This window comes from Camarhynchus parvulus, chromosome 3 (genome assembly GCF_901933205.1).
Source record: "Camarhynchus parvulus chromosome 3, STF_HiC, whole genome shotgun sequence".
NCBI classification, from domain to species: Eukaryota; Metazoa; Chordata; class Aves; order Passeriformes; family Thraupidae; genus Camarhynchus; species Camarhynchus parvulus.
In genome coordinates this window covers 92,588,139-92,660,227 of record NC_044573.1, presented here as the reverse complement: position 1 = coordinate 92,660,227, position 72,089 = coordinate 92,588,139, and positions in this window count along the sequence as shown.

Below are 72,089 nucleotides of genomic sequence, written 5' to 3'. Positions count from 1 at the left end.
GGAAGATAACCAACCAAGGCCCACTACCTGCAGAATATGGGAAGTCATACAGCTATACAGAGTGTATACACAATGGTATACAGGACAAAAAGTGAAAAATAATTGTAGAAATTATGTAAATTTGCTTTGAGTTACTATATGTGGTAATTAGTGGATGATATTCTTTGAAAGAAAAGACTCCTGGGCTTGCTGTAAACATCAGTACTTGAAAACATTGCACACTAATTGACTGTTGGGAAAAAGCAATTTTTGAAGCAATCTTGAGGTTGTAGGTGTTGTTAAATGGACTCACTTTCTAGAAATGAAGGGAGATTTCTCAATCCTGAAACATTCTTCTGTGTGTACCATGAGTGAAAGGACACTAAGTAGCTGAGGACAGCAGCAGTGGTAAATATGAACTAGTGACCTGTAGTTCGTATCTGCAGTTCAGTGTTTTTGAGATATCAAATTATTGGTAAATGCAGGGATGTTGTCAATCAGCTGTATTAAACTCTTAATTATTGCCAGTGAACATACGTGGGTCCTAGGGCTCTATTGGCCCAGGCCTGCACAGAGCTCAGGAGAAAGGCTCTCCTTGTCCCAAAAGTATATGGTTGAACCATTGGGTAAAATGGGGGTAACATAAATGAAGAGTATAGTATATTAGGAAAAAACAGCTCAGCAAGAAAGGAAAGTTTTTACAGAGCATTAGCAGCCTAAATGCTCTCAAGCTTTTTGTAAGCATCCCAGACATGCAGGTGTAATTTTAAAGAAGGCAGCAGAGTGGCTGTTGAGAGCTGCTACCCCATACAGGGAAGAATTTATAAGAACAAGCTTTGAAAATCAAACTGTGCATAGTAGCAGAAGATTTTATTCTTGGATGGTCAAAGCAGATATGTGTTTTAGAGCATTATAAGAGACAGTTTAATTAGAAACAGTCTGCTGGAACTCTGTCTGCCTGTGAGTGCTTTCCACCTGTGAGAGTCTGTCTGAATTTTCCCTCATCTGCCTCATGATTGTCATTGGGGGACCACTGAAGAGAAGACCCCCCCCGTCTAGAATCTCTGGCTCTGAAGGAGAAAGTCACACGCCAAAGGCCCTGAGACCTGAAAGCACAGTGTTAAGTTATTTGTTTTCACAGGTGTTGTTTGCTGTATGCTAAGAAGGGGGCACCATGCCCATTTTGCAACAATAGCTTTTGGAAGTTGTCCCACCTCTCGGCCTGGTTGGACTTCTCCTGAGTTTCGGGTGGTCTCCCACAGAAGACCCTCACCTGTTTTGCAACCACTGTGACAGGCAGACTGGGATGTAAGAAGCCTCTCCATCAAGGACTGAGACATGAAACCCCTGTGTGAAAAGGCCCCTCTCCTCCTTCCTAGGACTGGCACTGAAACCCCCAAGCCGGGGGAGGTGTGTGGGGGAGGCAAGCTGACCAAAGCGAGATGCTTGCCTGCAGGTTGTGACCACTGGACCAAGAAAACAATGGCTCTCGCTTACTGCTGAGAACATGGACTACCTGTTACATCTATTCCCCATTGTATCTGTTTCCCCCTCCCTCACAATTTTCAATAATAAAAACCTCTGAGTTAGCTAGAGATTTTGAGATCTCCCCAGCGTAACAGGCGGATCCTTGACTGGACTGGACCAAAGGGCTTTGTCTCTACGTTGGTAGCTATATCCCCCTCTTTCTCTCTTTTCTCTCTCTTTCTCTATCTTTTTCTCTCCCTTAATCCTTCTATCGCATTTTGCTGTGGTCATTCCATAAAGGTATATTTGTTTTGATTATCACTGCAAACCCCCTTGTACCGTGTTGGTTCTTTTGCACCCTGAGATCACCCCTACGAACCATCAGGTCATCCATTCACTAGGACGGATCCTGACACCACCATGTGCTTCAGGTCTCACTGTTGTCTGTGGTTGTCTTTGGTGAGCCCTGATGCTGAGTTTTGTGCCTCTTATTATGTCTTGAGGAACTAATTTTGAATACTGAATATGACAGATTGGTTCTGAATAGGCTGTGAAGAACTATGAAATTCAATCAGATACTGTCCTAGATGACATCTGCTTGAAATGTATGGGAAAATAAAGATATTTTTCGTGGGGACTCCCTTCCTTTAAAAAAAACCCACAAAACCATGTAATTTGAGGAATGCTCAAAGTTCTATGAATTTGAAAATAAAAGGTGACTGTTACGTTCATTTAGGGACAGTCCCTAAGCTGTGCATTATTTCTGCATAAGATATGGTATATGTTGAAAAAAAGGTATAACTCAGAAATACAAAATGACTGAGTACACTTCTGTCCTAGTATTTTCCCAGTGATTCCTTAGGCTCATAACTGAAATGTAAACCTGAGGCTGAACTTCATATTTCATTGTTTTCTGGTTAATGAATCTCATTATACATTTTTAAAATTATTATCTTACAGAGCTAAATGCCATGAATATTTTACTTACATGTATTTACAGAAGCTGAACAAGTAATAACTTAGCCTACTAATTAATAAACTAATTAGAGCTTATTAACACTTTTACAGATGGATTTTTCAGGTTACAAGTTATTTTGAAAACATTTTTAATCCCTTCTAACATGTGACTCAGTAATTTTTAAATTGTGTACTGCACAGCATGACATAATATTCCAGTAATGGTCTCACTAATGCTCTTTACAGAGATAAATACCAGCTCTTCAGTAATCTTAGTATTTGCTGGCTTAAGCACCCAGGAATCACAGTCATTTTCTTATCTATAGCACTTTGCTGAATATTCATGCTTACTTAGCTCATTTAGTATTTGACCCCAGCATCTTTCTCAGTGTAAACATGTTTCAGAATGTGGTTGACACTTTCACAGAATTGTAAAATAGTCTGGATTAGAAGGAACCTTAAAGAAGGGTTCCAAACTCCCCTTCCATGAGAGGGATATCTTCTACCAGACCAGGTTGCTTTGACATCCCATTTTGCCCTTAGATCTCATTTTTGTCTCTGCAAATTTCATAGCTTTCAAAACAAATACATTTGGAACAATCAGATTACTGTGCAGAGCATCTCTATACACTGTAACTTGGCACTCTACTGATTTTCATGTTATTTCAGACTGCATATTTATAGCATTTACCATTTGTTCATCTATTAGATATCTTCACTGTTTACAGCAGTAAGGTAGAATTTGTAGACATTAATTGAGATATTAATGAAATGCAGACAAAACCAGATGGATTAAAGTTGCATGGCTGAGGCAGCTGATGCTTTCTGTTGTTTGTTCTGAAGCAGATCTTGCTGCAACAAATGGCAGGACGAATTGAAGCAAACATGAACCAGTTCCTGAGCTGAAGCACCCACAGTCAAACACAATAAGGCAACAGAAAATGAGTATCGGGGTATATGACAATGCTTCAGTGGGTTTGGTGCTATTCTACCTTCCTGTCTAGCAACAGCAATCAAGGAGAATATGGTGAATATCTTGTGGCAGGAGCCTTTTTAGCTGCCAAGTTGGATACACCAACAATCACAAGCCAAATCTGCAATATGATAACGTAGTTACCATATTTTAGGAATGATAACCTGAGGTGCATTCTTTGCTACAAATGCTCCATCTATCTGGAAAGTTTGCGGGAGGGTAATAGTGCTTCATATGCTCTTGTTCTGGATTTTGCTGTTGAGTTGTGCTGCAGAAAGAAAACTGTTTGTGTGAGGAGATGGCTGGTGTACAGTGACAGAACAACAGCTAAGAGCATGGGATTGTTTTTGAGCTCTGTGGATGAAAATAACGCGTTACTGTCAATGCAGCTGGCTTGGAATGCTCCCTGCGTACAAAAAGACTTTTTTCTCATTTGAGGCAAAGAGTGTGCATGCCTGAAAAACAATGCATTACCTACCAGGTGCAAATTTAGGATTTTGCTGCTTGAATGTGTTGTCATTCAGGTGCTAATGGACTGGGCCTGAAGGTTTTGTTCATTAAAGACTGTTTAATTGCTAGGATGTAACATGGAGTTGCATAAGAAAATCATGGCCTTGGAAGGCTGGCCAGAAAAGCTACGTGATTGTGTGTGTCTGCATACAAATGCTTCTCACAGCCCCTGTGACCTATAGGCTGCATTTTTTGATACTCTATGCACCAGCACTTGGAATATTAAATAGTGAACTTCAAAATAAGAAAATGAAGATTTTCTACTTACAAATAATATTTTGAAACTGTGCAGCTGGATAAAGTCCAATTTAGAACTCTGGTGACCAACAGTGGTGATAACCGATTGCAAATATATACATAAAAATATTAGAATTAGAATAAATGTGCCATATAAAACTGCATGCCTTCAGTGAATTCAGATTAATTTCTTCATATACCCATGTATATTATGATTTCATTACATAATAAAGATGTCTCTTTACAACAACAACTGAATAATGTCTAGCATTATTATATGTAGAGGACACTAGTTAAGTTGCAAAACATTTTAAAGGCTCTTTTAATGCAACACCTATCTGATGTAGTACTGATGTGACAGCTTGTTTACAGCTGTTTTTATAAGATCTGAGTTTAAACCAAAATATTTCTGTTTGCACGAGTAAATAAATTATCATCATCTTGTCTGGGGATTCCTGGTAAACAGGCTGAGGTATATTTTTTCAATCCCATTCAGTTTTCAGTAATAAAATGTAAATAATTAAAAAAGTTATTTATGAAAAAGTAATTGTGATAATAAAAGGCTAAATAAAAGAAGATACTGAAAAAATGCTAGGGAAATGGTTTGTTGGTTTGTTGGTTATTTTAATGAGACATTCTAGCAGCACACAGACTTTCAGGGGTCTTCCATCTCTTTCTGATGTGTTGCATCAACTTTAGGAAAAATCACTTTTTACCAAACTATTGTTATTTGCTATAGCATCAACTTGCCTTACCCACTGATACAGCTTTTTTCCCCTGACTATTAAAATGGATCAAGTAGAATGCTGACATATACACATTCTTCCCAGAGGAAAAATCTTCACATTCCCTTATGTAGGAATGAGCTTTTAAAACTCATTCAATCTGTAAATGACCTATCTCAAACTAAATGGAAAACAATACCCTTCCTGGAGTAGCACACTTGAGTTTTCAAGGATAAATTTATCTTGTGCTTTTTCCTGTAGTACTTTATTGTCCTATTTGCAATCCCGTTTGCCAGATATTTTCATGCTGACTATTGCATGATCTCAGTGGCTCAGCAGTGGAAAGAGCTAAGCTGAGAGTCCTTCCTCTGGAGAATGTTTGTCTTGTGGTATCCTTTGTTTAAAAGTGCAGTAGTTGTGGTGACAAATACAAATTTTCATACTGAATAAGTACAAGGCTCTGACCCACCATCCTCATTATGTGGGAGAGTTGACTATGCTCTGCAAGAGGAGAGAAGGCCCTGAACATGTGAAATGCCATGCAATGCAAAACATTTTGTACTGGGTTTATGAATACTTCATATGGTGTTGGCTGTGAAGTGAAATTATTGAACACAGTATTACATTTTCTTTTATGAAATGAAAGAGAGAAGAGAAGCAACAGTATGTGAGAGGCCAAATAACAGAAGGAGGCATATTTTCAAACTAATCTGCAAGTCTGGAGGTTGGGAAAGCTAAATAGTTGAAAACTCTGTGGAAGAAAGAAAAGGGAAGTTTCTCATACACCCTTGCAGAGACTTGATGCAGTTTGTAATGATGGTAAGGAGCTGCAGGAGCTGGTAAGCCTTCAAGAATTAAAAATGCATATAGACTGCATGATCTGTGATATTGTTTTTAAATTAAAAGTTATGCTGCTTAACATAATGTTTAGCTTTAAGAAGGCCTTTATGGAAATTTGTTTTTTGCTGTTCGCCCAGACAAGTGCCTATTAAAGTGGTGTGACAGCCTTGTGTTTTGCTGTCAGGATGCTAACAGCTTTCATTCCACTCTTGCATGGCATGAGACAGGGAGGGCTGCCTTGTGCAGAGCATACACTGGAAAAAGTTGTTGGCCCATAAAAAACGTCATTTCTGTAGCAGGGGCATATTTCAAGTGAACTGTGTTACTGTGTTACTGACTGTGTTCCTGTTAAAAAAGAAATGTAAAATATACATCTATGTAGAGATATACATCGTAGATATCAATTGATGTTGTGCATCAGCTGGAATTCTGCATATAGACATAAAGCAAGTAAAATAATTAAAATCATTTGAACAAACTTAAGCCTGAATTTTGCCATACTACTCAAAAGATATTATCTTTTTTTTAGGGTTCCTGCGGTACCACAATAGTGGTCAGGGGAGGAAAATTGAGCTTTTAGAAAGAAACTGAAATTCAAGCTCAGTTCTTGCCAACAGAATTCTTATTTTTCATGTTTTCTTATGGCAGCTGTCCTAAGTGCATAGCCTCTATTTTCTGCTCTTACAGGTCGTAGCTGGCCTTTCTTTTCCCCAAATGACTCCTGTCCACTCTCTTCACTGCCTTATTCCTAGCAGCTTTTTTAGCACTGCGAGAGGCATCTCTTCTGCTGCTCTTGTCCCAAGGCTGCCGTGTTTTTCATCTTAACTGATCTTTTATGAGGCAAAAACGGGCACAGGTGTATGGGAAGAAATTTTTGGAGTACTTCAGAATTACAGAATTAAGCTTACTCTATTTAAATGAATAACATAAAAGAAGATGGAGGAAGGTTTGAGGCAATTTCGAAGAGCCTTTCAACATGGTGTTGTTTTTATTTGTTTTTTTCTTTTTTGGTTTTTTCCTGTTTTATGTTTTGCTATATCTCTTTCAAATGCTGTGTTCATTCCCTTTTTAGTCTCCTGATCAGCATTTCCAATAATGAATGTCATCAACTAAGATTGTGGGGGTTGCCTGATCTTATTTCAGCAGGAGAAATGAGACTCAGTGTGTGCACTGGATTTTTGTGGCATGTTTTTGGTAGTGGGGCACTACAGGGATGACTCCTCTGTAGAGAAGAATCTGCCAGAAGCTTTCCCCATGCTTGGTGGAGCCAGTGCCAGCTGGCTCCAAGACAGGCTGCTGGCCAAGGTGGGAGAGCCTCTGGTATAACAGATTCAAGAGGGAGAAGAGAGAAGAGTGAGACCACGTGAGAGAAAGAGCCCTGTGGACACCAAAGTGCAGAAGGAAGGGAAGGAGCTGCTCCATGTGCCAGAGCAGAGATCCCCTGGCAGCCCATTGGAAAGATTGTGGTGAGGCAGCTGTGCCCCTGCAGCCCTCAGACATCCACAGTGGAGCAGAGATCCACCTCTAGCCCCTGGAGAGTCTCATCCCAGAGCAGCTGGATGCCCAAAAGATGCTGTGACCACGTGGGGAGCCTGCACTGGAGCAGGAGGCTCTTGGCAGGACCTGTGGACTCATGGAGAGAGGAGCCCACACTGGAACAGGTTTGCTGGCAGGACTTGTGATCCCATGGGTGACCTCACATTGGAGCAGTTTGTTCCTCAAGGATTGTACCCTGTGGAAGGGATCCACAGGGGAGCAGGAGAAGAGTGTGAGGAGTGGAAGAGACAACCTGATAAACTGACCACAGCCTCCATTCCCCATGTTTCCTTCTTTCCCTAGGGAAAAGGTAGAAAAAGTTCAGGAGTGAAGTTGAGCCTGGGAAGAAGGAGGGGGTGGGAGATGGTGTTTTGAAGTTTGGTTTTATTTCTCATTATCCTACACTGATTTTATTGGTAACAAATTAATTTTTCCACAAGTCCAGTCTGTTTTGCCTGCGGCAGTAACTGAAGTGGTCCCACCCTGTCCTTATTTCAATCTCCAAGCATTTTGTTGTATTTTCTCTCCTCTGACCAGGTGAGGATGGGGAGGATAGTGGAGTTTGGTTTTGGTGGGCACCTGGCATTCAGTGAGGGTTAGCAGGTGTTCTTTTAAAAACTACAAATAGGAATATCAGCTATGCAGATTGACTTTTCCTGTGCTAACAGGATCTGCTCTTTTTAGACTATCTTTGTTACATTGTGGTTCAACCTCATTTTTGGTGTTTTCATCTTAAGACTGTTTATTAAAATAATCCCTGAACACAGATTAACAACTTGTTATGATTTTGGCCTGATCAACTACTTCTGTCTCTACAGATACAGAGAATATTGGCAAAGTGATAAATATATAACAAATTGCAGGATCAGATCTTTAATTGCAATTTATTATGCCTCTAATATGTTATCTACTTTGTCATTCTTCTGTCTACAAACCTAAGAAGCTTGGCTAGAAAAAATTTAAAGCTCCAAGCCTCTAAGCTTTAGATATCTGCCTATATAAATTCTTTAAATATCTGCCTTATCTTTATAAAATGAAACTTGATTGTTCCTCAGCTAAGGAATTTTACCTTCAAAACAAGCTGGTCATAGTACAGGGGGACATTGTTCAGTCATGCACAAGGGATGGCTTAAAACCTATTTATTAGCACTGCAGGGTGAAAAATGTGGACTTCATATCTCTTGACAATATAATGTCCTGGATGTCCAGCAGGGCCATGCAACTCAGCTTCTTAATCTTTAGCTGCCTGAAAGATGGAAAAGTAAGCAGTGTTGGTTTTGATAGGAAAAAATACCAGTTGGGTGCCTTTTTTTTTTTTTGGTAAGAAATATGTGAAATACATCTTCTGTAGTTTTCTTTCCCTCAAACCTCCTTCTAGTTAGAAAAGCCTAATAATTTTAATAAACCATTTTGTGTCCAAAATATTCCAGCATTTGAGCATAGGTTTACCTCCCCTCCCTGCCAAAACATGTAAAATACTGCAGTACCAGAATTTTTAATGCTTTCTGGGACTGTCTGCAGAATTCCCAAGCAGGTAATGCTCCTCTCAAAAAATTATAGTGATGAAGTATTTGATCAAAACCCCCTACTTTTTTACCTTAAAAGTGTATCTGTATGTGTATTACAAAGTATATACATACATACATACATATATATATATATATATATATACATAAAATACAACACACACATATAAAACAGTATAAAACAGGCTGAAACTATGACTGGAGACACATTTCTATATGTCCAAATTTGCATATTGATAATGCAAATTCAGATATTTATTCTATGCTAATGAAACCCATAAAAGAAAAAAAATAATTTTTCACAGTGCCTTTGTGGTTTGCCATATACAATCTGAGTATTTCATGAGTATTTTGTACTGACACCCCTCCAGAAAGTGAACATATCTATTTTATAGGAAAATTATGTGATTCAGAAGACTATATTATATTAAATTTTTCTTCTGCTTTGTGGTTCCTAGGGCTTGAATTTTGTTGGTTTAGGTTAAATTAAACTTCTTTTCACAGTGAATTCAGATGTTGCTGTGAGTCATAGGAATTTCGAAAAAATCTGTGCTGAAGATCAATGCAAGTCAGAAACATTTCCAAATTGCTGTAGTTTATCTTGCTTCTTTCCCTGGATGCTGTTTGTAGGTACATGGATTGAAGCAGGAATACTATGGTAAAAAACTGAAACCTCCATAACCAGGAGATAGGAAAGTAGAAGATGATGAATGATGGGAGAGGTATTGTAAAGGGAAATTTTTTCATGGTGTTGGAGGTGGACTTCAGAGCAATACCTTTTATTTCAATGGAAAAATTAAAAACCAGTCAAATTCAGGTTCAGTTGGAGGTGGGGATCAGGTACGTGCATGAGACAATAGGGATAAGGGTGAGCTGTTCTTCTGCAGCTGAAAACCTTGAAATCCTCCAAAGAGATTTCCCATCTTGATAGTGAGAGGTGAGTAAACTTACGTCAGAGGAAAGATTCATGATATTTTGAGGGTGTTGAACTGGAGAAAATAATAGGAAATTTTGCCACTAGCTTACATATTCTATATTAATTTTCCTTTGCAAACCTAGTATTCAAAAAGTGAGAGTTCAGTTTAAATGTGAAATCACCTTTTTTTTAACTTAAAAAGGAGTCTTTTGTTTCAGATGTCACTGCAGTATAATTTACCCTGCATTTATTATAATGCGAATTCAGTCACATTTCATTTTTTACTTCCGAGAGTTAATTAGTGTTTTAAAGTCTTTTGTATACTTACTCCCCCATGGCTGCATAATTACAGTTTATAATGAATAATCTCTGAGTTTTCATTGGCTACTCTGGCTTTCACAGTTTAACAGATAAACCTGAAAATAGAAAGCACACTATTCCCACACTTTAGGAAAAAAAATTAGTTTCATCTAACTCAGCCATCTGAGACCTAAGTGTCTTGACAAGGCACCTCCTGTGACTGAGGAAAGGTAGGATGGAACAGTTTGCCTCCATCATCATCACCTTTCACACCTGAATCAGAACACCTGAATCAGAGCATCACGGGAGAGAAGACCCTGCTATCTACTGGAGAAAGATCAGTAGTCCTCAATATCAAAATCATATCATCATATCATTTTACCCACTAGTCATGAAAAGGACTTTTAGCTGCTTCAGGTTAGATCTTGTTGACTACAGCTCCAGGTATTCTCTGAAAATACTGAAACTTTTAGTTGTCTGTATACATCTTGAGCACGTAGTTAAATGCTTGCTAGAATATCTTCCTAAAATAAGGACATTCAAGCATGTATTTAAGTGTGGGGTTTTTCTGGTTTAAGGTCCAGGGTGGAAGTGGTGTGTTTGTTGCACAGCTGCTTCTCAGAACTAGAGAACAGTTTAATTCTTGCCCAAAGAAAGGCAGCCTGATTTAGGGCACATCTCAAGAGGCAGCCATGCAGGGTGCAGTGCTCTGTGCAGTTCTGCAGTGAGAGGTGCTGTGCCAGATGTTATATATGATCACAATTTGTGTGAGGTAGAGGTAGCTCCTGGCTTGAGAATGGCCAAGGCTTTTAGTGGCCTTTGGCTCTCATCAGAGTAGTGGTGGATGGACTGTGATCTGTCTGTCTGGAAATGGGGTTGTTTATATTAAAAGTACTTCAAGGAGAATTTATAAATAGGTTTAGGCAAACCAACAGCAGTTTCTCTTCAATATTATTGCTTTTATTCATGTGAAAGCTACAGGTCTCCTCGAGTACTGTTACTGCCTTTGTGTGATCCATAGAACTTACTGAAAATATTGCTAGCTGAAAATGATTTAAATGAATGGGTTGAGACAGGAATTCGTAATTTGTTTGATTGTGAAAGCATTTTATCATTGTTAAAATGTTAAGTAATTATTTTTTGATGGAAATGCTTAGGCATTTATTTTATTTTTTTTCCTGGAGAAAATAAAATTATTAATTTAATGTAATTTAAAATTAAATTAAAATATTTAATTAAAACAGTTTCTCTTTAGCATATTTTTATAGGAGGATTAAAAAATAAAATTGAATATTTAGATTTAAAATGTTTTTAAAAAGGTTTACAAATCTGAGTGATACCCTTATATTAAAAAAATGTATCACCATGCAAAGACAACCAACTACTTCAGCCTTCATTTTTGAGTTGCTTTGTGTTCTTAGAGGTGTGGAGAAGTCCAGCTTACTTCAAACCACATTTTATGCTCTGGAAGGACAATGAAGTTTTACATTTAGTTGCTTCACCTTCATTTTTTTCTTATTTTAAAAATTGTTTTAGTGGATGATTCTTTGGCAAAAGAACTAAGTAAAAAGCAATATATTGATAATACTGCTTATTCAAGTTCTATATTTTACTTTTTATTAGTAAACTGTGACAAAATTTAAAAAAGGGCTGTATTGTGGGTTTTTGGTGTTTTTAGTTACTGAAAACCACATACTCAACCAACAGCTGTAATGTGATGAATTCCTTAAGAAAGGATAGTGAAGCTGAAAGACCCTTACTTTTTAAAAATATGCCAGCTTGTGTCATAAAAAAATTACTTCCAAACCTTGTTTTTACTTAAACTTGTATCACCATAGATTCAAAAATGTTACATGTTTATGTTTACACACAAAAGGGATAGAACTAAATAAAGAAAAAGAAAAGAATCAGTGTGGAGATCTCTGCCTCTGTTGTAGCCAAACATCAAATTGTTCACAACAGGAAGAAGATGATCCTCTGTTTCCAGTGCTTCATTGAGTGTCCTTTAAGCAGTGAAAGCCCACACTAATTTTCAAGCAGGAACTGCAAAAAATGTTTATGTTCACAAAAGTACTACACTGTGAATAACAAGGTCTTGACAGAATTAACTCCTAGAATAATATGGTAGATTATCCTCAAAGATAGTGCATGTGTTTCTCCCATACAAATTTATTTTCTTCAGATGAGAGTGGAATAATTTTACCTTCTTAAAATTTCACCCTTTTATTTTATTACTTTCAAATACCAATTATATGCATAGTTCCTGTATAAAAAATTTTTGACATGACTTTTACCCGTGGTACACAAGAGCTTTTCCACCTGCTGAAGATTATTCTCTTTGCATAATGAAAAACAATTGCAGTCTTTTTAAAATAATGATCTCTTGTACTGAAGAAAATGCAATGAATATAGTTCTTAAGATAAGACTTATTATAAGACTTAATATAAGGCTTATTCTAAATTAAAAACTATTTTAAGCTATTTCAAACTTATGTCTCTAAAACTTTAGTACTTGGTCAAAAAGATACCCAAGCAAAATTATAATTTTTTATTACCTATTCTCTGGCACATAATTTTTCAAGTTTATTGATTCTTAATCCACTTTAAAATTGTTATAGCTTCCATCATCCATTTTTTGGAAAAAACCAGTTTTCTTTGTCTAAACCGACATATGGACCTTTTTCATCAATTAAATTTTTAATAATGCTTATTGCATTAGCATAATACAATACAATCTGCTTTCTGTCTTGAATAGAGAGAGAGTGTGGGAATCTTCTGAGGAGATCTGAGGGCATTCTCACTGTTCTAGAGCAAACAAATTGTTAAGTATCATGAACAAAGTGAAATGTTTTAACAAAGGCATTTTTAGCATGATGCTCTTCTGCCATAGTAATTATCAGCAAAAACCTCACACATATGACAGTGTCTCTGGAAAGAGCCTCAGGACTTTGTGCCAATTCATCTGAATTTCATGTTCATATCTGACACACGGTGGGACTGGGGCCTCCTTGCCAAAGCAGGCAGTCAGAAGTTGGGTCCAAAGTGGGTTTCTCACACCCCAGTGAGTACAGCAACAAAGGATGACCTCATGAAGATGCAGCGCTGTTATTTTGTGTTTTAAGCGGTTGTGTGCTTCTTTTTGGAAGGACTAGAAATCCATGTAAGAAGGATTCTGCTTTTCATTTTGTTCATGGTTTCAACACAGAGGGGCTTTATCACCTTTCTGCTAGCTTTGCCATGAGGCTGCTAAAAGTTCTAGTCAGAATTGCACAGGAGTGGCACAATGCTTTTCTGGTGCTGCTTCACAAAGACTGCAATGGAAACTTCCTATGTAAAATCAGCTCTGACTTTGAAATCAAGAGGTGACACATGAAAAGCCTGTTACTTTTTTGCTCATTGCAGGGGGATTGGACTAGACAACCTTTAAAGGTCACTTCTAAGTCAAGTTATTCTATTTTTCTATGATTTTAAGATTTTATTACTGAGTGAGGTATTTGGGAATTTTTTTGCTTTTAATTTAGATAAATAATGGTCTTTATTTTTATTCACAGGGGTAGAAGGACAGAAAGAGCTGCTTACTTTTTTCATGTTTAAACAATAGGAATGGTTATTCATTATTTCTGAGCTTTTGTTCATCTTTTACTAGTCCAGCCCATCTGAGCACCCACTGGATTACAATCTTAAAATAATTGCTAAGACTCTTGAAAAATGTTGTGTTCCAAAGCAAATTCTAGAAAGCTATTATCTCAAAGCCAAACAAATAATTAAATGAATCATTACTTCCCACCTAGCACTCATTGCAGTGTTATTGCATAATAAAATCATCTGAGTGGAAGGAGAAATAATAAATCCAGAGAGAAATCAAGTCTATATGCTTGAAACTACTAGAATTCATTTGAATAGAAACAAAAGCAAGAAGGAATGATGGTGGCGATCAATATCAGCCTAGAAAATGTCTTTTATTACACTTATCCCTGCTGCTGTATTGCCTTTGCACAGCAATTCGTGATTTGAGCCTGCACAAATCCAGTAGCTGGACTCCTCCAGGAGATCATTCTCTTCCGCTGCTGCTACCGAAATCTCTGCCTTTAGCCTCGAGATCAGAGAGAAATAAGAAAGTATTGCCATGCAAACAAAAGAGGCATGAGATGGGGAGTTATAGCAGCTGAACTTTGAATCTTTCTTCCTAACATGCTTGCTCTTAAAACCAATTTTTTATTTTGCCCATCTGTACTAACAAGGCCATCTGACGAGTGGTAGGGTAATGGTCACAGCTCTTAATGACTTGGTAGGATTAGGGGTGCTTGATGTCTTCCAAACCAAGTTCACAGATGATGGAATTTCAGGCCCCTCAGCGCAACAAGAGAAAAAATTCCTGATGCTGTAAGGCACTCTGTTGTCCTGGTCATGGAGCAGGATGAGGCCATTATTCCAGTTTCTCATCTTCAACCTTGTAACTGCAAAGCAATGCAGCAGGAGGCTTACAAATGCTGCTTTGGTAGCAGGTGTTGGAAAGCTGTCACTTTGCCTCTGACCTGCACTGGCCCTATCACAGCCTCTTTATTTCCCACCACCTTATTAACCATCTCCTCCAGGAGAGGCAGGGCTGGGCCTTGCAGTAGGAGAACAGCAGCACCTGGTGGGAGGGAGGGAGGAGTGAAGGGTCACCAGGGAAAACAGCAAAGGACTAGACAGTAACTTGTGGCATGAATCTCTGCGATGGAAGTGAGAGTTCTCTTGCTTTACATCCAGATAATAAATAGGAGTTTTCAGTTGGCTATCCCTCAGTTCATAATGGAGGGAGATACATTGAGACTGAACAGAGCTGAAATTAAAAATTAGGTACTTGAACATCTAATAATGGCAAGGAGGTTTCTAGGTATCTGAAATGATGCTTTGTGTTTGTAAAGTATCTTACCAAACCCAGGCATTTCTTTCTCACAGTGGAAACCTGAGCTAGTGCAGGCATACAACAGCCATAATTTCCATTCAATAGCTGCCATAAGCAGTGCTTCCAGTGACACAAAATCAAGGTATGTATGGTTGAGGTTTGCACAAGGTTGAGCAAAAGCTGATTACCTAAGTTTTCAATGGTTTCATTTTAACAGAATGGTGCAAAATGACACGTCAAAACATATAACATTATGCGCTCCATTGAGTTATAAGTGGTATTTCGTAGCCCTGTAGCTGTCACAACCATTCCCATAGCCCCAAGCTACAGACATATTAACTTAGAATTCCAAGAGTGGATAAGACATGTTGTACAGCTCCAACATGATTTGTGGAATATAAGCACCACAGGGATAGCATGTATGCTGTCATATACCTATCAATAAGAGAAAACATTTGTCCATTTTGACAGTGGTGAATGGAAAGGCATGGGAATAAACAGTATGTGGCAGGAGATAAAGAGTAGATGCACTCTGAAATTAATTAGCAACATAATTATTTTGATCAGCCATTAAACTGGAAACATATATAAGAAAAATGAACTCTTTCTAAGAAAAAAGATTATACACATCCAAGCCTTAATTTTTGGCTGCTGTAATTTTACACAGTAAATATCTGTATAATAAAAAGTACTGTAATATTCTGGATACTTCAGTTGCAAAGTAAGAACGATTTCATAATATCAAGAATGGAATATAATTTTAATAATAGGAAAAAAAATCAGAAATATGAATAAAGGAGAGGTTTGCCAAGTTATTTGCCAGTGACTATCAGTGAAGTACAGAAACCACTTGCATGTAGAAACAAAGTGAACCATTTCCAGCATATTTCTGCTCTGGATAATGTCACATTTGCCTGAATAAGTTATTATTAGGCTCCCTCTGGTTTGAAAAATGTGTTTCAGCTGTCAGATTGTGTCTAAAGGCAGCCATTCAATTCTTTGTTTTTAGCCCCAAATTACACTTGACATTTATTGTTAAACTCAAGGTGCCTCCTTACAAAACCGATTCACATTGTAATTGTACATTTTCTACTAACTAATCAATAGATAAGCAGCTAACATGGCCTTTGGCTTCTAGTTCAGTCACTAGCTTTTAACAAAAATCACTGCCTTGGTAGCAACAAAGACCTTTAAAGGGATTGAAACAGTCATACATAATTAAGCTTTTCTGCCTGTATACTTATGCTTTTATACCAGAACACAGAGAAAAAAAAATTAAATCTGCAGGGATTTTGCCTCTTTTATTTTAAAAAATCCACCTGTTCTCAGTTTATGTATTTTCTTTACTCATGGACAAAGAGTTTCTATGCTATTTGGCAAGAGAGAGCTAGGAAAAAGACAGAAATCAGTGGAATGCTTGTAGAAAATGTAGTAGTGGTTAACACCTCTTTGTAATTCTTTAGGCATTTTGGAATTTAATCCTTGCTGAAAATTAAGGGGTTTTGTACAGGGAGGTTGGCTAGGATCCATTGGCTGCAGATGCAGAGCTGATGACCACTTCCTACCTCTTGTTTGTGGCCCCTAGGAAATTGCTGTGTGAGAGTGCATCAAAATCCTAAAGATATATCCTTGATAAGAGTGGAAGAAGAGAGAGAAAATATGATTCACATTCTCATGTTTTGTATTTACAATTGCTGACAGAAGACCAAAGAAATCTCTCTTTCATAATCAGTGAAGACTGCAGAGCACTGTACTGCTGGTAAGTTGTACTATGTCATATTCATGATATTTTCAAATAAAAATATTATTTCTCGTGCACTGAAGCTAGGTGAGATGTCCACCTACAATGTATTTGATATGTACCAGAATTACTGACTTTAAGAGAGCCTTCTGCATGAATTGTGGACTAGCAGCATTTAATAATATCCTCAGTGTGAGGGTGGAAATAGTTTCCATGAGTCAACAAATAAGTATTATTGCACCCTTCAGAAAGACAAAATGCTTGACAATATCTGCTTGATATCAGTAGAAAGCTGAAGCTTTCATACACATGAGATGAATAAAAGCAGGTAGGTAAAGGGACACATTGAATTAAAGAGCTGACTCACTTTGTGAAGAGGATACTTAGATGTCCTGTTTCAGGTCTGGGAAACCTCAAGTATCTACTGCCTGGAGAGATCCAAGATTAGTGGAACACACCCTTTGAAGTTTCACTCTCTGTGGCTCCCTTCCTGTGATAAAATTTAGAGTGTATCTTCATGGCATCTGCAGATTCGTCTGCAAAGGCAAAATGTTGTAAGTTGGACATAGGAGCAGTGAACACAAAAGTTTTTTCTGTGTGCTCTTTCTTTCCCCATGGCTTTGCAGTGCTGTCCAGGCTCATTCATTCAGTGGTCCAATTTAGGACCTTTTTTTCTTTTTATTAAAATCTTCAAAGATTTTCCTGCCTCGCAGTCTGTACACTTGACACATTAGACATAATATAAGAAGCTCTTGGAGACCAAAGGCTCTCATGCTCCATAAATCCTTTTGAGACTTGTTACCATCTGTCAATCATGAGCCTGATAAATCTTCCTACTTAAGGCAGTTTAGAACTTTTCAGTAGGTCACTTGAGCTTACAGCATCTTTTAAAAATTGCCTGAAAGGAAAAAATGTTGATGAAAAGCAGAAGACAAATAACTTTCATTCCAGTGGGTGTTTCTTAAGTAGTTTTTTTCTGTCCCAGTGTCTGTCTTGAAGCCACTGGGCATATGCTTCTCAATAACTGACATAGACACTGTTTTCTACCGTCTTGTTTTTCAAGCTGCCAAATTCTGCACTCTAAGTGTGGTCTAACAAAGAAGGCAAATGCTGATTTAAGATGGATCAACAAACGAGAATGTGTCCATGAATGGATTTTACATTATTTAACTGAAGCATCAAGTCTCCACCCTATTGAGTTAAGGAAAAGCTAAGTCATGTTAAACAGGAAACTAAGGTGGGATCAATTACCCAGTAAAGTCTTTTTCTCCTTGTTCCAGCCAGATGTTGAAGGTGACAGGTAATTGTGCACATAATTATTACTGGTGAAAACTGAGTACATGGAGATTTATGTGACTGCAAGATATATTTCATCTTTAATCATCAAAGCTTTTGACAAATATGTAACCAGTTTTCTGTCTGTTAATTGTATAAAACTTTGGACATGCTTTGAGTGAGAGTAAAACCTGATATTTCTGCATTACAAAAGCAGAAATAAACACTTTCATATTTGACTTGCTCAGTGTACTACAGAAATGATACCAGTAAAACACATTTGAAAACCTGGAATCACTGAGAACAGATAGTGAATAATTTCTGTCTGAAGTGATTTCAGGTGATGACCCTGCTAAAACAAGAGCCTGACACAGCACAGCTTGCTGTAGTGTCACAAAAAACCTAAAAATGTCTGCAGTGGAAGCAATCATCATCTCATAAAGAGAATGTGGTAAATTTTATGTAGAAAAATGTGTATAAAAGCTCAGGGTTATTATTAACAAAATGACTGACAAGTTCTTTTTATCTTTTCCTCCCTCCTGGAACCACAATCATGCTGTGTCATTGGTTAGAGGTGAAATCCAAATAGCGAGAAAAAAGTATCAAGGAAATATAAGTACTTTTGGCTACTTCTGTCATTCAAATAAACCCTGACTAATTACACAACCAAATGATCCAGTTGCATATCAACAAGAAAATAGAGACCTTTTCTTTATCTGGGAGGTGGTTGAGTGTGAACTGCATCACATCAGAGTGTGATGCCCCCCACCTCTGGGGCTTCCACATAACAGCTTGCAAGTTAGCAGGGATCCTTTCTGAGCTCAAGAAATCCTAGAAACTAATCAAAATCCTCTTGCTATGAGGTAAAAAAATATCCATATTTCTTTTTTTCTAAGTACTTTGGTAATTAATTTCAAGAAAATCTAACTTGCAACAATAATTCATTTGTATTTCAGGAATATTGTATGTAGTTGCAATGATTCAGAGTGAATGTCTTGCTCTGCAAAACAATTAGATATTATGAGGCTTTGTTTTGCCTTAGAAATGTAAATTTTGCAGAAATATGTTGACATGTTTAGCATTGTAACAATGTGTGTCCTAGTTTTGATTTGGAAAATTATTTGAGCAATGACAACTGGAAATTGGCATAAATAGCAACAAGAGCTGAAAATTATATTAATTTTGTTAAAGGGACAAAATAAGCCTCCTGTAGCTTTACATAATTCTGAGCCTTGGAGTGTGGTGTTTTTTTGTAATACTTAAGCAAATATTCATCTGCAAATAGGAATTTCATTACACTGTTTTCCTACTAAGAAATGGAAATAGGTATAGGAGTTACGAGCTCCCCTAAAAGTTGGGATAACGTAGCATATATGGGTGAAAGAGTGGGGAATTTAGGCCAAATATCCACTAAATGTTGCATCCCCCTAGTTCCTAGAGAAGGAGTTGTGCTATCTTTTCTTTGCACCTTGTCTCAGTTCAGATGGCTAATTCTTTGTTGTCAAAGCGCTGCTTGCTCTTGCATCCTTTCCCTTCTTCCAAACTCTCAGCTTAGCTGCAACACTGGTTGGACAGAGCTTTTTCAGTGGTTTTGGACTGTGGCAGCTAATTTTCCAGCCATGGGGATGGAAAAGTGTCACTTCCTTCCTAGGCATGGGCCGAGTCTCTGCCAGCTCAGAGCTGTGGCACATACTCTTGACCTGAAGGGCTTGGAATTGGCTTTTGTATTCACAGTAGCAGGTATTGCCACGAGCAGCAGTCTTGTCTTGTCAGCAGGGTGGTGTCTGTGCTCTGGTGTGCTGTTGTTGCTGATGACTGGGATTCTTTGACTTGTGATTTTCTTGGAAAAAACACCATTAATTAGGTAAAGAAACCATCAAAGGTTTTTGGTTATGAAGGTGAGGCATCGTGGCATGCATTTAGCTCTCTGCATCAGAGGACACACATCATTCACCCTCATTAAGACTCTCCCAGCATTTGCTAAGAGTGAATAAAAGCACAAAAGCTTGGTCCTTCTCCAGCTGCATGCTGACATTAAATGGTGTCAAGACAAGCTCAAAGGTTAGACAACATTTCTGCCTACTGTGATGTATTGATCTCGTTTTTATGTTGTTAAAGTAATTAAAATTATGTCTGTGACAGTTTGTAAAGTCTCTCGGTTATAGAAATGAACTGCCTTTAGAGAAATGAACAGTCCTGTAAGAAGGAGAAGCAGTGAAAAAGAACATGAGCCAGAAAGAAAATTATATTCATTTTCACAGATTGAATTATCTGAAACGACTGCTAACAATTATACACAGCCATACTTCATTCCAAATGGAAGCAAAGGTACTGAAGAAAACTTACATACTTGTGCTTTTTTGGATGACTATTTGACATACTCATAAATAAAAGACATTTCACATGCTGGATTATGATATCTTGCAGTGTCCAGAAACTCACCAGTGGAAGAGGGGCAGGTTAATTGCAGGAGTTGGAGGAACTGAAAAGCTGCACTGCTGAGATGGACAAGATGATTTAGCACTTATTTTCTCAAATGGTTGCCCAATAGCTTGACTATTTACTATTATCCTTCAAAATTACCATACAATTTTACTGTACTTTTAGAATATCCAATTCATGCTTTCAGATAGTTTTGTGCTCAAAAAATAAACTTAGATGGAAGCAATAACTCTGCTTGTACAAACTGCAAATGCAAATACAACATGTTTGTTGGGTTATATGTTAGGTGGCTGCTAGAGTTACCTCTCGCAGGTACTGGACTTGTTCATCAAACCTAGTAGATAAATTCCTGTATTACCATAAAGCAATGGGCTGTTCAGATGGCAAAATCAAAGAAATACAAATTAAAAAAAAGAACCTACCCTGTTTTATTTGTGAATTTGAATGCTTTACATACATACAATATATTTCAATCTTGCATTCCATGATTATCAAAAATTTGTATTACAATTTTTTTCAAGCATAGTATGCTCCTCAATACAGGAGAGACATGGAGCTCCTGGGGAGGGTCCAGAGGAGAGCTTTGAAGATGATTGTATTTGGTCTGGGTGAGTTGAAGTTAATTTTCTCTTCACAGTCCTCCCTGTGCTGAGCTTTGCATTGATAACTGGAAAGGTGTTGATAACCCAATAGTGTTTGGGCTACTGCTGAGCAGTGCTGGCACAGCACTTTCTCCAACTTCCCTTCACTGCCATCAAGGGGCTGGGGGTGGGCAAGATCCTGGGAGAGGACACAACCAGGCCAGCTGACCAAAACTGTCCCAAGGGCTATTCCTTACCATATGACATCAGCTGGGATGTAGAAGATAAGGAAAGGAGGATGAAGGGGAAACATTTATCATTCACAACATTGCCTTCTGGAGAAACTTCTACATGTGCTAAGGCTTCCTGGGAAGTAGCCAGGCATGGCTTACCAATGGGAAGTTTTACAAAAGGAGAGAATTTTGTCATTCTCCCAGCAAAGTAAGAATTCCATTAAAAAAAAAAATCCCCCACACCACATAGGAGGGGTAGAGTGAGTGCAAATGTTCTGATTAAGAAATAGGATCCTAAGAAGCAAACCAATAAGCAGGTACTCCCAGGTGCTACAAGAACCTTCTTTTTCTGTTCTTGCTTCCTTATAAATAGCAAACTCACATTATCAAATGAAAATACAAATGAGCAAACTAGAAGCAAAATTTATAACTGCCTGATTTTTCTTCCTAAAATGTCTTTATTCCAGGAGAAAAGTAAATCAGCATATTAAATACAGGTATAGGAAATAATAAATATCTGGTAACATTGCAGAAGAAAAATGCTATATCAGATCAAAAGGAAGACAGATATCTGACTGTCATTAGAAACAGAAAAGACATCTGAGGGGCAAGGACATATCCAGAAGTATTCATGAGCAGCAAAAATCATCAGTGAAAGGTGAAAAAGCTTTCAAATGTTCATGCTTATGAAAAATATTTGATCTTTGAAAGCAGTTAATATGATGACTGTAATGAGAGAATCTAACAATTCTTCTGACATAAAATCCTTAGTCAATCCTGGTAAAGCTCATTTTGTTGGTCTTGTTTCACTCTTCAGCTCCAAGATAATCTTAAAAATAGTCAGTCTCACTATAACTACTGATCACACTTTCTCAGTCCATGATAGTTATGCATTACTTTCTTATTGCAGTTAAAAAGTAATAATAAAAGAAGTAAAGTAAAAAAAAGAAAGGTTGATCACTGTTATTTTCAACATTACTTGCTACTTCCCATTCCTGGGAGAATTCCTCCCTATTGCCTGTCCCATTCTATTAAATGTCTCAACTTCTTTTCGTAACTTGGGTGTCACAATTTGTTTTCCTCAAGAAGCTTCTTTATCTTATTAATGGCTTCCCTGTTTATAGAAGAGTACAGCTAAGCCACAAAATGCAGTCTCTCCTGAAGAGACAGGGGTTTACCAATTGATCCAGGTTTTCAGGGTATGGAGGGTGAAACCTCCTGAAGCCAGGGAGTGTGCTGAATGTGAGCCTGCATTGAAGTGCTGACAAGGCAGGGGAAACTCAGACCCAGGATAGTCACATTGTAAGCATCTAGATTCAAAAGACATTCTGCCTGTGTATCATTTAAATGAAACTTCAATCTTTGGATCTCCAAGTAAATTGAATTATGTCTTTCAATTATGTCTTGGTAATAATGTCTTGCAAAAGAAGAGACTGTATGGTGGAGAAAAACAACAAAAAAAAATCTTTATCATTTTCAGCCTATATTCATAGCACATTGTTGGGAAAGATGTGAACATGCCTTTCTGAAAACAAGAGAGATTTCCTGCCAGGAGACTTAGTGATGAGTTGAAGTCCTTAATACAAGCAATATTAGTTTAAATTAATATGTAATGAAGTGTTAGGAAATCTGTTGCTGTAATTATAAGATTTTTCTTTGCTGACCAGTATTCTACCAAAACCCACTAGTTTCAATTTTGTGGGTGGAAGACTTTTTTGTTTATTATCAGATGGCCATGACCATTGTGTATTCAAAGAAACACTTCAACATGTCTTTATTCCTCTCTGTAGTGTTGTTTTATTTTACTTTGAGCCTCTTTCCATTACTGTAAAACAACACCTCATTTAACAGACCAGCAATTGATGCTGCTGCATTGCAAGCTGTCTGTCAGGGGATTCTGCAGCTGCATTGTGGTTCACCTTGGAGACCATAGATAAACAATGCTTCTGGAATCCAAAACCAGTGACACTGCTGCAGAGAAGGAATACAAATTTGATTATTTTCACTGTACTCTTGTTTTCAATATTATAATTGCCTGGATCCGATTACAGCAGACTAGATTTTTCCTAATCAAATTTAGCTCACCCTTGCTTCTGTCTGGGCTTATGATATGCATACAAATGCCTCTCCATTTAGGATAAAAAAATTGACTTTATTCTTTTCAGGTTCTTGTTTCACACTAGTGCATTCACTGGAATATACCCATCTAGTGAAGGGGAAAATTAAACCTATGGATAAGCAGTTAAAAACAATTATTAACACAAAACTAAACAGCTTTATTCTAGTACTTGCATTATTTTAGGAGCAAATATATGGAAGAAAGACGATTCTGCCAGTGAATAGCTTAATGGCACATGACATGAAGTTGAGGATTTTATGGTGCTATTCTCTATGTCCTATGAGTGCTAGAGAATAACATCAAGATGTCACAGGAAAGTCAAAGTTTTGATGGTCCTGAAGGGAAGATATTTTTTATTTCCTTGCTTACAAATATTAAAAAAACGTAATCATTAAGCAGTGAGGGAGTTAATATTGTGTTAGCATAAAATGGATTCTATTAACTATCACTGAATGGTTGATCATTGCTTGAATATAACTTGAAATTTCTTAAACTTTTCTGATAAGGAATTCATAGACAGACAAGACAGAAGACAGAAGAGGCAGTTAATGTCAAGACAGCATTTTCTTCTTTGGAATTGCAGGCAACTCTAAAGCAAATAATCTCTAGAGCAAATAATCAGAAGTTCATAGATCAATATGTTAATAGATTAGGCACAAACTGGAAAACAGAAAGATTAATCATTTAAATACCCACCTACAACAAGCAGGAAAAAAATACCTGGTATTAGGGAGGACATTCATCTGGCCAACATATTCAGGAGGCTTTATGCTGTTGGTACTCAAGAGTTTTCTAGAAAGTAAGACAAAGAAAAAAAAATTAAAAGACATGTTCTACAGGCAAGAATTTTGCCCTCAATTTCTGTTCAGATGAAAATAATAATTTTCACAGAACTAATAATACATGATAATTTAAGTGCAAATGATCAAGACTTGATTAAATTTATTTTAAAATATTACAAACAAGCAATATTCATGGCTCAGAGTTTTGAAGGTCAAACTTCACAGAGCAGAAAGCAATATGCCAAATCATTTGGAAAAATAATTCAAACACAAAAAAGGGAAATAAATTAGTTGTAGCTATTTTTTTGCATTGTCTTCCAAGATAATTTCAACTCCATGTGCCATTTGTGGGTGCTGACAACCACTAGACATATGCTTTCATGAAAGAAGGAATAATTTCATCATGTTGCTGTATCATTAGTAAACAAATCTGCAATAAGTTCAACATCTGATTATGGCAAACTTCTATCCACAGTGTGACTTCCCAGATCTACAATTATTTTCCAATAATCTTTGCCTTTTGCAAGTGTGAAGTTTACCTTTAACCCCTATTGAAGCAAATAGAAGTTTCAGCTAAGATGAACTCATATGCTGAAAAAGTGTTTTCCTCCAGCATCAGTACTTTACTTAACAATAAAATCCTTTATATCTATTCTATCAATATTTGCTCCCTTATCACTATCTTCTTTAATCAATAGAAGAATGCTCCACATAGTATGTATATTTAATTTTATCATAAGAACTTATCATTTTTGCCTGAAAGGATTTATCCATCATCATTTTGCACAGTTTAAGAAACCCAGCTTAATTAATTTTTGCTTACTTACTGACAATTCAACTCAATATCTTCTAAACTGTTATATTAAGAGAAAAAGATATGTATACAATAGGATGCTTTGATTTAATCTCTCTTGAAGGCCGGTACTACTTTTACCTTCCTAAAGTCTTCATGTGAGCTGCAGCTCTTCATTGGTAATATCATGACACAATAAGTACCATGGATTGCTGTTTAAGCAGCAGCCTCACAAAACCATGTGTAAATACATGAGTTAATTTGTACTACCAACTTTATTTTAACTATTAAAATACCTTAGATTACGCATAAATTTGAAAGCTTGTAATATTATGATCTACTGCAGACACTAAATTTATCTAAATATATATCCTAATAAAGTGTAAATATGCCATTGCCAAGCACTCCTAGATAAATCTCAAATGTGTTTCTCCCTGAAAGAACAGATTTGTTCTTTTAGTTGACTGTGAATTTTTAGGAGGAGCTTTACAGGCTGTGATGAGAGAAAGAGAGAGGTTTCAGAAGAGTGCTAAAGCAGCGGGGTTTTTTAACTTCCTGGGAATGCCTAATAGGACAACGGTCAAATCATGTATATTCACATTTTTCAAGTTTTATCAAACTTTCTCATGTTTTGAAATGAATTTCACAATTTTTTTGTTTCTTAGCAGTCTTTAACAGTTTTGTTATGTTCTCTTGCTGGACTTCCAGTTTGGACATTTTCATCTATAGGGGGTATGTTTACAAGGCAACTTCTGCACAGCTGTATATGAATTCCTTGGGGTAACATCAAAGTACTGTTTCATAGATGATTTTCTGAAGCATGAAGGATAGGAGGAGAAAGTGGATAAAATAAAATAAATGAGAAGTAAATATCTCAAATAAATAGCAGTGGATTTTGTCTGCAATAGGTCAATATATATTTAAAGACATAATTTTTGTCCGCTCTCCATGGCATCCCTTTTTTAGATGGCAAGAGAAAAATTTCTGGAAAATCTCCAAGATCTTTATAACAGACATCAGAAAATAAAAAAAAGTGCTTTCAAAATTGCTTTTAAAACATTTTTAACACTATATCAATGCTCACTGTGGATCATGCCAGTTGCTTTAAGTGAGAGTAAAATTTGGTTTCCTTCCCTGAATATCTCATGACGAACAGTCATAGAGAAACAGACCAAAGCCTTTTAAACTGATACTTCTGTCAGTTCCAAAGATATTTCTCACTAACTGTGTGAATGTTTGGAGACTAGTTAGAGGCAGATAAGAAACTTGAAAATTACCTAGCCCATTGTGTGCTTTCTTTTCAAACAGACAAGACAGAATTTGTGAAAAAAGGTGGTAGAGCTATATTTCACAATAAAATGTATGCTAGCATATAACTCACATTTTCTTTATATAGCTTGAATGTCAAGACTGCAAGCTGTTAGCCCCAACCCGTAAAAGCTTTATCTGGAAATATGTAAAAACAATGTTTTAAGCATTCATTAAAACCAATAAAGAACAAAAATATTTCTTAGAGATTTTTCATAGAGGCCAGTGCTACCGGCAAGATTCTCAAAGCAGGAATCTGTGGCAAATGGGTACACATGGATAGTGCTGCAGAATGAAATGGTCTCAGATACAGGGCAGATCATACAAGAGGCAGGCTGGAGCTAAAGCCGTGCCTGCAGAGAACAGGTCTGCTTTCAGTCACACTGCAGTTGAACCTAGATAAGGGAATAAAGAAGCTTACCCAGCAGGGGACTGTGTTATCGCTCCCATGCAAAGTCTTTTTCCACTTTCTCTGCAATGCTTGTCCTTACTCCTGTGTCCTTGCACTCCTGATTTCAGTGATCAAAGCTACTTGCTGCAATTGCCTGAAAATCAATCAGCAATTGCTGAAATTGTCTTCTACATAGGTGGAAAAATACTGTAAACCTCAATGACTTCAGAGGTTTTTTTCCCCTGTACCCCTGCCAGTGCCAGCAAGGAAGCAGTACTTACGTTGCCACCTCCAGGGAAAATCTACACCAAGAAATGGGAGTGGTGCAGAGACACCTGTCTAGCAGAGACCTTTGCTGGGGAAGTACTGCATGGAGTCATGTTTGTGCATGGAAAGGTTGTGTCAGACATTGCTACATCTGGGCTAACTGATCATAACTGATGTGCACTCTTTATTGTGCTCTTTGGGAAGGAGCCGTGACACAGAGTAGAAAATTTTCTTGCTGGTTTATTCCTCTGGAAATTATTCTGGAGAACTCCTTTGGGAGTAATAAGTTTGGAAGGGCTTCCTGACACTAAGGCTTCAAAAAACAGAGGTGGACAGTGAACCACATCTTGAAGCATCAAGACCCGTGTTGATTACCCAAGTTCCTCTTGTCATTTAAAGTACTTGTCTCATTGGGGAGTAACTGCTGAGAACTTCACCTGGTGCCTGATTGAAGAAGGCTGGCTCTTGCACTAGAAAATTAAAAATACAGATTATGCAGCAACCCAAATCCTGATTGGGGATTTTTGCTTGTTTTTATACTAAGATGTGTCAGTTTGCTCCTTGGTTTGGGTTTGTCTTTTGCTTTCTAATATCTTCACAAAGGATATCTAGGTATTTCTTGGGGAGTAGTGTAGCGCTTTTAATTGTTCATGTAGATGAAACCACCATGTGCTGGGCTGCAGAAAGGTTGAGGTGCAGGGTACCAGCTCTGCTGTGCCAATTGGCCTCAGCAGCAGAAGATGATCACCAGCTCATTTTACTTACTATAATGTACCTGTGTTGCCTTTGTGCAACTGTTATAGTATCACCTAGAGCTGAGTTGGGTTACCAGCATCTTTGGAATAAGACAGTTCTGTAAATTATTTTGTTTTGTGGTAAAAAGCTCTCCTTCCCTATTTTACATTGGATAGATGTTTCCAAATGTTCATCAAACACCTCTCCAGATATATTCAACCATCCTAATTTATTCAATAACACAGCAATTGAGTTTTTATTTTAAAACTTCCTCTCAAGCAAAACCTAAATAATGTGGTGCCAGACTTTAAACCAGTGGTTTTTCTATTGCTCATGTTTCCCAGTAAACTTTAATAAGGATAATATATTATGCCTGGATCCCAATGAAGGAACTGGGAAACTGTATTTGGTGCTTGTTTTCTCCACCCTCTACCCCTGCAGAAAGCAGACTTTGACAGCAGATGTATACTTTATAGTACTGGGGAACTTGCAAGTTTCTTTCTGTAAAAGTTGCCAATTGCAACAAATTATGCTCAGGTTTATGAGCAGTGGCCACTGGAGACTGAACTAAATTGGATTTGCACTCAAATCCCACAGCCCATGCCTTCTTAGGAGCAGCTGCTGCATGGATGATGGTAGGATTTAAATATGTTTATTTATGATATGCTAGAAATCTACTTCTGTAAACAGAAGTATTTTCATTTGGAAAAGGAAAAAGATGATGCCAAGAAGAAAAGCTACAGGGACTGATGATTGCTGCTGCACAGTATCCATATTTTTTAAATAAGTGTATTATTAATTGAATAGAGCTTTACAAAATTCTGAAAGTACTGCAAGCTGATGTTCAGATTGTAGGAATTGATTAAGCTGATGATCAATAGCAACCTAGTTTCTATATTTTCTAAATAAGTGTATTATTAATTTAATAGAGCTTCACAAAATTCTGACAGTACTGCAAGCTGATGTTCAGATTGTATGAATTGATTAAGCTGATGATCAATAGCAACCCATGTCTTTCCAACTAAATTAAAATTCAGAGTAGGTATCCTGCAGAAAACTGAACACCTAGGGGAAGGGAAGTAGTGCTGAAGCAAAAGTTGTTACCTCTTTTCACTCCTGTTTGGCCCAAAATTCAGGGATTTTTTCTGTTTGGATGAAATGTTTTGTTTGGATGAGATGTTTCTGTTTGGATGGGATGTTCCATCTCTCTTTGATGTGAATTTGTTGATTCACAAAGAAAGTGAAATGTCTTCTTTGTCTGAACGTAGAGGATCTAGTTTTTACTAGCTCCAGGGATCTTTCAAGCACTCTTAGTCAAGACACATCTTCAGAAACTTTTGCTTTTAAACCTTAGAAATGTTGGCACATTTCTATTGGACTTACTAAGCAAACCTTGACTTGGCAGAGGTACTGACTGAAGCCATGTGGAGTGATTTTCAGCAGAGTGGCAAAAGGCATATTCTTGCTAAAAAAGTTCAGCCCTGAAAAATGTCATGGTCTTTTTGCAGAGTCAGAGGCTAACAGAACTTCTGTAAGAAAGGATAAAAGCTTTTAACATTTAATTTTTTTTTTCTGGATGGGTTCCTAGATGAAATATTCTATAATTTCTCCATTAAAGTGTGATCTCAGGCAAACATCTGGACTGAAAAATTCTGCTAATTTAGTTTTGCAAGTTTAAAAGTATTAGTAAGCAAGGTACTACAGTGGAAAGTCCCTGACATCATTAGGAATGGGTGGTGTCAACCGATGTGCATAAGGGTCAATAATAATTCTGTAATGCATGCATACACAAATGAAGCTCAGTGGCAGACTCCCAAATGGAGTAAACACATGATTTGAAGGAACTCTTAAGCAAGTCTAATTGGAAGCCTTGCTATTTGAGTAAAGTCAAATTGAGAGCTTTTACCACTATGTGCAATATTTGCTGGTGAAGGGTTTCTCTGCAGCCTGCTGTCTGCACTGTTCCTATGGGGCTCTCTGAATCTCTCATTCAATGATGTTGACAGTCTTCATATCCCGAAGGAGGATTTTTTTCCTTTTTTTTTGCTCACGTTACTGGAGACATGAAACTTGGAGACATGGAACTATGTTAAGTAAAGCTATGGCAAATTACAGAGTCACATCCTTTTCATGGTTCTTGGTTTGTTTTGGTAACATTGTCTATTTAACTGATTCTCAGAACCAGAGAATCGCAGGATATACTGAGTTATGCTCTTAGCCCTTCACAGAACATTCCCAAGACTCACACCATGTGCCTTAGAGCACTGTCCAAATGTTTCTTCAACTCTCTCAGGCTTGGTGCTGTGACCCCTTCCCTGGGGAGCCTGTTCCAGTGCTCAGCCACCCGCTGGGTAAGAATCTTTTACTAATGACCAAGCTAAACCTTCCCTGACACGACTTCAGGCCATTCCCTTGGGTCCTGTCACTGTCACCACAGAGCAGAGATCAGTGCCTGCCCCTCCTCTTCCCCTCACAAGGAAGTTGTAACTCCGTCTCCTCCAGGATGAACATATTTCCAGTTCTCTGTTTTTTCTCCTTCATTGTCAGCCTAGCAATGAAATTGAACAAGTTCCACTTCATGACCAAACCTCTATCTATCACAAATCTCTTCATCACTTCATTTGGATCTAAACTTTGGTTTGAGAGTTGTGACAAGGGATTAGGAATAACTTCACCTCCCATACAACTTCTCTTGTCTGAAACAGGTGAGATGAGAGAAGAAAAAAGAAGACTTTTACATGACCTCATCTAAATTGGTACTTGTCCTCTAACTGTCTTGATCAAATGGTCCTAGCACAGTACATGGAACTCCATTACTTGGGACAATGGTAAGTTTTTAGACTCTTGTCTTAAAAGCTGTTCAGGAAGGCTGAATGCATAAAAGTCCCTTTTAAATTTGCATGGGCTCGTTAATGGAAAATGCAGATGCAACCAAGATGAAGGCATTGCAATGTATCTTTATCAGAAAACGACAAATTTAGGAACAAAAATTTAATGAAATTCAGTTTATAATTTTCTTTGCTCAATATAAAAATTAAGCAATCACCTCCTAACAACAAAGTCCATTTCACAATATCGAAGTCTGATTTTGTGACATGTTGTTTCCTATAAAACAGGCCTGTAGAATGTGATGATTCTCTGCTGGAGGCTGTACCTGTAAGATACATTACTCTGACATACTCTTCTCCTGAAAGAAGCTTCTCAAACTTTATTCAGAAAAGTCTTGTTTTTATGTATATGTATACATATAAAATTTTTCCATTTCTACTGAAGACTTGCTTATATGGTGATCTCACAGAAAGTGGGTCATGGCAATTTTATTGGAAACATTGTGTGCATACTCATGTTCCTACACTTTTTTTTTTCTTCATGTTTATGATTATACAATTTCTTGTTAATTTTTTCCACCTATTTAATAAATTCATGTCAGTTAGATTTTAGATATACTGGATTGGAGACTGAAGTTTGTAATTACTTGTTTGATTTTCTGAATGTGTATGTATGTATATATGTATGTATGTATATATGCATATATGTATGTATCTATCTATTTATCTATCTATCTCTAAACAAAACCACAACAAATGGGGATAAAGCTAAACTGAAAAGTAGAGACTGGGTTTCTCTTCAAGACCTGCTGGTAGAAAACAAGATGCTTGAGTCCAAATCCTGGAATTATCTCAGATTTACAGCGTGACCTTGGAAAGGTCACTAGGGCCCTAAATTAACACAAAGGGCTGTAGACCTTCCTTTTGGCAGTAATGCCATCCTGAGCAGCAGTGGGATTACTCATACATGTGCTTAAGGGTTTTGCTGAACAATGCCCTTAATCTCCCTGTGCATTAGTTCCTTGCCCACAACCATCATGTACTGATGACACTGCCTCTTCCCAGCCAGCCTCAGCCTCTGACTTAGGTTTCCATTATTTATGGCCTGTACTGGTTATGCAATGCCTTTTTTGAGTGTAACACTACAATCCAGCATGAACAAGGGAAAGTGCTGAATTCTGTCCCTGGGATGGGCAACCTTGGATGTACGGACAGATAGGGAATGAGGTGCTGGAAAGCAGTGCCATGGAAAGGGACTTGGAGGTCTTGGTCAGTGGAAAATTGAACATGAGTCAGCAGTGCCCTGGGAGCCAGGAGAGCCAACCCTGTCCTGGGGGCATCAGGCACAGCATCACCAGCTGGGCAAGGGAGGGGATTGTCCTGCTCTGCTCTGCACTGGGGCAGCCTCACCTCGAGTGCTGGGGGCAGTTTTGGGCACCACAATGTAAGAAAGACATTAAACTATCAGAGAGTGTCCAAGGAGGGCAACAAAGATGGGGAAGGGCCTTGAGGGGAAGCTGTGTGAGGAGCAGCTGAGGGCACTGGGTCTGTTCAGCCTGGAGGAAACTGAGGGGAGACCTCACTGCAGTTACAGCTTCCTTGTGAGGGGAAGAGGAGGGGCAGGCACTGATCTCTGCTCTGTGGTGACAGTGGTAGGACCCGAGGGAATGGCCTGAAGCTGTGTCAGGGGAGTTTAGGTTGGATATTAGAGAAAGGTTTTTTACCCAGAGGGTGGTTGGACACTGAACAGGCTCCCCAGGGAAGGGGTCACAGCACCAAGCCTGAGAGAGTTGAAGAAGCATTTGGACAGTGCTCTCAGGCATATGGGGATGTGCCATGTGGGGCACTCTTGGGGATGGTGCTGTGCAGGGCCAGGATCTGGACTTGATGATTGTGGGATCAGCATATTCTGTGAATATACGTGAATTTTTTTCTGCTTTTAAACTTCACTATTGACTAGTAGGTTGGTAACATCTTATTTGGAAAGATCAAGGGAAAGGATGCTTACCAGAATATGTAAAGTACAGCCACAAAGAAATATTTTTATGAAGCTTTTCTGTTAAAAATTTAAAATAGTCAAATCTGTAGTCATTTCAGGGCAAGGGCTCAGTTTAATGTAATTGCTCAGTGACGTTCTCTTACTTTTGTTTGCAAATTCTTGATGCCTCATTGTTTTGATCATAAAAACTGAACTTTTAAAAATGATTTGATATAAAAAATATATTCAAATTTAATCTTTTTTATTAAAAAAAAGGTAATCAAAGTCAACAGTAACGAAATAAAACAACTTAATTGGCCTAAAGCCCCGTTTCTCAGGTTTTGTATGTCAACATTTCTGGAAATTAATTTTAGAAGCTGATTTAAGATGTAGAGATTCTTTCAGAGGTAATTTTAGTTTGAAACATTTTTCCAGTAACCTACTTAGGGGGACTAGGAAAGCTAAGCTCTTCCAGCAGAACTTAACTAGTAACTGGTGGTGCACCTACAAGTAAGAAGTACAAGCATGTTGTCTGTACTAACCTAATCCTGGGTTAGCATTGCTGTTAAAAAGGAAAGGTACTGCTAAGAAAAATGAGAAAAAAAGCTTAAGTCACAAGAATTATATCTGAGAGGGTTACAAGTGAGAGAGAGCAGGAAAGGAACTAGACCTCTCCTATGTTTCTTTGTGTGACCATGAGCCTTAGGTTGGTCTTCATGTATGAATTTCTGAAGGGTGAAGGATGAGATGTATTTGGAATTTGGCCCCATTAGGAAGGTATCCTTGGAAAAGTCACTAAACCAACATCAGAATAAGAATAAATTTTCTTGCTCAAAGTTTTTTCTTTGTTCACCATGACCTGAGTGTAATACATCTAAACCAAGTAAGAATCAAGTCATGTTTCAGATATTGTGCAGAACTTAACTGCAGGATTAAAAGTCTCCCATCATTAATTACCTACTAAAAAGGGGTTAAGTTGGATTGCTCACTTACTGATTAAACAGCATCTGATTTAGCTCTTAGTTAATTTAACACAAAGCATGTCCTTCTTTTTCTGTTGGGTTATTTCTACATTCATATGGTATTTCCTACCATATGCTGTACCTATATTCTCTTTTTATATGCTCTTTTTGGACACTGCTGTAATATTCATATACTTGAGCAATTTACTGGCAATATCAGCTGCTGATTTATCGGTGGGGAAAAGCAGAGTGCTAACTGAGTTTTTGTTTCTCCTCATTGCCCTGGCTCAATTACAGCCTGGTACTATGAAATATTGCAGCCTCTGCTTTTCAGCTGCACTGCAAATCTTCATTTTCCATTCAATGAGCGTTGCAAAGCTTAGCAGCCAAGTAAGCCTTGTACCACCCTTTTGTAGGTAATCCAAGTCAGACAGTAAAGTAGTGCTTTAGTCTCAATGTCCTTCTACTGGGATGCTCAAGTAACAGAAGTTCAGGTTTTTCACAAGAAATACTGTACTTTAGACAAAGGTCTGATTCACAGTGTGCTGAGAGTAATGTCTCTCCTTTGTCCTTGAACAGACCCAAACTAAAACAGAGCAAAAAATTCTGTGCTCAAAGCATCTCAGTGCCTGAACCTGGGAATCTCCAAGCCTACACATGAAGCTCTGCTACTTAAGCTAAGCAAGCAGCTATGCCAGATGGTAGTTGGAATAAACTGCTCTTCTGTGGAGTACTCTGAACACAAGAATGAGAGTTAGAGCCTCCTATCTTACAAGCATATTACAAACACAGGAGATTAACATATACATTTTTTGAAGGCCTCACTGGGTATACCTTTGCTGTTCTTCAGTTGTGGGATCAAGAAAAATGCTGAAGTGTGTGCAGGCAGTTTACAAGGCTGCTGAATGCAGCCAATCATCTGCTGAAGCACATAACACCCCCCATGAGCCCAGGGCAGCCTCAGACCACAGCAGGGGCAGTGCTCCTATTGCTGCCATGGTTGATCAACCTGTTCTTGAGTGCCACTGTGTGCAGACTAGAATATGTGATATTCCATCCCTCTCCCTGGATGGAAACAGTTACATAAAACAAAGAAAGGCCCCAGCAGTTCTTTCAATCCATGGAAGTGCATCAGCTGGGAGAAGGAAATAATGCTTCAAAGACATAGGACATCTGAGAAAATTATTCTTGATTTGTTTGGATCAATTTGGCCTTGAAGTGAAATTGCTCCTTATTCAACTGACAAGAAAACACCAAGGAGATTGCTGCAGTGTTTTTGTGCTCTTGGTGTCAGCTGACATTGTATGATTTTCAGAAACACTGGCAGCTGTTTTAATGGAAGAAGTGAACAAGCGAACTGAAATGACATCACAATTACAAATAAATCTGAGAGAAAATAGTTCCATTCTTGCCATTCTTTGCTATCTCACAGGCATTTAATTTCTGGAGGAAGAGGTAGTGTGCTTTTCTCTGTGTGCTGAACAATGTATTTCTTGTATTGATTGATCAATTTGTACAGAATGCCATAGCTTTCTCAAGATGATCTGGAGAGTGTTTGTCCTCCTAGATCTGTATCTAGAAAGTTTTTTCTAAAATTCGTTGAGATTTCTAAAACATATTAGGTCTAGCATCAATAATTAAAAGAATATGACTTTATGCAAGACAGAGTCCATTAGACCTTTTGTGTATGTGCTTGTGTCATCCAGAACTTCAGGACCCTATCCATTAGAAGCTCTTGCATTTACTGCTCTGATATTAGTAGGAAGCAATGCTACAAAAGAAGAACTAACAGCAAAACCACTGTTCATTTGTCATGTTAATGTTTTATTTTGTGTTGTAATTTTTTATGTAGATTAGCTGCTTTCTGGGCTGTGTTTAAAGTACTACCAGATTTCTTACCTCATTCTTCTCTAAAATGTGTTCCTGGTATGTCACAGATGCTGCTGGCTGTACATTGTGTGTTGGCTCATGTGCACCACTGCACGTGAACCATGTAGATCTGTCTTGTCTGTACAGACACCGCAGCGACCTGTGTGAATCTGCAAGGGTTTGAAACCTTGTTCTGGGGATGACAGTGTACTGCTCTGTGGATAAATTCAGGTGAAGAATTCTAACAGAGCTCACTGGCTGTACAAGGATGAGCCAGTGAGTTTGGGGTAAGAAGTTTCTGTTTAGATTTACATAAAGCAGGAGTGCTTTGAATCTCAAAGACTATATCCTGAAATAATAAATATTTATAAGTATTTAATGAAAGACAACTGAAATACCAGTGCACTGACTGTCTTAAAAGTAGATCCAATGATACAGTTTGCCCAGGGTTCAGTTTTGGGGGCTGGGCTTGCTTAGAACAGGAGCTGGAATGGGTGATTTCCATCCATAGGTCTCTCCCAGCCTACAGATTCTACGACATAAATAACAACAAGTTAGAGAGTTCAGTCACGAAACACTTACTAAAAACATGTTGTTCTTGCTGTAGTCATCTCTGCACTTCTGTGGGAGCCAGGATTCCCTGGGTAACGGAAAGGCTGGTTACTCTAGAGCTGCCACGTGGGCTGCAGTATTGCACTGTCCTGCAAGCTGCCCGTCAAAAGTCACTTGGGCATCTCTGCATCAAGCTCCAGACAAGCACAAGGAGCCACTGTAAGCTTGGCATTGCATTCAGCAAATGCACCCTGCTGGAATCTGGAGCAATGAGGGTGTGTGGCACAGCCTCAGCCATAGGGCTCTGCCCAGAACTGTCTGGACGCGCTCTGTGCTCTGGTTTCAAGTCAGTGCCAGCCTTGCAGAGTGGAAACTGACTCTGCAGAGATGCCTCTGGGCCTCCCTGCACACAGTTTTCTCCAACAGATCTGGGGGCAGCGTGAATACAAATGCCAGCCTGTGCTGCGGCGTAGAGCCAGCCTTGGTCTTCAAGGTTTATTGGCACAGGACCTGCTCTGGGCAAACACGGCAATACTGTTCATCAGATGTAGCTGGCAGTGGAAGCAAGGTAGCTGTGCTCAGCACTGAGCAGGAGTCTGCAGAGAGCCAGGTTGTGATGTTTGTGGCATAATGAGTCACTCATCATGGAACGACCTGCCCATGATAATTAGCTGCCAATGATAAAAGCCTCAACTTTTCATGTAATGTTTGTGGCAAAAGGAACCCAGGCTTGCTGCTCATCCCCAGTGCCCCCATGCTGGCTGGTCTTGTGGCACAAGTCTAGCTCCAGCTGACTTCAGGCAAAGAGCTTGGCAGTGGGGCATGCAGAAGGCCTGCACTGCATTAAGCTGTGGCCTTGGCAAACATCACAAACTGACTTGGAAAGGCAGAAATTTCTGAACAGATGAATGAATTGAGGGAAAAGAGGTGGTACCTAGTTGAATTAAAATCTTGAATTACAAATATACGACAATAAATTAGTTATACTTCTTAAGAGAAACACTGATTGGGCATTGGAATTGGGCATTGGGCTGCCCAGAGAAGTGGTGGAGTCACCATCCCTGGAGCATTTGAGGATGGACTGGATGTGGTCCTCAGTACCATGGTCTAGTTGATAAGATGTTGTTGGGTCATAGGTGAGACTTGACGACCTCAGAGGTCTTCTCCAATCTAGTTAATTCTGTGATTTTGTGTAATTACAGTAAATACATTGCTAGTTAGAAAACTGGCTTCAAGTCTAAAATTTGTCCTGCTCAACAGAAAAATTCTTTTAAAGGTAAATGTGCAATTCCAATTTCAACTTCAAATGGAACTTGACATAAATCGCAAATGGATCCCTTCTCTCTAATCAAGTTGCTCATAATTTCCAATAATTGGACTGAACAAAAGCAAAGCATTTGAATTAATACATCACATAATCACATAATTATATTAACATATTTGCCATGAGAAGTAAATACAAGATTTAAGATAATTGATAGTTTTTTTTCTTGATACTTTAAACTATGCTTGGAGTCATTATAATTGCAACCAATCTCCTCTGATTCCTTGCATACATGGATAGTAACATGTTTTTCATTTGCAGCTTCTGTAGATCTTTCATGCTGCAACAAAGATGGAATTTTAGAACATATAAAAGTTACTGTAAAAATCCCCAGATCTCATGGAGGAGCTCAGAAATGAAAAGGCAGTTACAGGTTCAAAAACTAACTTTGTGTTAGATGATAATTTTGGTTTCAAAGTGCCAGCAGTCTTTTCAATTTGCATTTATTGGATTTCACTTCTGTTTGAATGCCTGTGTCTGAGAGTCTAACTAACAAATCTTGTTTGCTTTTAGTAATTTTATTGCCAGATTGCCAGATGTTCAAGAATCAAAATTAATGAATATTCTGGAATGTGTTATAATGACATTAATCCTGAATAATCTGAATGTGATCAAATATAGAAAAAGTAATGATTTTATAAAACAAAATATCTTTAAAAGCATTTCTATGGCAGTAGTAATTTGAAGGAATGCTTCTTCTATGATGTAGGGAAAATATAATAACATAAAATTAGGATATTCATATTCAAATGTGAAACAACTACTGAAAACCAAAATCTTAAATAATAACACAATGTCTATTAAAAGTAATCAGTAATTTTGATCTGGATCTTAATCTCTGGAGATGTTAACCCTCATTTTCCTCCTCAAAAATCAATTGACATGTAAATAAAGAGTGCAATCTCTGTTGTATTGATTATTCTAATATTATTGTTTGGCATAATTTGGCTTTCTCACAGCGAAAACTGTGTAAGAACTCATGGGTCCTGTATTTACTGACTTTACACCAGACTGATAAAAGGAGTCAGAGTGACTCCACAGGGAGTTTTTGCAACCGTAAATATGTGCTGGGAGCTTATTTGCTCCTGTTTTAAGTAGGCATGGTGAGGCAGACTTGATCCAAAGCTTCTCAGAAGTATGAGGAAACTTGAAATCTGTCACCTCAAGGATGACAAAGGTAAGGCATTTTTCCTCATCATAAATGGCAGCAAAATCAACTGTTATGTTGATGGCATGGTTTAGGGAATCTGGGAAAAGGCAATGGTGAAGGCAGAGCAGAGCCAGCACCTGGGTAATGAGGAAAAATCTTTCTTGAAGCAGTCTGCTACCAGAGGCAGCCACCCACCCTCTGTCTGTCTGGGGGAGGCCCTATCTGTGTGACAGCTTTAAATGTTTATTTGAAACATTCATTCAGACCAGTGCAACACAGATGTGTATATATGTTAAAAAAAAAAAAAAGAGTTGCAAGTAATTTACTGCATATTTTCTTTATGCTGTGTTCTGAAACAGGAAAAATGTTAAAAAATTTCAAGAGTTATATTGAAAGTTATCAGTCATGCTAACTGCATGTTTCTAGTGTGAGTGCCTAGCCATATATTTCTGTGAAATACAGTAGCCAGAGCTGCTCAGCATTTTCAATAATATTCTTCCATCATTCTGCAGAAAAAAAAATTGAAGTAAGGAAAATTGTTTTCCTTCTTTGAATTCCTAATTTTGTTCTTCCTTTAATTCCTAATTTTCCTTCCATTATTTCCTAGGTGATAAATATGTCAAAATATTTTAAAGAAAATAAGATGGGAACTGATGCCTAGAATTTAGTTTTCTGTTTTATCTTAGATGTGGGACAGTAACAAGCAAGGAAAGTGGCAGCAAAAATATTTAGCAATCTCTTTTTTCCCTTTGCCAAAGTATTGCTCTTTTCCCTATTGATTTTCTGTCCCAGTCACTGCTGCTGACCTGATTTGCATGAAAAGAATTTTCTTGTTTATTAAATAAATATACCCGAAATGGTCAATGTTAACAATGATGGGGGAAAGAAAGGTGATATAAAAGGAAGAAATATACTTTTCATTAGTAGTATTTGAGATTTGGATGAAAGAGATGAAAGGCTTGTTTTTTCCCTTTGTTTAGGGAAGCAACAGATAAAGCATACAAATTCATTTGTAGGTGAAAATAACACTGAGAAGTCTCAGACATTGTGCTTCTTCAGCTGCTCATTTCCCCAGCCTTGGGAGCCCTTGGGAGAGGGCAATACAGAATATGTCCTCCACTAATAAGAGTAAAGTTTTGAAAGTACATCAGTGAATAAAGAAATCTTTCAGGCATCTTAGACCCAAAATAATTACTGAGCTCATTATTCTTTTTCAAATACAAAGAGATTGGATCCATTGAGATACAAAAATAAAAGTATAAGGATCCATAAAAACTTATGTAAGACAGTGTAGTTATTACCTTACTAGTCTACAATACATACAGAAATAAATTATAAAAATTGTTGTGATGAACCTTAACTTTCTCTTGATTAAATTATGTATTTAACCTTAAAAGTTTTGAATGACACTGCAGCCTTTTATACTTTCTTTTCTTTCTTTTTGTTTTCCCCTTTTTGCCAATTTAATTCCTTGTTTGCAACTTTCCTTTTCTAAATAGTTCATCCCTTTTCCCATTGCTCCATCACTTTTTCTGTTTTTGTGCATTCAGGCACGCTATTATCCTAGAGGCATTATCTGTTTTTGCAGAGTTGAGTGTATTTTACCACTCTGCATAAAAAAACCAAAAAACACTGTTGGGAAACTTGCAGCATTTTAGGTCTCATTAGTTCCAAGTTACATTTATTTGTTGGTGTTAAGGTAGTTCATTTCATATTGTGTTGTCAATAAGCACAGTGACTGTGTGGGGTAGGTGCAATGCAAGAATATTAGGCAAATACTAGTGAAAGTAAGACTGAAATCTGATTAAAACTGGCTATACATGTCTTGCTCTTTTCATGCACAGGCTATGCAGGTGGCAACTGCTGCACCTTCATTTTCTTGCACATGTTCCTGCTCTTTTCACGCCAAAATGGGTTTTGGGAACAGGGCTAAGGGAAAATATAACTCTGTGGTAATGCTGGAGTAGTGGATAAAAAAATAAAAAGTTGAACAACTTATAATGCAGGCTAAGGGATGGAATAATTTCTGATGTTAAACTTGGAAGTCATCAGGGAAGAGTCCAATGCCTATAGAAAGCAGAATGAGGACTTCCATTCTGACAAATGCTTTTGAAATGCAAAATTCTATACAAGATTTCCAGGAAGTTATTTTTACCGACAGTAAGCTAACTCCAGCTGAAGGTATATGAGTGCAAACTAGTTTAGTGTTAGCTTTACTTGTAGCCATAGCTACTGCATTTACAGTGCGTGAGGCTTACTAAAAACCAATTAATCTAGAACAAAAGTGCTTTTGCAAAATACTACAGTTTGTTGTGGACTACAGGGTAACAGAGTGCATTACCTGTAAGTTCACCATTTTATCACAGGCAGAACTGCACAGTTTGTGTTTGCAAACTCTTGGAGGTCTGATGATTCCATACACTTTCTGAATAGTTCATATACCTCTGCATTGGTGAGTACAGATCACTAAATCGAATCCTTAATATAACAATGTAATTTTAAAAATAGAAACATGCAGTATTTATCAATAAAATTGTAATGAAATATGGGTTTCTCTAAAAGAGATGCCTTCAAATAACTCAGAACTCAATGAAGAACTCTGATTCCAGGGATATAATGTACAGGTTTTAATGCATAGGCTTATAATATATCAGTGTCAAAGGATATAATATATAGGCTTTAATACCAGAAGGATTTATGAGATTGTGAGCAACATTAAAAATGAAGTACAATTAAATGGAATTTAAACTTCATCTGTCTTCACATGGTGACTTTAAAAAGGGAAAAGCCAGATATTCTGGTGCTGATGCATAATGACCCTCCATTTAAAAATGTATGTACTATTTCCCATTTCACTGTCTCTAGCTTTATTTTATATCATTACCTCTAGTTATATTTTATGTCTGGATTCTGTCTGCCTGAGCAGATGTAATTGCTCCCCTAAAACATTTGTATTGACTGAAACAACTTCATCATCTAGTGAATCAACAAAGCACTAGCCCAAATGCTTAATATAAAAGATCTTGAAATCAATGGGATTTTAATTAAATGAATGCTTAAGAGCTTCATTGAAGGGCTTGAATTGTTACAATTCACCTGGCTGATATAATTTTTGTTACCTGTCTGGACAGCGACCTGCTCATGTCACCAAAGGCATCAGTTAAAGTCATAGGTTTTTTTGTGTCACCATTAAAAAGCAAGAAAATTTTGTGTCTATATCTTATTTTGGAACTTTTTTTAATTGTCAAAATTTACTACTGGATTTTTATTGAGTTTAACTTTTAAAACTATGGGAAGTACTGTATTTGATCAAACTGATCTCTCTCCTTTTTCAGATCAGATCCTTAAAGGCTAAACTGAGTGTTTTTTGTTGTGACAGAACAGTTTCTGAGATCATGGTGACTTCTAAAATTTTTGTTTCACTTCATGTGTCTTTTAATAACAGAAAACCCTACCACAGTGTAGAGGGAACCCTGGTACTAAAACAAAAGTTTTACTTTGAAATGGATTACAGAGAGTGGAGAACTAATGTGAAAAGAATTGAGCATGATCAAGAAATGTGAGTGCCTAAAAATAGACATTCAGCAACATTTTAGAGGATGTAGGGTATCTGAGAGAGAGACCTATATTAAACTGACAGATGCTATTAGCCCTACAGGAGATCCATGCCTTTCTTCTGTAGTAGATGGCATCCACATTTTACCTCCTGATATTGGATTGACTTGACTAATATGCTTCCATATAAATCTTTTATCAGTAATTATTTGTCCTTCAAAATACCAAGTTTCTTCTATGAAAATATTGACAATAGGATGCCAGCCTTCATCTGAAACTCTCAAATTTGACACCTTTGCCACATTTCTTCATACGTAAACTTGGTTATAGAAAAGGTCCTTGTAGAGCCTTAATGCTGTTGGTAAAATAACAAGTCTTCAAAGCATTATTGGTGTATTAGAAAGATTAAAGCTGACACAAGAACCTGTTTAAACAAAAGAAAGAAATTTTATGAATAAACCTTCTACAGACTAGAAGTTCTGTGACAATTACTGCTACTCAACTAGCTCTTTGTTTTTACTTCTGCCAACTGTCATATTCAGATCGACCTTTAGCATCACTATTTGTTTATTGCAATTTCTAGTAGCTGTCCAGCCTTATGCTCACCCTTTTTCTCCCTACTTGTGTTCTAATTTTTTGAAGAATTACATTACGCATTGTTGGATTGTTGGCCTTGATTATATCCTCCTATCATTTCATAAATTGTTTCACTACATCAATACGTAAGTCCAAACATTGTACCTGCTAATTATTCCCCCCTCTTTTAACCTGGGGGAATTCTGTGAGCAATGTGCAGTTGCAAATCCATGTACTTTGTGCCACATTCAGGCACTACTTCTACTGGGTGTTTGTCAATAGCTCTCTCTTAGATATCATATTTTAGTCTCTCTGAGCGCTTCCATTTGGTCTGAGTAAGAGGTGTTTCAGAGCACAAAAATATCAGACAGAGAAAAGCCCGTTCTGATGGTTTTTCAAGGAAGACTGCAGTTATTAACCATAAACTAAAGCTTCAACCAGGAACAAACAGTCACAGTCTAATTATTACCATTAATGCAGATCAAAAGGAAAGGAGGAGGGAGACTCTCGTGTCTGTGTTTTCATGCGGCTGTGTCTCTGACAGAGAAAAACTTGATTAAAAATGACAGATGCCATGGATATCTCATATTCTACTTTTCTTTGTCCTTTCTGCTCATTATCTGTCTGTTAGGGCATTCCAAGGGACTGCAAGAGCCCCTGCTTGTGCCAGTTCAATGAATGGTTGGCTGAATGGTTAATCACTGAGGGAATGACTGGCCACAAAACAATAATCATTTAACTAGTGCCATGTAAACTTCCAACGCACAGTCCACCATTATTTACAGATTAGCTCAATGAGACAGAGGGAATATGCATCTGCAAAACCATCCTTCAGCAAAGGGGTGAGGGATCCAGTGAGAGCACATTGTGAATATTCATAATTTGGGCATGATGAACAGCACAGAAGCTGCCAAATCATTTCAAGAGCTCAGAGAGCTTTTAGAAAAAAAGTGAAGATTAGCTGCCGTCATCCCTATTGTTACAAGGTAACTAGCTGGAGACAAGAGGTTCTTTGTTCTCTTCACAGGCCCATGAAAACACTATGTTCCAAGAAATCTGTTCCAAAAGAAGCTGAGTTTTGTTTTTAGCTTTCCATAAGATAGCATCAGGTGCATCTCTTACTTTAGGGTTGTTTTTTCATTTTTTTTGATTTTGTGATCCACATGCCTTCTTCAGGTTATACAGGAATCACTATTTCTGTTTAAAATTAGAATAATAATAAGAAGAATTTCCAAATGTGACCTGTGTAACTGATCTCATGTGATCTCCTTAAGCCTGCATTCAGACAAAGAAAGATTTGGGGCAAGAAATTCACTGTTTCTGCATCATCCCATTGGGTGATCACTATTCAGAGAAGAAACTGAGTCAAAACCAGGGGTTTTTGCAGATGGAGACACATTTTTTGTCCCTCTCAATAGTGACATGCAATATTGGCATAAGGCAACAGGGGATATTGCAACCTGGTACACACTTGTTACAGTATGCAGCTTATCTCCTCAGATGTGTACATTTTAAATAACACTTAAATAGGCTACGTAATTCTTAAACATTTGTGTTTGCAAGGTCAGCATGCCCTGAGATCTCACTGGTCATCCCAAGCTCACAGAGATGGACACTTATCAGCCTAAGCTGAGCACAGAAAGGCACATGGAGCAAAATAATATGATTTTTTTCATGGCAACAGGCAATTTTTCTGTTTTTTTTCTGGGATTCTTGTCTTGTTCCTATTACTTTGGCTGCAATTAAGCAATGATGATCTTTTGTACAATATAGTTCTCTTAAACCTCTGTTGTGCTATAGGTGTGGGCACATAAAAACAACAAACAGACATAAAGAAATTTTCTTTTGAGGATTCTGTGGGTTATAAACATTAGAGCTGCCCCTGTTGCAAGCATTAACTATGTTAATGCCGAATTAATTTTAGAATGAAGAATGTAATTATGTCAGGTAGGACAGCAGTAAGTAGAAGGAAAAAATAAAAATGGTGGAGAGAAGTGAAAGAAGAGAAGATGGGGAGAAGGTGAGTTAAGGAGCAAAGGATGTAACATGGGGATTCATAGAGAATTCTCCCTCTGTCAAAGGGGAAAAAGCAGTCACGGCAGGTCTCATTAAAGGGCCTTTAAACTAGATTTGAAGGGGGAAGGGGGAAAAAACCAGGCTTGCTAGAGATAAGCCTGAGGTGGCACACCAGTGTTTGAGGGACAGTGCTGGTAAGGCCCTTTGGTCTGCTGTCTCAGTGGAGATAGGAAATGGAGATCCATGCAGCAGCAAAGCTTAAGGGTTAGAAGCCACAGATGCACCTGAGAATGGTCACATTAGTGTTGGGGTGTGTGTTGTTTGCATGGTTTTGCTGTTCTGGAGTTAAGTTTTATAAGTTTTATATTTTGTTCCCATTGAGTTTTATTGGTTCAAGATGGCGACTTGAGCAAGGGGATTTCCAGGGTTCCCTCCCCACCCTCAGTGTCCGTTAGTTGTCAGTCAGCCGGGTCCTCCTATTTTCATGTAAATTTCTTTGTCCATCAATGTTTCCCCTCCTTTGTTTCCCTGGTTACCCCCCTGTCCATCACCCCCACCCCACCCCCAAGGTCCAGAAAGTTCCTCGGGGTTCGGGTGGTGATTGGGCTAGGGGGGAAAGCCACTCCTTTGGCTTCTGTTGATTTGATGTCGGATGTCTCCTGATTTGATGTAATGTTTCGTGCTTGGTTATGTATTGTTTCTCCCTCCCCCTGGGGTCGGTTTTATAAGGCCTGACCAGGGGGAGGTTCTTGGTCAGTTTGTCGTGACCCTTCTCCCTCGTGTACCTTCCCTGCCCTTCAATAAACCCTTCTCCTACCACGGCAAGCTGACTGGCTCGCGTCCTCCTTCCTCGCTCCACCGCTTCTCCAGTTGCCACTGCCTGTGACTCTCAGTCTTTCTCGCTAGGACGCCTCCTGTGGCTTCTACCACCCAGGGGTCCTAGGTGGCTAGGGGAGTGGCTCTGTCTTGCGACAGCCAGTCATCCCCCGGCTAAGACAGACTGTGGCCGCTCGGACTTTCCTTTCGGAGTCTCCGCTCTGTGGAGCAGCCGGGCCACTCTCAGCAGAGCGACCGCACATTAGGAACTATATGGGATTCTCCACCCAAAAAGGTGGTGGCATCAATCACCCAGCTGAAGTGCATCTACACCAATGCACGCAGCATGGGCAGCAGATAAGAGGAGTGGAAATCCATGGCACAGCAGGAAAATTGTGACACAGATGTCATCATGGAAACATAGTGGGATGACTCACAAAATAGGAGCACTGCAATGAATGGCCATGAACTCTTCAGAAAGGACAGGCAAGGGAGGAGATGTGGTGGGGCAGGCCCTGTGTGTCAGGGAGTGTCTGCATGGTCTGGAGCTTAATGATGGTGAAGGTAGAACTGAGTGTTTACGGGTAAGCATCAGGGGAAGGGTAACTAGGCAGATATTCTGGTAGGAGTCTGTTCTGACTACTCAATTAGGATAAATATTTTATAAGCAGCTGGGAGAAGTCTCACAATCCCTAATCCTTGCTCTTATGGGGAACTTCAATTTACCAGATGTCTGCTGACACAGAGTCAGACATGTTTTCTGAAGGAATTAATGATATTTGCTGGAAATACAAGGCAGCAGAGAGGAAACAGTTCAAGACGTTCCTGGAGTGTGTGGGGGATATTTCCTGTCACAGCTGGAAAAGAAGCCAACTGGGGAAGGTGCCCTGCTGGATCTGCTGCTTGTGAACAGGGAAGGACTGATGGATGCTGTTGAAGGCCTCTTAGTGGTCATCAAGTGAGATTCTTCCATTCTCATATGGAGCGGGTATAGCAGAATAGATGCCTTGGACTTCTTGGGGGCAGACTTTAGTCTCTTTAGGAGTCTAGTTGACCGTCTCACCATGACGGTAACCTTTGTAACCTTTACAAGAAGGTTCAGAAGGAGAATTTAGGGACCTACAGGTCTGTTGAGCTGACCTGGATGCTGGGGAAGGTCATGGAGAGGATCATCTTGAGTGCCATCACATGGCACATGTAGGACAATGAGGTGATCAGACTCAGCCAGCATGGGTTCAGGAAAGGCAGGTCCTGCTTGACCAGCCTGACTTCCTTCTATGACAAGGTAAGAGCTCCTGCTATGCTCAGTCCCCTTATTTTCCAAATTACAGAAAAATGAGCAGTGAGGATCTGTGGGACAAGCTGCACTGGTGCTGTCCTAGAAGGGTCACATCTACTTTTCATTTGAGCTTGGTGAAAGCAAAGCTTCTTCTAACAGCTCTCTCTGACTTAATATGTAAATTATTAAGCAGCTGCTAGAATGATTTTCAAATGATTTTGGTCTGCCTTGCTTATTTAAAACACATTTTCCTCTTTTGAGCTATTCTGCAGATTCTCAGTTATGCTAACATTTCTGTACCTCTGAAGTCTGAGCTCAGTTTTATTTTCAGGCAGTTTGATTAGTCACTCCTTTCAAGTTACTAATCAGTTTTTGTTTTACATCTAGTTGTTTAAGAAATCATAGCTTTTTTCTACATTGAAAATTAATTTTTCCTTGGTTCCACTGCTGTACTAATTTCTGTTGTGAATCATCTTATTGGAGATAGAACTTGCCACCTTTTCAGTGATTGCAAAGCTATATCTCTATTTATTACTTTTTATATGTGCCTATGGTTTAATTTCATTTCAGCAATGTTACACTTTGACTGGAGCAAGCTCAGGCTTCTCAGCTGTCCAGCTGCCCATGCTGCTCCCAGCCTGGCTGTGCTACTTGTGCTCTTGTCTCCTGCCAGGGCCTGGTACCCATGGTTTGTTAGATGCTGTGCTGAACTCACTGCCTCTTCCTGCAAGGTGCAGGGGCAGTGTGGCCAGAAGCAGGAGGGCAGTTTTGAGGGAATCTTTCATTTTTGCAGAAGTCCATGCATCACAGAAAAGTGAGAAAAGCAGTTCCTAAGTACTCTCCTGATGCTTGCAGATAACAGTGCTCATTTCAGGCCTGAAATTAATTGGCTGCACTTCTGCAAAAGCCATGGCAGATGGATCGTGGCCGTGGATGAGCCATACTTATTTACCATGGCATTTTTGTGCCATGAGGTTCTGGCAAAAAGTCACCAGAAGCATCTTCCATGCTGGCAGCAGCTGGCTGTGGGCATAAAACTGTGAGACATAAAAGCCTGGCTGAGGTGCTCTGTACCAAAGGTTGTGTCATACTCTATTGTATTTGCGTTCCCCCCAGATGAAGGAAGGAATGATGAATCTGATGATGAATCTCAGAAGGCTAATTTATTATTTTATGATACTATATTATATTACGGAATGCTATACTAAACTATACTAAAGAATACAGAAAGGATACTCACAGAAGATTAAAAAAATGATGAAAACTCGTGACTCTCTCGAGAGTCCCAACACAGCTTGGCACTGACTGGCCAATGAGTGAAAACAACCCACACCAGAAACCAGTCAAACAACCACCTGTTGGAGAAACAATCTCCAAACACATTCCACATGAGAAAAACACAGGAGAATCAAATGAGATAACAATTGTTTCCCTTTTCTCTGAGGCTTCTCAGCTTCCCAGGAGAAAAATCCTGTGCAAAGGAATTTTTCAGAAAATGTGAATGTGACAATACTCAATGTTTCTTTTCCCTCGAGCACACTAGAGCACAATTCCCTGAAACCTTTGGAACAAAAGATAATTAGAAGGTGTCTTTGTATAGGGCAGACTCCCAATGAATTCTGCTGGTGTATTCAACAGTCAAGGGGGTAGATTTTCCTTTCCTTTCCTTGGAAAGTGAGGCGTCAGAAGCTCCCCACTCAGCCTGCTCAACTGCCTAACCTAAGTGTGCTTACTATGACACTCAGACTACCTTTTCTCAGAATTCTTCCAGACCACATAAAATTCATCAAGAAGTCCTCTATTGCTACATTCCTGCTGGCTCAGCATTCTTAAGGTAGGATTTAGAGTTTATATTCTCCTCTAACGAATCATGAAGAAGAGACCAGACCAAAAAAGATGCCCTTTCTTTTCTACAGACCAGAAAGGCCAAATATGCTTGGCCAGCTGCAGATGAGTTGCTGTCAGAGACTGAAATAGCTCGTGCCTCAAACATTGATGTAAAGTCTTAAGCTGTATAAAGAAGGCCATCCCTCCCTGAAGGATACCTGACTGGAACTTTGGACTGAAAGTCAAATTACTTTATTAGATAAATGGAAACGCATTATTCAACCACCAGGCCTAGGAAAAAACAAAAAAGGCTGGGGGAAAGTAATGCATCTACAAGAAAATCAGACTCAGCAGCCATGCTGAGAGTCACCTCTGCATAAATTTGGGGTGAGGGAGATCACAGCCCACAGAAGCCAGGTTTACACAGACTCCCTGAAACAAGGTGGGGGGAGGAGGTTTCAGGGGTAACCTCTGGTCAGAAGCAGTGACCACCCATACTCCCTTACACAGACTGGCCCAGCTGTGGAACCCCCAACCCCACAGGCCACATCCACAAGACATTCACGTGAGAGGCAGCTGAGGGGGTGTCACAATCCATCAAAGACCCCCCCCCCCCCCAGGGTGCTCCCCAGAGGTCTTGCACCACAGGATCGCAGGTAATGTAACAGATCCTGAGTCTGCTGCAAGAGACTGCCTCCACTCCCTCCCCGGGGGACATACCTGGACATTGTCACCTGGCCTGAGCATGAATTAACCCACAGGATTCTATGCTTTTGGGGGATATTCACCACCATGAAGACCAGGTGGAGTGGATCATTAGAATGCCAGTGGGATCCATGGAGCAGTGATATTATCTTTATTCTGTCTCTATCAGTCTCTTTCTGTCCCAATACCTCTTTTCTATTTCTCTCTTTCCCCTTCTTTCTCATGCTTGCAATCAAATAAAACCAATACTATTGACATTGTCATACAGTCTTGTTTGCACCTTAATTTGGGCATAGACATTTCTAATAACCTTTTAATAACTGGATTTTGACAGTTGCCTGCCTGGCAAATATCATTAATTCTTTCAGAAAATGTGTCTGACTCTGTGTACCAGTAAATTGAATGGTACCCAAGTCAGGAATTCCCAGGCACTGGATGGGATTACACATGCTGCAACAGGGCTAAGACAGCCCCTTAGCATCATTTTGGCCTCACTACCTAGGGTCTCACCAAATAATTTCTGACTTAGTCTGGGAGTTATCGCAGGTCAAGCAACATTTCCATTTGGTGCTTTGGATCATGTCACACTTTTGGGGAAGGAAACATCCAACTGTGTAGACATATGCCACTCTGGGCCACCATGTTTTTAGGAGCCTGACTGTTGCCTAACTTAACTGGTGAAGAATGGTTTGGGTGAAACATCCAATTTACTAGCTGTAGCCTCTAGGTCCAAGCAGGGTTGTTTTGGGACAAACATGAAGCCAGAACAAATGAGAAACGGTCACACATTCTGAGGAACCTGTAGTTTTGTGCCAGAGGCAATTCTGAACAAAAACAAGAGGTGGACCTTGTGAATCCACTAGCATGGCAATACATACATGATCTAGAATAATTATTGGGGTTCTTGTTACGTGAGGGTCTATCAACTCTTGGCTTCAAAAGTGATCTTTTTCATGCACCATAGTTTAAACTCCTGAGACACTTTGGCCTGAATACAACTGCCCAAACTATTGTACCTACACCTCCAGTAACATGCACATGTCCCAAAGGCCTTGGATTGCATCAGTTTTCTGAGTGTCTTAGAATCCTAAATCAAATGTAACAAGATAACAACCAGCTCACCTGAGCTGTGACCTTCACCCCTCGACTCTGAATCGCTAAGAAACTCACTTGGCAATTCAGTCTTGGCAAACTTTTTGGGACCCAGAATAAAACTCAGCTTTTAAAATAAAGGCAAAAACCCTTTTCTTCTAAATATGCATTCATAAATAAGCATTGCATATAATATTAATCTCTTGTTCCAGCGGGAATCAGAGTGCGTTGGTGCATTTGGACTTTTATACTTCTCTTTGATTGGCTAAATATGCCACATAACTCAGCGTACATAACTCAGTAGGGATCTTGCTAGTTTCCAAAAAACTGGAAAACCGTGATGCACGTTAATTTCCCTTGTGCAAATAAGAATGTACACCCTAATTTGGAATTTATATTTGTGAGAGAAAAAAGCTGTATTCAGCAGCAGAGATGAGGTACATCAATGTGAAAATGAAGCCAGGTTTTACCAGGAGGAACTAGGGCTTTTAATAGACTGTATAATTAGGAAAAACTGTGAATCTCATTTTTAATGTAAATGCCGACGGGAACCCTTTTTCCTTTGGCATCAAACCCCCACCCTCAATCTACAAAAGCCTGTATTTATTTTGAAAGGATTGCCACACATTATTATTTAGAACCTTAGGTTATGAACTGGGGACAACAGAACTCACAGCAATGTCCCCAGGCATGGCATTTAACCAATGAAAATCCCAAAAAACTTACCATTATTTGGTAAATACATACCCTCACCACCACTGAGTGGAAACCTGGGAAGGCAAGTGATTATCACTGTGTTGGCAGTTTGTGTTTAAAGTGTGTAATTACCTCTCCAACTCTCGACACAAAGTGTTTCACTGTACTTTAGAGCTGCTTAATGAACATTTACTGACATCAGTGAAATTCAACAACCATCAGATAAATTTAGTGAAATTGTTCTTTTAAATTCATAGAACCATAGAAAGGACAATCTACTTCCAACCCCTGTCCCATCCCAAAACTTTAAACCAAAATACTTCAAATCTTTCTTTTGTTCAAGTGTAAGTTTTCAGAATCCTTCTGATATTTTCATGGCATAAACACCAAACATGCAAATATAGACTAAATATAAAATGAACCCTGAAGGTTTGCAGTAGCCCACTGGAACCAGGGCTAGCTGTAAGCTCTACAGGGCTTGCTGGTACAGCCACAGCAGTGACGAGGCAAAGAAGGAGGCTCTTCTGTCTTGAGGCTCCACAACAAAAGCCAAAAGCAAGAGAAGGAACAAGACAAAAGAACACCAAGCAACCCCGTGCAAGGGGTTAAATAGTCACAAACCAGGGCGTGGATACAGAAAATCAACCAATAGGGAGATTTCAAGGGTGGAGCAAGAAGATTACATCAACACTGTGGGGCCAATCAGAATAGGGGGAGGAGAGGGGAAAGTCACATGGGCCAATGGGGGTGTCGTGGATTAGGGGATTTCCAAGGGGTGTTTCAATCAGGGATTGGCCAGGGAGTGAGTGGCAGGGAACATTCAGGAAAAAGGGGCAAGGTCGCCTTGACAGGCAGGGAAAGGGGGCAGGGTTGCCTCCATAGGCAGGGAAGGGACTAGAACAAGGGGAGGGGAGTAGCTTGGGGGACCGCTTTAAGGGAGGGTACAGCTTAGGGGAAAACCAACTTGAGGATATAAAGACCAACTTGGGAGATAACAGAATGAACCATTTAGCAATAACTTCATGAAGTAAACATGAGCTGCAACAAGGGTTCACATGTTATTGGTAGGTATTTTAAATTTTTTCTGTAGAGAGGAAAGTTTTTTTTGGGTGAGGTACAATGCACAAGCTTTCAGAAAATTTAAATAACTATAACTTGCTTTTTATGCTTAATTAAACTAAGTAAACATCAGGTTTTAAATTTGAATGCTTTTATCTTTTTTTGGTATATCTTGTCTATGGCTGGCCAGACAAACACAGGGCAGAAATCACATAAGTAAGAAAATTACAGTGTTGTAAGGGTACTGTCATATTTTTGTCAAGGATGCTGAAATGAGTTTGATGAAACAACAATTTTTTAATACTCATTCAAGAAATATTTCTACATTTATTAGCAAACTTTCTAGCACATTCTTCATTGTCACAATCATCACATTATAACCAGATAGAATTGAATTTAGATTCATATCTAAACCTCTTCAGTCATTGTTAATTCAACTAACTCAGCAGAAGTTGTTAAAATACATTTTTCCTTGCATTTTCCCAAAATAATGAACTAGAATTTGAAAGTGTGTTTTGCCATATTTAACCATGATGAGTATTACCCTTGTGTATAGTACCAAAGCAGTTCCCAAGATTGCTTTTGAAGGAGGGCATTATTTGAATAGAGAACAAGTGAGACAAAATCCTCAGACTCTTGTCAGTCTATGGGCTTTGCCCCAGTTTAGAAAATAAGGCAGTGTCCCATCCTCAGGACGCATGGAAATTGTGTTATAACCTTATGCTCACCATGCTCAGCAGGACAGCAACTTGATTAGCAAAACACTTCAGGAGAAAGCCTGACATTAAAAGTGTGATTGCCTATTATGTGTTGAAATAGTTACTGTGAGAGCGCAGAAATTATTTCTATTGAAGAATATATCTTAGTTTTGCTTATTCATGTTTAAAAGTAGATTTTTGAATGGATTGCAGCACTTCAAAAATATTGCTTGCTCAAAAGGAATTTGTTGCTCAAAAGTACTTACCAACTTATTAGGCTTTTTTTTTTTACTTCACTTGAAATTTCGTGCTGTTTTGTTGTGGTTAAGTGTTCTTTGTGTTTTATAACAAAGATGGAATTATTGTTTTGGTTTTCATAACAGACTAGCACCTCTACCCCAAGAACTGCAAATTAAATATTATTTTGTTGTTTTCTGAGAAATAGTCATAGTAGTAAAGTTCAGCTGCCTAAAAATTCATCAAAGAATATAAAGATTATGAAAATAAAAATTAGAATTAATGTGATCACATTGTGTGTTACCCAGCATAGTGACACACCCTGCTGTGTTTACAATGAGATACAAATTTTTAAAAAAGGCCTGTTTTCCATCTGTTTTCCTCTCCTTTCAACCTAGTTCTGTTGTAATTTTAATGACATCAATTTTTCCTGATGTCACTCAGCATTTGGGGAGCATCTGCAACTAGGCTCAACACCATAAGGAGTAGGCTTGGTCCTATACTACATTTCAGTGAGGAATATTCTGAATGAGTTTAGTGCTTCGTGAAGTTAGTCAGTCTTGTGAGCTTTACCATGTATGCTGGTCTGCGTGATGTAGATTTTGCATTAGAAGTGCTCAAGCCAGAAGGCTGCAAGAGACTTCTGTGCTAAAACAGAGGACACTTGGCTTTTCTGAGCCTCACTTTTGAGATTTGGATCTCATTCTGCTTAAAAGCTTGGGTGATGTTAACAATCCTTTCTATTGGAAGCCAAATTCGTGTTGCATGAGGAGGGTAAAACACCAAATTGTGGAGGGAGAGTGAGCTGAAGTTCTGTGGATATACCTTTGATTTTCACTGTAACCTAAAAGTCCAATGATTTGCATTCCAAATACCTCTTTTTATTTATGTTAAGCAGATTGTACTTTATATGAACATGAAGTAGCCAGTTATGGTAATTTTTTCTAAATTGCTAAGTGACACTTGGCCTTGTATTCTTAACCATGGGCATGATTTCAGATGACTGAGTTTGGAACTGCTGATAGTCACATCTATTTTGAATGCCTCCAGGTAGATGCAGAAAATTGCAATGTTCTCCAAATCACTAAATTCTCCAAATCACTTAAATGTACCTGGGTATTTTGACAGCACTAATGAATAGCTGGCAGGCAAATATAAAGCAGAAATATGATGCCAATGGAGAGTGAACAACATTTTAAATTAAGGCTGTACATATTTAAAAAGTAAAGGGTGATAAAATATTTAACTCATTATATAAGTAACATTACTAGTTTTGTTACTTGAGAAAAAAAGAAATTAAAAATCCTTAGAATATGACTGTTTTACGAAGTATAGTAGCCAATCAACACAATTTACACCCAAGAATATTTAAAATATGTCCTCTACTGTTTATAATTAGCACTTTACAATGATTTCTTCTAAAACAATCAAATTGCAATCAATATGATTTTCATAACATCTATTTTTCTCTACTCAAAATTTCAAATGATTATCAACTTGGCTTTTAATTATATTTTTATAATGTAAGACTAATTGCAAGATACACCCTTCAACTTTGTTACAAGCAATTAAGTAACTGTGATCTGTGTGTACATAATTTGAATGTTTATATAAAGAAAATACAGGATGGAAAAATTTTGTATGGAGCTTGTTATATTTTGAGCATATAATCCAGAACTAGAGCTCATTACTGTATTTGGTCTGCTTATTTACATGGAAAAGTAAAAGTGGTGGCAAAAGCATTATGTAAATGAATTTAAAAAAACCCTGGCTGACCTATTAGAAATTGTAGATGTCAGTATTGTGCAGTCCAGCAGTACTGCAAGAGAACAGTTCAGGAGAGGCATATTTAAAGATCCCTGGAAGAGCAATCAGATTAGAAGAACTACTTGGAATGCCTTGTCTTGAACAGCTTTGTTTCACAAAAAAAAAAAAAGTTTTTTCAACAGCACATCCATTTTAAAGGCATCTTTCATTTGAAAATATTTTCCCAATTGTCCTGATTTTTGTACTTGCATTTGGTCAGATATTAAAATAAGAAAATTTATACCAAAGGAAAATGTAGTCATTTCTGAGAAAATGGAAACTCTGTGCTGGAAATAATGGGTGAAAGTTCTCAATGGCATGCGCAGTTAATTGTGTTTTGTGCAGCAATGAGAAGCAGTTTAAACCTCTGGAGAGCCCACCTGAGCTTCAGTGACACAGTGGTGAATTTGCTGGGCAGTGGGAAAGTCATGCTGTGAGACGGTCCTATTGCATCCATTCACCATCAGAGGGAAGGAGTGCCTTGTGTAATGGGTACTGACTCATGGTGCGTGGCAGAATTATACTCTGATATGGTTTAATTTCATTTTTGCCATGGTGATTCGTTTCACTTTGTGAATGAAGCAAAACTGATAGAAGTTTCACAAGTGCAGAAATCCTGCATGGAATGACTTTCCATTTTTTATCATCATTTTCTCTCTGGAACAATTTTCACTGTGCCACAGTGAAAGAAGGAATCTGCAGTACCATTCTAGTTTGACTCTGTCCCTCCTTCCCTGCTCTTTCCCGCACCTGAAAGCACCCATTGTTGGGGAGATACTGCAAGTTCACAGCCTCCCTGGAGGGGTTCCTATTCAAGACTAGCTGTGCAGGAGCCAGGAGAAAAATCAGCACTGGCTCTGCCCTTTCTAAGCAGTCCTTTTTCCTTTTCCCCCACTGTTGTATCTGTTCTGAATGGTACTACACTGTGCACATCTGCTGAAATCCTAATCAAAACTTATTGTGCGTGAAATTCACTTATCGAGTATTAAGTGCCCAACTGGGCGTGCAACTAGATTCTTTGCCTGCACATCTCTGGAAAAAAGCCTGGGGTCTGAGGGAGATTTTTTTCAGTTTTGATGATTTCCATCAGAAAAAGGCTGTGTCTCTTACAGTGGCGGATGATAGAAAACTGCTCTCCTTCAGCATCAATCCTTTATTGCCTTGAGCTCCAGTTCCTGCCCAGCTGCTGCAGCTGACATGTAGCCCAATAACTGCTGGGTGCCAGCCACAAGACTCTGTTTAGGATTGGTTTAGCAAAGAGAGTCTTTGCTCTCCATTCCTGCTGTGAGGCACCTGCAAAACATGATCAAAAAAATAAGGTGAAGCTGACTTTTCCCATTTTATTGGACTATGACCCACAGAGCTCCCTGGAGCATGATTTGAATGTTGAATTTTATCACGCAGACAAATCTTTCTGTTACATTTTGATTGCTTGTCCATTGAGTGTGTTGTGTTCTGTAATTGCTAGTTAATGCAGTGCAGCAAGGTCAGGTTGCACTCTTGACTCATAGAATTTTTAATCCTTTACAGTGGCCCTTAAAATCAGTGTAGCACTCAAGGGAAGTAGAAGTAGGCACTGGAGGTCCAGATAGTTGCCTCTAACCAGGGTGCTTAAAATTTCTCAAGCCTTATCTCAAAAAAGGTATGAAAGCACTGACACCTCCATGTCTTCTTTTATATTGCAAACTGCTTCTGCGTTTTTAGTGTGCTTTCCTTGAGATCCCCTGTGCACCAGAGTCACAGGTGTTACATCCCTTTCCACCAGTACTCTCCTCAAACTGCAGCCTTTGGGGCTAGAAGCACTGCTCCAGTGAACAGCACATGGAAGTGACAGAGACAAGAAATACATTTTTAATTTTAATACTTACACTCTGCTTACAAACATGACAGTAATTTGCAGAAATAACATAACCAGATGCATGTAAATTCTTCCCAGTTCCCCACAATCGTGAATGATGAGTCAGACCTAGTAGCGTTGCTGTCACTCCTCAGAGAAGGTCTTCAGGTTTTATAGGTTTTCTTTTGTCCCAAGGGTAATCTGCAGGCTGACAATGGTGGAAGGACCTGACTTTCCACCTGGAAAGAACGACAGCAAGAGGGTGAAAAGGGACATTCATTTAAAGGAGATGCTAGATGGTGGAACAAAGAGATAGGGAGTGTGATGCATTTCATGAGGCTGTCCAGGTCTGTTCAGAGGAAATGACTGAACACGCAAGGAAGGCACTGTACCTTGAGAAGGGTTACAGAGCAGTGTGTGCTGGGGAGATGCTCTCACAGAAAATCTTGCTTGATCTCTCTAAAGCCTTCCTGGTCATGGACACATGCTCCTCTGTGTCTGCCCAACTCTTCCTTGAAACACATGGGCTGGGCTGCTGCTCTGAGCATGTGAACAGCAACAGAAGCATTCCAGCAATGCCATGGTGAAAATGCATATCCAGCTCTGCAAAAATATTGTCCTGGGGAATTATTACTGTGCACTTCTCCAGGCAGGGACTTAGCCTCAATTAAAACAATGCCTGTTGCAGAAGAATTACTCAGGTCTAATTATTTATGGAGACAGATGATAAATCTGTGTGGAGGTTTGAACACATAAAAATCTATTATACAATATGTGTTTGACGGGCTTCTCTCCAACTAACATCACATTTCTAATATTCACCTAAGATTATTGTTCTCTCCCAATGACATTCCTGTCTCATAATCTCTGCAATCTAAAATTTAAGTGCTTAGTTTAAACAAGTCACCAGTCTCCTAAGATCCTTTTTAAGCTGGTAAAGTTATCATCCACTACAGATGCCTTAATCCCACCTATTTTACAGAAGGGTCTTGAATGTTTAGGCTATAACAGATATCAGTTCTTGGTAATAAAATTGGAAGAGAATTCTACTTTCATTTTTCTCAGGTATATGTATTTCTCTTATAGCGTTGTGAGTATTGTCTGTGATCTGTTGGGTTTTATTCTTTGTGATTTAATTCCCTCTGGGACAACTGCAGGCACGAGATTTGGGGTGATAGTACTGGATAGCTGAGCAAAATGATGATATTTTTCCAAAGGAAAGTGAACTTTCCAGAAAAAGGAAAGGTTTTCACATCTTATTGCGTCACAGTTACTGTCTGTGCTTTCTTGGTTGACCTGCCTGTTCACACAATGGCATAAGGACCTTATGGATAGGGTAGGAAGGCACCTCTGAAGCTCATCCAGCCTGCTCACAAAGGGTTAAAATGAGCAGATTGTTCGGTCTCTTTTCCAGTGAAATTTTCCAGTGAATATCTTCAGGCTTTATGAAGGAAAGAAATACTTCTTTTTGATGATATACACATAACTGGAATGCAATCTGAGTTTACAGCCACCAAATTACTTCCACTAACCCTTTCAAAAGGTGAAATCATCTGTTGTCATCCATTCTACCTTTATGTTGGGGGAGCCTTTATTTAACACTTTATCCAGTGACAGGGGCACACTTAAAATATTGTTAATTAATATATCATGCACTGAGCAGATCTTTGCCTTTCAGCTGCAGCTCCCTGCTGGGTTGTGTTTTGATTTTGGAATTAATTTAGAGCTCATGTCATATAAAATATTAGAGCATCCAAACCAAAACTAAATTTTATTTAACAGCATTTATGATAACTTTTCAAAGCAGTATGAAAAATTAGGAAATATATTTTATTTTTCCATGCCCTAGGGAAAGTAATTATGTTAATTGCATATTGTGTATAACATCAGTTATAACTTGTGAAAGACTGATTTGTGTGTGTGCCCACATTCTCACACAATGAAATTTGGTTTAATAATATCTGCACTGCAAAACATAATTTGTACTAATTTGTTTTTTAAAATTATGTATTCAGCTTCAAAGTGAGGTTACTATTAAAGTAAGGTAACTAATATTACAGCACTATAATAAAAACCTAACAAATATAAATGTATATCTTCCTTCTTCATAGAGCCTAATTAGAAATATCTTTACTGGTATCAGGCCTAAGATTTCCCTGTAATCCATAAGGGTTACCATTGTTTTGGAACTTTTCTTTAAACTAGTATTTGCATTCAAATGTACATTGGCTTAGTTTTGTTATGAAATATTGAAAGCAACTGAAAGGACTCTGTCAACCTTGTTGAAATCAGGAACGTTTTCTAGTCGAAGGCACACGGAATTATCACATACTGCAGAGGACAATGGAGCGCCATAGCTGGAGGGTTAGGCTTTTGAATCCAGCCCCAGAGCTAAAGAAGCAATCATATCTTGGTTTTAGAGAGAAATTGTTTTGCATGTCTGCCTTCTGGAAGCTCCTTTTTTAACAGTCCATCTGATTTGAACATACTGACTCGTAACATCACAACCTCCTTCAAACAATCCCTGTCAAGTTGTAAAACATTGCAAATATAACTGGATATATAGAAGAAGCAGCACCCTCTCAGCATGACCCCTAAAGCAGATTTGATCATTTACACTGCTGCTATTTAATGAGTAGTGTGATATGAATTGAGATGCAGTTGCCATTTCCACTTTAGGATTGCTATTTGTTCCTTTCAAAATCTCTTCATTTGCTTCAAGGCTTATCTTGGTAATCCACAGAATACTTGTTTAGTTGATGAAGCTCCCTGTGCTGCCAAGAGATAGACATACATAGTAAACAAAGCACCTTGTTTAATTTGGGCAGTAAGACTTGGGTGAATTCACCTTAAGAGATGTCTTGCATCTTAAAGAAGGAGCCTTGTGGTGCTTATCTAACTTTTAGATGTCAAAAGTGAGCTGATATGAATCACAAACTCTAATATATAAAATAGATAAATAGATGAAATATTATGGTTCTTTCCTATTGATTGTGATCACAGATTTTTTTTAAATACAGAAAAAATGCAAAGTTGTTTCCAAGCTTTGTCTTCCAGCAGAGACAGTGTTCCAACAATTACATATAACAGTTACAAATTAATTGAAACATGACAGCTAAGGTTGCATTCCCTCCCAAAACTGCTGTGTGGAGGAACACTCTTATCTGTATGGGCATCACAGCACAGGAGCAGCAAGGAGCTCATGAGACCCTCGGTGGGTTCTTCTGCTCCGTGACAAGGGTGACTGGGTCTTGGTCATTCTTGTCAGATGTTTGTTTAAGCAGTTCTCAAGAATCTCCATTGCCAGAGCCTCAAAAGCTCCGCCTGGTTGATTCCAGTGCTATACTACACTTAACATCAGAAGATTGTTGCTTGATTTAATATAATCATTCATTCTAATTCCAATCAATTACTTCTTCCGCAATCCACCACTGGCATGGCCAATTATTTTATTTCTCCTCTCAGCAGCCTTTCATGTATTTTAATAATGTCACAGGGCTCTTTGGCATGCTTTAATTTAAATGACCCTACAAGCTTTCTTTACAGATCACGATTTCCTGACTTCATTGTTCTCCTAAGGATTCTACTCAGCTGGTCCACAACTTTCTTGAAGAACAATGCCTCAAATCAGAGAGATGAGTCCATTCTAATGTGGGTCAGAGAAAAGGGATTACTTCAAGTGTTTTGCACACTGTATATATTTTATATATTCCAGTACATTGTCAACTTTTTTCCTAAGCTTGTATATGAAAATGGAAAAATGCAAAGACTATGATGCTGATAAAACTGCAACCATGGAAAAAGTGGTCTAAGTTTTCTGGGACCCTTTATTTTTGTAGTATCAGGAGCTATCTAGCAGCTAATGTAGATATTAATAGACAGATATATTAAAAAAAACTAAAACCATGAAATTTCCATTTCAGAAACAAGTTTAGAGTTTAGACAGTTGATATCTGTACTTTGGTTGTGATTACTTGACAGTGGAGCCAAACACATGTGGTTTCTTTTCCCCTGTATAGCAGGCAAGTCCTAAGCATTAGGAATTCAAGCAAGCCCTCACTGTTCAGCTTGGTATCTTGAACTGTGACTTGGGCTCCCTTCCTGGAATGGAAGTGCACTGCTGCCATGACTACTGCTGACATTAGCTGCCACGCAAGCTTGCCTTTAGTGGCTCAGTTATAATGACAGTAAAATGATCAGAGTCCAAATGAGATTAAGCACTTGTGAAATATATAACTGGTTAATAAGAAATAAGTATCAACATGAGCTCAACATGACCCAGCAATGTGCATTTGTAGTTTGGAAAGCCAGCTGTGTCCAAGGCTGCATCCAAAGCAGCTGGTTGAAGGACGGGATTCTGCCCCTCTACTCCTCTGTGGTGAGATCCTACGGGCAGTGCTGCTTCCAGTTCTGGGACCCCAGTGTAAGGACAAGGAGCTGTTGAAGAGAGTTCAGAGGACGGCCACAAAGATGATCAGAGGGCTGGAGCACTTCCCCATGGAGACAGGTTGAGAAAATTGGGGCTGTTCAGCCTGGAGAAGAAAACACTCCAGGGAGAACTTACAGCAGCCTTCAAGTACCCAAAGGGGGCTAAAAGAAAGTTGGAGAGAGATTTTTTACATGGGCATGTAGTGATAGGTCACTGAATAGGGAACTCTAAGAGGAGCGGTTTAGGTGAGATATTAGGAAAAATTCTTTACTGTGAGGTAGGTGAGGCACTACCCAGAGATGCTGTGGCTTTCTCATCCCTGGAAGTGGTCAAGGCCGGGTTGGATGGGGCATTGAGGAACCTGGGTTAGTGTCAGGTGTCCCTATCTGTGCCAAGAGGGCTGAAGCTAAATGATGTTTAAGGTCCCTTCTGACCCAAACTATTCTATAATTCTATGATCAAACCAGAAGCCCTTCAACCTTTCTCTGTTCTGTCAACAGTATTTTTGTCCTTTGATGGATAAAGGAATAATCACAGAGTCCACCCTTCAGATGCTACACAGATCAGTTCCTTCTGTCCCCACAAATGCCCTGGAGGCTGGAGCTGCTGGAGATGTGGTTACATGCACTCCATGGCCAATGGAGTTTGAATGTGGTGCTACTGTGGCTACTGCTTCTTCCCGGGCTCTTGAGTGCAGACATAATGGCATGCTGTATCCTTACTAATTAGTGAAGCCTTCCCAGGCATGCTGCCTCTGTTGTCTGTGGTTGTCAAGGCTCTTTTTTAAACTAATGCTTTAGCCTAGGTTAATGCACTGACATTCAGCTTGCTTTATGAAGAGAATACCTAAAGTTAAAACTTGCTTTACTTACTGCCAGAAAGATACTGGGGTTATACTAAATTGAAATAAATTCATGTTGCAGTAATTATAATTTGATGTGTCCTTTTCTCCTGAATTTATTTTCCTAAGCAAGACAAGGACTTCTAAAACTAGATGTTATTTTCCTATTTAGATAAATTATTTAAAATTGCCTTGAATTTAATTTATGTTTGGAGCTCACTGCAACACATTCATGTTCTAAAGCAACTTTTGTGAAACTTTGCTCTGATGATGTGCATTTAGGAGGGTTCCAGCTGGCAGCTGGACACTTTTGAACCCTCAGCAAGATTCAGCCTCTGTGGAACCTCAGTGGTAAAATGTTGGAGTACTGGAAGTGCAAAACATCCTTTTCCAACTCATTAATAGAGTTCAGAAGGTTTCAATAGAGAGCTCTTGTCAGCAAGAAAGTCTAAAATTGCTGTAATGCTCATTTACTGCAGGCTCTGTCTGTTGATGACAAAATCATTTTTTTATGCATCAGAAAAGAAAAGTCTAAGTAACCCATGAGGCAAGCAAAGTCATTTAAGGCATACATCTTGCATATAGTATATGGATTGGAACTCTGCCAGTGTGCTGTCTGCATTCCAGGGGCTTTGGGCTCTTTGCCTGGGCAATACACAATCTGTGTGTTCATGGGTGCACACTATTACTCATGCGCAGTAGATTGAAGGAATATTTTATCGGATCTGCTGTTTCTTAGAACTTAGAACTGATGGGAATAAGCATTTATTTTTAATAATGAATCTTTTTATCATATGTCATTGATATGGTAAATGCAATTCCAATTTACAGAGAGGTCTGAGTTTTTCTTCAACAGAAATACATACATACATACTTTTTCTTCAACAGAAATACATGAGAGAGCAAATTCAGGTTTACATTCAGAGATGCCATTCTTGAACAAATAAAAAAAAAAATCTTAAAATGCATGATTCAGAAATGATTTTGTTTTCTTGAAAAAACTGGGAAAAATCCTAAAACTACCATCAAGTTATGAGCATTGACTATATTAAAAAAAAAACCAAACTAGCAAGGAAAGCAAAGCTTTCTACACCAATGAAAGGCAGGTTTTTTTTCTCTAATATATAGACAGGTTGAGAAACCAGTCTAATTGCTGTCCCATCTCTTGATTCTGTTGTCATTGACCCTGGAGCAGTCAGTATGTAGTCTTAAGCAGCAGCCTCGAGTCAGGGATGTCCTACAAGGTTTTATTCAGGGCTCAGAAAATGTTGTGGTGCTGGAGGAGGAGGTTGGGAGGGCAGTGGGAAAGGCAGGCCAGAGGGAAGGCTGTGCTGTCTGGGTGCCCTTGAGTTTAGGGGGAGGCAGAATCCCCCATGGGCAGTGCTAGACCTGGTGATGTTGATGTTTTCTGCATAACTGACCTCATTTTCCTCTTTCTGTCTCTGTAAGGCTGGCACTGCAGTGTCCCTCTGCTGACATAGAGGGACTCCTTGCTTTCCAAGTTCATGCACTGAGGCAAGGGAAGAATGCAAAGATTCTTACCCTCAGGCCTTCTGCTGTAACCTGGCTGAATGCTATGAAATCTGACTTACTGTTCCTCCAGATAAATAGTGTTTCAAGGAGTAATTTTTTGTGGTTTTGTATTTGTTTGCTTTTTTGGGGGGGGGAGTGTGTGTGGTCTTGTTTTTTTGTTTTGTTTTTTTTTTTTTTTAATTTCAAGGGGATCCTAAACTACTTTTCAGTCAGGACTATCACAGATATTTAAAATAGTAAAAATTGCTGCAACTTAAATAAATAAAATAATAGATGTTTTAGAATATCAGCATCTAAAATAGTGCATTTTTGTTCAAGATATCCTTATAATTTTGTCTTTTTTTCTGAAGGAAGATACTGAAGAAAAAAACCAGATCTCATTTCTTCTGTGAACTGAAATGCTGGGGTTCTTTTCTAAAGTCTTCTTTTAGCTTTCAGGGATATGGTAGCTATGGCAAGTAATCTGCTCTTTTATCCTTCCATAGCCTCTGATTAACATATGTGTCCTTTAGTGTTGTCTTCAGTTTTGCCCTCACACTTGCTGATGGCAGACAGAGTCAGCTTTTAACAGCAGCACTGTATTAACATTTACCACAGATTAGCAGAAACATAGATTATTAACAACCTTTCCACTTGATAGGGCTTTAAGAGAAATGAGACCTTTTCTTTGGACTGCTTCTACCACTCATTTCCTCAGAAATCCTAACACCCTGAGAAAAAATTTAAGTCTTTTTTCTTGTGAAATCTTGGACACTCAAGTTACAACATTGCAACCTGACCTCTTGTTTTCTTTACTGCCATCAGAAAATTACTTATTGCTTTCTGCTGTAGGGCTGAACTCTGATATAAGGCGCAAAGCAGCATATGTAGGTATAATTGCAAAATTGAATTTGTGATTGAGGAAAAACTGGTTACACTGTGGTTGCATGCCCTCTAGCTGAGGAAATTGGCCTTTTCATTTCATGTTCACACAAGCCCCCTCCTCTGGAGATTTAAATTTGCAAATTTCAGGATGTCTTAGCTACTGTGTTATCCTGTATTGGGTCTACAACACCTTCCACTGACTCTCTGCCACTTCATAGATGCTAAATATTCTCTAAGACAAAAAAAAAAGCATAAGTGCAACTTGCTTAGAGTACATTCCTGAGAAAAGAGAGACCTTGATTCTTAATTCTGCTCTCAATCAAAACATGGACTTGAGCCAAGATTTGTCACCTTCCAGGAAAGTGCTCAGGAAAGTGCTTTAATACTGAGTAATTTTCCTTCTCACTGGCTTAATGAATATTTAAATAGTCCATACAAGATGGAACAGAATCAGTGGGAGAGACTGTGAACAAACCTCTCTAGAATATCTTACAATGTTGTAGCTAGGTCGTTGTTGAGGAGACGGCTTCAGATCCTGTCAGGAAACAAAAAAATTGCATCTGCCTCCTACAGTTTGAGTGAATATGCTTCTGTTTCCTTAGCTTGCTTCTTTGTCTCCCTCCTGCCTTCTCCCACAAGTGGTACCAAATAAAACATTTGGAACACAAGGAAACAAGTAACTTTGGATATTTCAAATATTAATTCTCTCACCACTGCTACAGAGAAGTTTTATCTTCATTCACATGAAGGACAAAAAGGAAGCAGAGGGATGGATAGCTGATGTGATTTCCTAAAGGGTTATGTCAGTTTATGAAGCATTACATTATACACAGAAAACTGATTTTCTAACACTAGGACATGGCAATTGAGCTCAATTTTCCTGTAGGGTATGCAAAGATGAGGCAGATTGGGCTTTCTGGGTAGTTTAAGATGACATAAGTCTGCACTGAGGCTGAACCGTCTCATCCTCTTCTAGCCTTGGCATGGTGTTTTCTGCTCTGGCATTAGTCATCCCACAAGGAGAGTTTGACTATGACTGGCTCACTAGTCTGAGAGAAAAGCAGTTTTTTGTGGTTTTTTAAAATTTATTTTATTTTCTTCTTCCTGTTTTTTTTTCTTTTCCTCTGTGCTGCTTCCATGTTGGTTCACCAGTCTTGTCCATTTGATGGCTGTCTAATTCCTAGAGCCTTTTGGCAGATTTGCTGTCTTAGACTTGCTTCAGTCAGACACACAATTAGAAGGTGAGGGATAAAAGAAAAAAATTTTAAGAAATGAATGTATGCCAAGAATGGACAGTTTATGCTAGTAGAACTACATTATAAGGCAAGAGACTTCCATACATCCATCTGTGAAAGCCTTTAAAAAAGGCAGTACATCCCCTTTTTTTGTGTTGTAACTATGTGGCTTGCTGTATTTGCATAAACCTGAAGTTAGACAAAATTAGATATTATTACCCTTTCCTAGCTAGAAGTCATGAATTTTTTAACTGCAGCTGTTCTACCCAGGTAAAGCAGATCCCTAGGATAAGCTGACCAAAAGTAAGTGTGCCTTTCACACCCCTATTCACCATAGTGGAGTCATTCAGGTTTTCTCATCCTAACAGGTAGGTCCTGAAGAGACATCTTTTAAAGAGTTAAACTTACTTTTTAACTTTGCATGATTAAAATGATTCACTACAATGTTTCTATTAGGAATCATAGTTTTTGCAGTGAGATGAGTCTTTAGGAAGATAAATGTAATGTTTCAGTGGCTGTGTTCACACAATTTTATAGCTTAATCAATGATGAACAGTGTGACATGTACAATATTGCTATTTCTTAAATTATTCAATTGTATTATATTTTGCATTTGTCTAGTACTTCTTGTACTCAAACCTTAACATCTACACCTAAACAATAGCAACTGTTGCTATGGTATTGGTTCTCGCTTATAGAAGGACATTGTCAACCATAAACTATATTTCTAACCTTCTCAGCTATTAAAGGAGGTAACACCTCCTTTCTTTCTGCTGCAATTTTATTATGTCTCATGATGGATGTTGTTAATTTGATTTTCAGGGCTAGAGTGGTTCCAGAACTGATGAATCTATTTGCATAAAATCTCAGTCTTGTGCCTGTCATGGATGGGCTGTGTTCATTATTAAAATAATGAGTTTTGGAGGAATCACTCAGTGTTAAAGAATCTCTTCCTATACTTTTTCTGCTGTGCTTGTTTGTTATTTGTATTGTGACGGGCAGGCACAGCAAGCTGGATGTTGGCTATACACTCAGGATGAGTCTGTCTGTAAAACAACAGGACTCACAACCAGATTCCTACCTCTACTGATCCTCTGCCAGTACAGAAAATTTCCGGTGTTTGAATAGTCTTATTGGAGTCAATGTTTTGGCTTAAAATATCAAACTAACAAAATGGTCTTTGAAACAGAATAAAGATATTTCAAAAATGTTGACCTTAAGAAAAAAAAAATTCCCAAAATTTACTAGGTCTTCTTCTGTTCTTGTTGAAGGCTTTATTTTGCAGAAAAACCCCAAAGGAGAAGAATGAAATCTTTGACTTAGACAATTTTATTGTTTTCTTTATATGATGTGTCCTTTTTCAGTGCGTTCAATAATAAAATAGATAATCATCTAAAACATCAAAGTACCTCCATACTTCTGGACTTCATGCACCAGACCATAAGGTGTGGACAGAAATGGGAAAAAAAAAATGAACAGAAGGAATTTACTAGTTACTACAGCTTGGGGCCAGATTGAACTGTTAGGCATGCAAGCATAAATCTGGAGTCATGCTCTCAAGAGCAATCAGATTACTCCAGGCTTGTGCTTGGCTACCTGAGATCAGCATCTGCCCAAGGATTTTTTCTGTAAGTACATTGTTCTAATTAGTACTGTCAGCAAAAATTACCAGAAATGTCAGACTCTCCAGGTTTTGATAAATACCTTGAACAACTGTAAGTTTTTTCATCAGGCATTCTCTATTTTGAATTAAAATGGACAGAGCTGCATGGCAGATTCAGTCTGCCAATTTCTTTCAAGCTGTATCATAAACACTGAAATAAGAATTCGAAACAAGGTCTAATGCTGAACTAGAACCTATCACCCTCCTTTCCCTATCAAGATATTTCCTATTGCCTTTACATAAAAGGTGGAACAGTAATTGTATGGAGATTGATATACTGAGAGATGCACTTTTTCTACAGTTAATGATTGTGTATGAATAGTATTTATTGGACTAGTCTAATAGTATGTCTGCAGCATCATGTCTGAAATGATTGCTTTAATTCATAAAAGGGTTGTTAATACATAAAAATTAATTCTTTAAGCAATTTAAACACAGCAATTTCCTAGCTATATTTCCAGGTAAATTCTACATGAGCAGTTATATTGCTCCCAACCTCACTAGTGGGTTTTCATACCAACTGACTCATGTTTGGACAGAGCTTTTGTGTCGTCAAGCTGTCAAACGTTTCCATGGTCTCTTTATTCTCTTTTATTTTAACATTAGAATTTGTGTTCAGTTTTAGGAATTAACCAAAATCTTGCTGTGATTTTCTTCCTAATACAAACATTATGTTCCCTAAAATCTTAGCCCTGTCAAAGGCATTTCTTTCTTTAGGCTGGTCTTCATTTATTTTTTCACTCTTGTAACTTGATTTTCCTAATAGCACATTTTCTTACAGCTTTTTCAGTCTTAATAGCAAACAATGGCTTTCCAGTCAGCCATGATAATTTTGTTTCTCTTTCTTAATACACAAGCAGGGGAAAAAAATTTCCTCTCTTCTAGAATTCCTCATCTAGGAATACAAATTTTTAAAAAATAATTATTATATGGGAAATATTCCCAAACTGTAGACATTTCCTTGGGGAAACTGATGATTCATAAGAAATTCAGGTAAAAATATTGCATCACAAAATGTCAAGTACGTACTGTATGGTTTTTGCATCTCTAAAAAAGGGGTGGTTCATGGTCCTTGAAGGTCTGCTTCAGGTGACTGATCATAAAATGGATTTTTAAAAGGGAAATTACCAGCTTAGGAACCTTGGGAATCTTCTCAGGAAAAATTGCCTTCTTGAGGACTGCTGGAGAAACCATGGGAAGATGCAGGAGGAAAAAGGCCTCACTTTATATATGTACTAGAATAAAATTTAAGTAAAGGCTAAAATGGCAATTGATATCTAAAAAAAAAAGTAGGTAAAAAGGAAAGTTATTAAGAAAGGGTCCTGATGTTTAATTTTGGAAAGGGTCCTAGAGACAGCAGTATCTTTAGTGGAGCAGAAATACTGGAAGTGAAGCTGGAAGGCAACCACATGCAGAAGAGGAAGCTCGTGCATTTGTTGTAGGCAGTGTGTCTCGTGGTTTTGGAGACTGGGGGGATATCTGAAATGGAATCACTGTTTGAGAAAGGAGTCAGAAAGGCGTACAGAAACTGGGGAATTTTCCAAAACAGAAAAAGGAAATGTAAGAGGGTGAGAGACTGAGAATGGTGATGAAGGGCTATAAAAGGAAAGAAGTCAAATCAATGAGTGCAGCAAAAGAGAGAGTTAAATATCTAGTATAGAGTTGAAAACTACTTGCAACTGCAGAGACCTGCCAGGACAGGACTGAAACATATGGTGTTCCCAACATGTCAAGTTTGAGGAGCAGTTACTCAGATTTGGCAGTTTACACTAAGAGGATTGGCTCTTAGGTTTACTGTTATCATCATGACAGAGAGAGGCAGTGTTTCTTTTAAAGGTACTATCAGCAAGGAATTAATTATCTTTGACAGAAGTCAGTTTGACAGTGGTACTCAAGTGAATATGATAGTCAAAAGGGAAACAATGATAACATGATAACAATGACAGAGCAAGATTATTCTTTTTGCAAAGCATTAGATAAACATGTTCATTGGCTCATACGATGAATCAGGAAGTCTTCAAACTCTTGGATGTAAAAGCTAAGCATATTATACCTCATTGCTATGCTGTGCAAAACCTAAATTTTTTAGCAGTCTGTTCACAACAAGATGAATTAATGATTGGCAGAGAAACAAGGAACACAGAAAAATAATTCAGATAATTAAAGGATCAAAGAATTTGGCTCTGGTGAGGCAAACAAATAATTTAAAATTTGAAGGGGAAAAAGAGGATAAGAAATAAGGACAAACTCAAAAATTAACTTAGAGCAAAACTAGGAAAATATGTTCTTTTTTAGTTCTTTTCTCGCCTCAACTTGCAATTCAGTTGAAGGAGACTTCAAAATTTATTTAATTTACTTTGTCTAAGACAAGTCAAGGATACTATATAAGTAAAAGTTTTTTAATGTGGGGTTGTTTTATCTACAGATGATTGAATCTATACACAGTGACTGAAATAGAGTGTGTATGCAATGAACCTGAAAGTGCAGTTGAAATTTCTGATATATGTAATAAGTGCAGATAAAAAAGTTAGTCTCAAGGAATCTCAATAACAGTTGATTGTCATGCAAAACAAATTCCCATCAAATTTATTTTTTGGTAAGAGGACTGTAAACAACATTGCAGTTAAAAATCTATATGCTTACCTTGATCTCTGTTTTCAGACAGCTTGGAATTCACCTATGAGAAGGAGATATGTAGTAGAATTTCAAATATGATCTGACATGAAGCCCACTGTAGATACATCTACCTTTCAGAAATACTGTATCTTGCACAATTCATGCTTTCAAGCTTCTGTCTTTGAAGAACAATGGAGGATTTTTCCCTGCCATCCTTTAATTCCATCTAAACTCCTGTAATGGGAAAATGGCTCTGTTGAGTCATTGATATTTCTTGTATTTCTGTTGAGAGAGCTGTTTTTCCTGTCATCGCTTCCTTACACCATTAGTTTGTACCTTCGAAAAATGCACTGTTCTGCTTTCATTTCTGTGCTATCAAGAAATTTCTAGGCAAAACAAATAATTTCTAGTTTTATACTCTGTGCCTTGCAATGGACTTATTCTTTTAACTGAAAGTCTCAGCTGCAGTGTGTTGGAGAGGGCTGCACTCTTGACTTATGGGTCACTGTTGTATTAGGGCCTAGGTGTTGAAAGAAACAGCTTAGTTTTGTACAAAAGATGAGCTGCCTCTGACAGCATCCATGGGTCACCAGTGTGATCTCAGTGAGTCTGATCCCTCCCATCAGGTGAGTTGTGGCATCACAGGAAAAAAAGCATTCCAGAAGCCAGTTACCAAGTACATAATAACTCGAGTAGCAGGGAGTGATATTCTAGGGAAAGACATTCAGAATAGACCAAAATGACTCCATAAAAAAAGCTGAAGTCATCTTCTATACAGCATGATCAAAGCACTCTTAGCAGGTGGTGCTGGAGGGTGACTTGCTTCTCATGAGGATGCTAGAGCAAATAATACATATAAAGAGATAGCAACATTGGTCTCAGCTGTAGATTTAACAGTGATTATGAAACCTGGATTTCTTTCTGACAGGCATTTCTGTGGCCTGAAATGTTAGTCCTTCTTGTACATTCTCCCTTAGTTGCTATTACCAGAAAACTATCTTTTTTTTGCTTAAGAAAAAATAAAGCTCTTCCTAAAAGTGTGTTGACTTGCACTCTGTGTTACAGGGGATTTTTGAAGGATTTTTCTATAGCATAATGCAGAACAGTTTGAATGTGCATCTGATTTTTTCCAAATTTGGGAGTATTTGGATCTCAGTTCTGCATAACTACTTAGTGAAACACAGAATGACAGAAAGTTACTAAAATGAGACTTGTTTTTTTTTCTTAAGCTGTCACAGATCAAATTACAAGTTATGAGTGGGAAGGAGGGGAGAGGGAAGAGAAAAACAGAATTATGATATTAGACCTTTGAAGAAAGTGTAATGTTTCTGACAGAGAAAGTGGAAAAAGTTTAGAGACAAGTTAATGTAAAAAAAAAGATTATTGAGTGATAGTTTCTCTCTCAGTATGTGCTTAAGTTGATCAAAAAATGACTTGCAGATAGAGGCTGTTAAGAAAATCAGTAATAGTGACCATAAAAAATTGATTTCTCAGATATAAAGAGTGGCTTTGGTCCAAAAATCAAATTGAATATTAAATTATAGAAAGCAGTAATATAACAAGGTAATTGCCAGTATGTTCAGATGAGATAACAGATAACAGAAAATTACTCGTTTAGAAAATGACAATAGTATATCAAAAAACACTTTAAAAAGTCACTATTTTTATTGTCTACAGAGAATAAAAACATACTTTAAGAAAATGAAGATTATGTCAGATTTTCTGGCATAAGAATTTAATAATGGCTGGATAACAAAGACCTTGCATAAAGACTTATTTAAATTCATACTGCATAGATTTCTTTCAAGGTGACTTAAACTATCACCTTTTATTGGTTTTATAATTTTTTGTTTTACAATACCTGGAAGCAGATACACATGAAACAACAGGAACACTTTGGGACAGAGCTCAGGATGAGATTGAGCCCAGACCTGGTGAAGGTATGATGAATTTCATGACTACAGCAGGCTGAAGCCATGTGACTGGGATAAACCATCTCCTGACATGGACCAAAAGACCTGAGAATAGGTTTGCCCCATCTTGCTGTAGCCACAGGATTTGTCTCTTTTTCCTTTGTCTTTTAGCAGTTGCACCAGGATGGTGCTGGGGCTACATCTAGAGAGTGGAGAATAGGGTTGATAAAGGATGGCCAAAAGAGGCCCTATCACTTCCTCTTACTGTAAATCTGCCTCTGACACCACAGCTGGGTGAGATTCAGGTACCTGAAATTCAGTATCTACATGGATGCTCTACATCTAAGCTCCTTTTTTAGTCAGTGAAAGTCCAGCCAACATCTAGTGGAATATCAGCCCAGGTTTCTTTGGCTGTGCTGAGGTTTCACCATATGGACATCAGCCTGAACACAAGGTCTTCTAGGGCTGTTTTGGGTGGTTTGTGCAACACTCCCTCAGTGTGTTGACTTGTTCAAGTGAGTTTAATGCATGTAAGCAAGTGACCCTTCTAGTACAAGGTACTGTGTTTAAAGGCATAAAGCAGTTCTTTATTTGTTCAATGTGTGCAGT